The sequence below is a fragment of the Pithys albifrons genome, chromosome 2 (genome assembly GCF_047495875.1).
Source record: "Pithys albifrons albifrons isolate INPA30051 chromosome 2, PitAlb_v1, whole genome shotgun sequence".
Classification (NCBI taxonomy): Eukaryota; Metazoa; Chordata; class Aves; order Passeriformes; family Thamnophilidae; genus Pithys; species Pithys albifrons.
In genome coordinates, this window is record NC_092459.1 from 38,947,392 (window position 1) to 39,008,339 (window position 60,948).

At 39.5% G+C, this 60,948-nt stretch overlaps 1 protein-coding gene across 1 annotated transcript; it reads right to left on the reverse strand.

Moving 5' to 3' along the window:
• Positions 1-32,929: 32,929 nt before the first annotated feature.
• Positions 32,930-59,838, reverse strand: GPR63 (G protein-coupled receptor 63). The gene is made up of 3 exons (XM_071548791.1): positions 59,541-59,838; positions 45,920-46,005; positions 32,930-38,497 (listed from the first exon to the last, which is right to left on the reverse strand). The coding sequence occupies exon 3, from the start codon at positions 38,353-38,355 to the stop codon at positions 37,096-37,098; it is 1,260 nt and encodes a 419-aa protein (XP_071404892.1). The 5' UTR covers positions 38,356-38,497; positions 45,920-46,005; positions 59,541-59,838; the 3' UTR covers positions 32,930-37,095.
• Between the last annotated feature and the right edge of the window lie 1,110 nt (positions 59,839-60,948).

Below are 60,948 nucleotides of genomic sequence, written 5' to 3' on the forward strand. Positions count from 1 at the left end.
CTGTGTGGGTTTCAGCAGTGGTTTCCACTCACTGTTCTGGCAATTCCCTCTAACTTCATAACACTCTGCTGTACTATGCCATAAAAAAAAACCCAGAAAGTCCACCTGCTTTCCAGCAATATGAGATAGGTGTTAGGGTTTTTTTGTTGGCCTTCAGATCTCAGTAGAAGACAGTGGTGTAAGTTCCACATGGGTACTCTGCAATTACTCCTTCTTATGTAAAATAAAGCCTTTTAAGGTTATTAATTCTTTATATAAAGAATGTTTATGGAGGTGGGTTTATTTATCTCAGATGGTCTTTGATGAAATAATTCCCATTTTTTTACCATGCATTTTATCTGAGTTTTGAGAGATAGTTCTTAAGAATTTTTAGACAGCTCAGACTAGGTGTATATTCTAAAGAGATTTTGAAAATTTATCTTTAAAATTAATAATTCTGTAATCTCATATTTGGAGTAATCAGCAATTGCTTCACTGTGTAGATTTTTTTTCACTGTTGTTTAAGGTGATTCCTCTAATAGTAATCCCAACAATGTCCTACCTCACTTAATACTTTTAATATTTGAATAAGTGACTTGTGAAACAGTGTGAAAAACAATAAAGGCTTTAATTTTCATAAATTTTTATTATTTTTAGTAAATACTTGGCAAGGTATGACTAATTTGTTCGATAAATACAACACAATAATTCCTGGTATAAATCTGGGAAAAGGATGTAATGGGTTCAGGAAAAGTTTGAAAAAATCTTAATGGTCATAAGAGCTAATACACATTGCCTAAAACTTCAGAAGTTTTCTCTTTTATAGGCATATGTGCTATATGTGTCAGGTAAAAAAGTAATTTATATAGCACTAACAATAACTGTGCTATTACATAAAAAACTCGAAGTCTGCCTTCATAATCAAGCAGCTGCTGCATCATCTGCATTTTTGAGAGCAGACTTACATTTTAAATCATTGAAAACGCTCACTGTTTGTAAGTAAATACAGTATAATCAGCAAGAGAGAAAATTTATGAGAAAACATGAGAGTAATTGCTGAAGGAATAACAAAAGAAAATGCCACATGAACAGAGAAACAGAAGAGGCCTGAAAACATCAATCTACATTATGTTTCTTACCCCTGTCCTGCTTCTCACTGCAGCTCATCCACTTGCACTGGGAAAAATATATCAGTTACTATGACTCATCTGGAGCTGGGTCCATGTGGACAGGCCAGCCTGTTATGTGCATGCCTTAACAGCCAGGAGGTTGCTATGAAAGAGGAATACTATGACTGAGCTGCGCCTTCCTCAGAGGAGTCATAAATTTCTCCTTTATGCTTGTGTTTGTTTCCATTAGACTAGTAAGAAAACATCTCTGAATATTTTACCCTTTGTCAAAGCTGGTTAAAATTATCCAAGATCAAAAATATTGGAAGAAAGGGACTTGGCAAAGGGATTTTTTTTCCAGGAATTCAGGTCTAAAATGACAGTAAGTTGAAGTATTCATGCTCTGGTTTATTATTATATGATTTTTTGCCCACCGCAAATGCAGAAAAATGAAATGTTCCTTAATTTCTAAAGTAAACAAGTTTTCACAGCTCATAACTTGAGCCCTGAGTCACGGTGAGCACTGAGATTGCTGCAAGTCCCATAGGAATCAATGGGGCTGAAACATGCTCGGGATAGAGTTGTGGAGCTGCCTACCTAAGTTATTTTAATGACAATGTTTACTCAGCCAATATTTCATTTGTAGCTAGCACCTCATAAACTGCAAGTTATTTATTTTCATCTCTGTGAAGTACAGAGGCTCCTAGTTTACACATAAGATACCTCCTAAATTTATGCCCACCAAGGGAGATGACTAAAAAATCATTTAGCACTGTTGCAGTAAATCTTCAGATGCCAGATGCCTAAACAGAATACATGATTCTTCACCAGGTCCTTGATTTCTTGATTCTGCAAAGCTGAGCAATTTAAGTACCCATATTTGAGCAGACAATGTGCATTTAGATGCCTTAGGGTATCCCATCTTGTCTCCAGATGATACTCCAGGAGGACACACATCTCCAAACATACGGAATCACACACTGTTCTGAGTTGGAAGGGACCCACATGGATCATCGAGCCCAACTCTTAAGTCAATGGCCATATAAGGGATTGAACCCATGACCTTGGCATTATTACAACCAGGTTTTAACCAATTGAGCTAATCTTGGTAACTAAGGGTATCTCTGCTGGCACTTGGTACAGATGTTTATGTATCTAAGTCCCACCACAGGTGGGGAATTCACAGCAACCAGGACTCTCTGCATGGATGAGATTGAAACACCTTTTAAAAAAATTAACAAGCCCAGGATAGGCAGGAGCATTAGGGAATAATGCTGAAAGACTCCAAATTTATGACTTTTTTAAGGCTTTGGGTATGAAGTGGGTATATTCCACCCAGCATTCACCAGGAAGATACTGTTCACACTGAGAGCTGTAGATGTGAATAATTTTCTAAGATTTTGCAGTCACTGACAGGCTAAGAAAGATTTGATTTTCAGGACCTAGATTTTGAACTTGGCTGCTTCAAACCAGACCTAAATGATATTTTAGACCTTAACATCATTTGTATGCTTGAGACAAAATTATTTGATCCATCATAAAGAACACCTGGAGGAAAGGAAGAAACTGTAACTCTCTCCCATCACCTAATGCACTGGCTCATCCACCCTTACAGCACATCAGCCTGAAAATTAGTAACATATCAATACCAACCCAGTCCCTCCTTGCTTGATTCTTTATTTTGATTTTACATTTTCTGTCTTAGAAATGGTTCTCAGAGAAGTCTAACATGATATTAAAGAGGGTTAAAGACAAGAAAAAGGATACAGACTTTCTGGGAAGTGAAAAGCAAAGCTTGAATGCAAGATTGGGGGATGTGAAATAGGATTCATTTGCTCAATTGGGAAGTACCATTCAAGAAAGGTCTTCCTTCCCTTAGTTCTAGTGCCAGAAATGATGTGTATTAAATGCACTGGCACTGCAAAATGATTACTACAAGAATTGGAAAGCAAAATAAATGGCAGCCCTTACTTTCCCTAATTAGAACAGTTCAGTTACAGCAATTTACTGTCAGGATTAATGCAGTAGCAGACAGGCAGATGAGGTCTATTAAATAGCTCTGCTTTTGCCTAAAGGAACTCATTCAGTACAACTGGATTTTATAAAATCTGCATTGTGTCTACACACATCTGCATCTAAATCTTTACAACTTCATGGCATTTTTACATTCTCTTTTCTAAATTTTTTATTACCAGAGCATATTATAGGCATTAAGATATTTATGAATATGCATTCCTTTATCTGTGTCCTCTTTTGAGAACACAAATACACTGAAAAGCTTTGCCTAGATCACTGTGGCAATTATTTCAATCTCAACACTAACAGGAAGAATCAAGAAAGCTACAGTTTACGTGGGACTGGACCTCCATCTAGTGAGAAGAATAATAGTGCATGTTTCTGGTATATAAAACTGGCACAGTTCTTGTTTCCACGTTTAAAATTATTGTCATGAGACGAATTTTGCTTAGCTGCCAGAAGAGATGTGTATACATTTACTTAAAATACAAAGGAAAATGTTTTGGGGTTTTTTTATTGTGAAAACCTTTACAAAATTACATGCATAAATTAAGTGATAAATTAAGTGATTGCTCACAAATCTCAGTAAAGGAAACAGGTCTTGAGGAAAATCTGCTATATTGAGACACACATAGCAGCTGGTATTGTATAGCATTATCATGCTCCACTATTTATCCGGTTTAAAGACTGAAAAGGCCAGTCTAAAGCCCCTCTTCTGAGGTGGAGAGGTACTATCACTCCCATTGCACAGGTACAGATGAAACAGATTAAAAAAGGGCTCAATTTTAAAGTTTTAAAGGAGCAGAGATAGGCAACTAGCGAGTTTTTCAGACATGCCTGAATCTCTATTTTTAAGTCAAGGTGTTAAGGGCCTGACTCCTCCTAAGCATCATGGGAGATGACTGTCTGCATCTGTTGCCACATGAAGGTCTGTAAAACTTGTCCTGACGTGGCAGGCTGATACTCTGCTTTTCTTTCCGTTTGGAGGGGAACTGACTGATGCCCCCACAATGATGGCAGTCGAGTGTTACTTGTAGTCCTGTATTCCTCAGGGCTTGTATCAAGAAAATCTTCAGTGTGCTTCAAGAGATCGCTGTAAAAATTTCTGTGACCCTTTTACACAAAGGACAAAGCCACCAAGGCCATCTGAATGCCCAGTTTTCTCTGATGCCATACTTTTAAAATTGTCTATTTGAAGGTTTTTTTCAGCTTCTTTTTCCAAATCCAGGATTATTGCTGTGAGATGTTACAGTATAAAACCAACTTTTTCAAGCTAGAAAGATAATCTTTGCAACAGCATGCCTCATTTGCAGGATGTAGACCACCAATGGATGAGGACTATTTTTTAAGAGACATAGGTAATGACTATAAGTATTATGACAGATAATGTCTTCCGACATCAGTTTGCTTTAGAAGTAATTAATATAACCATATTGTATTTTTTCAAAAGAGATTTGCAAGAGAATATAAAGCACTTATGTGTATATAAATCCACTCCTACTTTTCAAAGCCAACATCTGCACATAACAGATTCTGTTTTGATAACATTCAAAATTTTTTTAAAAAAATAACTCTTGTTTTCCAATTCTGTTAGACTATATAATTTCATCCAAATCATATATTTTGTGGATGCACAAGAAAAGGAAGAAACCTTGATAATATGATCTACATCCCTGAAAATTACCATTGTATATCAAGAAAATTTCTTCTGATATTATGAACTCCAGGTGAAATACAGTGGTGCAATTTCAGGTAAAATAAATTAATCCCTTTTCTTTTATACATTTGTCTGGACTGGAATAACGTTTCTTTAGTTGTGATTACATCAGGGTTAAACTTTCAGATCTCTGGGTATGTTTCAGCCCCATGGTAGTCAAGTCAGTTAAGGTGAGTGCTTCTATATCATTTGCACTTTGAGCAGCAAAAAAAGTTAAATCCAGTACATACTAGACACAGTGGACCTCAATAGCAGACTTTGTCAGAATATTTTGCCATCTATCTATATCTATCTATAAGTTTTGCTATCTTTCATTTAATCCATTTTTAGCACTATATTACAAAGAACTTCAAAAATAATTAGGAAATAAATGTATATACTCAAAACCTCAGAGAAGCAAAAAACACAGTCAGAAAATAGGGTTGAAAACAATATTATACAAAATGGTCCTCAACTTGGAGCAGCAGCAGGTCCAAAATTTTGGACTTTATCGCAAAATCTAAGGCAAGAGATGAGCCCACATTCAAAGGAATGCTCAGTTGTCATTTTAGAAGTGGTGTCACTAGGCAAACAGGAGCTGTGGATAAAGCCAAAGTAAACCCCAGGTAAATTCTACAAAGAGAAAAACAATTCATTCCTCAGGAAGAAAAGGAACTTGACAGTGTTAATCAATTGCAAATTACAGATCACTGAGATGTGCATATATAGACTGAAGTGCTCTAAATAAAAGATAAAGACACCATGCATTCAATGAATTACATCTAGAGAGTTACTGAGACAGCTCAAAATACCATTTGATGGATTGAGCTGTTAAATTGCAGGATCTGTATTTGGCACACAAATATATGCATCCAGTTTAGCCTGCATGGATGATTAGTGCAAAATTCTGTCTAATAACTGATGGGGTTATTTTCTGCATTGGAAAATGACAGTCTGAGAGATTAGACATTGGTTCTGTGTATTAAGATGCTCCAGAATGTTTTCATAAGGACCGGGAAATTTATTATCCTTCTTCTGTGGAATTACCTAAGGATACTGGAGAAGTATTCATGCTCTATTGATCCTGTTTTATAACCCTACTATAGAATTAGTAGATCTGTCCAAAGATAATGTGCATCAGCTCTTTTAATCCATGTAGATTAAGCCATGTAGAGAAGATTGGTGTAAAAACTAAAGAAGGTCATGTCTGTGAGGGATACACATGAATGCTAGAGGAGTTGACAAAAATTCATACAGACTGGAATGACTACTCTGCAACTGTAATTGTAAACACACCATGATTAATTCTAAAAGTTAGTATTGGTAGTCAGAAAAATCTATCAATTATTTGAGATATGTTTCTGAAACAATGCAGCATTAGAAAAGTAGAATATTAGGAATTATTATGGAAATAATTGAAAAGAGAAGAAAAGAAAAAAAGTCTAGCAATTCCTCCTGAATACTGCATATAGTTTTGGTCACTTCATCTTGAAAATAACAGGAAGGGTAGAGGAAAGAATTACAGAGATGAGGGAAGATAGGAAATGGTTTTCTAAGAGTTTTGGAATAGGTTCCTGAAAAGGAAATACTGATGAAAAAAGATACTTTGGTTGAAAGAACAAAACTGAGAAAGGATAAAAATTACTCTACTCAACAGAGTGCCAATAAAAAATGGAAACAGCATTCAGGATCATGAAAGCTTTGCCTTTCATTTGCTCCTTCCTTATCTTGTGCCATTCTCATGCTGGAGGAAAGCCTCCATGTGTCTTTGGGGGTCATATGTGCCTAGGCAAGGAATCCACTGAGCAACTTCTCCTTATAGTGACCTTACAACAACAACCAATGCCTTTGACAACAGGCTGAAAATTTAACAGGAGGGACATTGAGCAAAAACAAGATACCAGTCTGTGCACCAATGAGCAAGGCTTTACAAGGGCTTGGCTAGGCTCACCACATCCCCAAACTGTAGCTGGATTTCCTCCACTATGGTCTCAGCAGAGTGATGGCTGGCTTTAGACTGCGCTCATTGTATTAGTCCTGAAAGTGCTTTTCCAGAGCAATGGTATTTGTTCTTCCTCATCCTTGTCTTCCTGATATAAAGTCTGAGGGCAGTTTCTTAGCCTCTGGTTAGTATCAGTTTCCATTCTGAAGACCAGTATTACAAGAAAAATCTGTAAAATCCCAATTTTTGGGAAAAGCATGATGGCATTTTTTTTCTGACTCCTCAAAGTTTCCTCAATTATCCTGGGAATTAAAGAGCTTTGGCAACCCTGCTGCAGCTCAGGAGCAAAACACAAACACACAGGAAACAAAACAGCTTCAGTCAGCTTTATTCAACTCCTTCAGGTGTTAAAATTTCAAGTATTTATAAAACATGTAAGAAAAGTTTACATAATTGCTTTATGTACAATAAAAGTGTATAAGATATGCATGTATTTGTCATTAAAATCACCTCTTTGACTAAACAGTGACAGTAAGACCAAGAGCTATTTAATGAGTACTGAGCTTTGCTGCATGCAAAGTGGACATAAGAATATATAAACAAATGTCAGATGCATCATTAATGTCATGGCAATTCTTATTTCCTATCTCTTAAGTGTCTGAATACTATAAAGCCCATATAAGCCTTAAGAAACTTCCTTTACTATTGTCAGCCACAAACTTGACACCTCACTCAGAATAAAATCATGAAAGTAGTGTGCTTCTCTTAGTTAAAGAAGTCCCTGTATTAGCAGGAAATTTGCACTACCAGATGCCATTAATACGCTCCCTGCTTCCCTGTCCTAATCTAAAACATTGTTCTTGAAGCCTGCACAGAGATAATAGATTGAGAGGTGCTCATTAACTGGCATAACACAAAAAAATTCCAAGACCAGAAATAAGACAAAAATGTTGCAATAACACGAAAATTGTGTACCTGAAAACACTGATTTCCTTGCACCTTGATGTCATTTCTTTGTAAGTACCTTGTCTTGTCTGCAGTCACCACTACTAACACATAAAAAATATTTTTGTACACTCATCAAAAGAAAAATTTGCTGCATTCTGAGGGCTTTTTGTGAAAAATCCATCCAAACCTCATCTCGAAACACAAAAGGCTGCAAAGAATCACTTCTCCTGGGTACAGTATCTATACAGACTTATGTGCAATTATATTCTGCCTTCCTTTAGGTATGTTTGATATTCAAAGTTACATCATTGCTTTGTTATCTCGTGAGGAAGTAAAGAAAACTGATTGCAAATTCATACATATACCCACACAAAAACTTATAATTGATGTGTATATATATGTATCCTTTTTATTACCTGGTGTTCACTCATTTGTAGTACAGTGGTCATACTTCATTATTTCTTAAATTCAAAATGAAGTAAATTATTATTCCTTTTTTCTGGTCAGCATTATTTCTTTATTTCTTTGCATTTATTCTATATGAAAGTATTACACTGCACTGTAGCTATTATTTGCTTTTTTATTTAAATTCTCCAATTATTTTGCATCTCCAAGTTTACTTAAGAGATAAAAAATGAGGTGAAGGAGGGGTGTTCTGAATACATTATTGCCTTGTTCCCAGCATATGCAGTAATTTCTTGTGGTTTTAAATTCCTCACTAGATTTCCTTTGTCCAGTTCAGAAAAGCCACTTTATGTACAGCAGCTCAGGTGTGGATTCCTCACAACTACTTTAGGATGCATTTGTACTACTTTAGGATGCACTTGTACTAAGATTTATACCATTCTCCAGAGGTGTCTATCTTTCTACACTGATTAAATTGGCAGGCTGTGTGATTAAGCTTCTAATTTAGGCATCTCAACACTGGCTTTGGGCACAGGCTGTTCTCCAGGGTCCTGGATGCATCACCTGCATATCTGGCATCATGAAGAAAAGGCACTTCCCCTCTTCCAAAAAATCTTCACCACACAGTCAGAAAGTGACAATTTGCTAAGTCTTCACCAGGGGAATAGTAAAATTCATCGATGCCTGCACTTCCTGAGAAGATTTTGGCCACTGAGTGGTTATCTCAAATCTGCTGCCTGTGATTTTTTACGTCCCAGATCAGCATCTCCACACACAACTTGAGTTCATCTGGTAAGACTCTACATATGTGAGGAGTGAACATGTACAAAGCCCACAGTGTAACACAAGGCTCACTTTCAGGAATTAAGAGGATGTTGTTGTCAGTACTGCCAGGAGGTAGTCTTTGTTCCTGTTCACTTCTTGTATCCCAGATCTTGATATAAGAACCATCCATCATTTTTTTTCTCACTTTATTCTTTATAACTGAAATTTGTCATGTATTTTGGTCCTGAATTTCTTAGATGACTGCCAAATATCACAGAAGTTCATAATTCAGAGAAGGATAGAGAATTTTAAAACTTGTCCTGTTTCAAACATGAAAATAAAAAAATTGTCTTCTTGATTCTTAACCATTCATTCCTAGAATCATAGGCAGTTAAATGCCACCCTGACACCCGATCCCATCAGATCTCGGAAACCAAGCAGGGTCAGCCCCGGTTAGAACTTGGATGGGAGACCTCCTGGGAATACTGGGGGCTGTAGGTTCTACTCTTGAGGACTTCACTGTCACCATCCAAGCTCACTTGGCCATGGCAGATGAACCTTAGGAGTTCAAGGGTGGGGCCAGTTCTGTGCACGCCGTGCCTCACAAAAAATCCACTGTGCAGCCTCGAAGGAACACACCCATGTGGGGAGAGCCTTTCCCAAATCCTCATTTGCAAAGCCCAGCCATACATACATACATACATAGAATCATAGAATGGATTGGATTGGAAAAGAGCTCTTAGATTATTGAGTCTAACCATTAACCCAGCACTGCCAAGTCCACCACAAAACAATGTCCTTAAGAGCCACATCTACAGTCTTTTAAATATCTCCAGGGCTGGTGACTCAATCATTTCCCTGGGCAGTCTGTTCCAGTGCTTGACAATGCCTTTCTACAAAAAAATTTTTCCTAATACCCAATCCAAAGTGCCCTGGAGCAACTTGAGGCTGTTTCCTCTTGTCCTATTGTTTGTTACCTGAACAGTAAGGTCTCTCCTGTGCCTCCTTTTTTTTCCCTCACCTGCTTCTCATAAGGCTTTTGCTCCAGACCCTTCACCAGCTTTGTTGCCTTTCTCTGGACACACACCAGCACCTCAATGTCTTTCTTGTAGTGAGGGGCCCAGAACTGAAAACAGGATTCAAGGTGCCATCTCCCAGCTCAGGGGGCTGGGTACTCAGAGAACAACTGGGTTTACTTTTAAAGACTGAGGCAAAGAAGATATTAAGTACCTCAGCCTTTTCATCATCTTTGACACCATGTTTCCCCACACACATGAAAAACAGTGGAGCATCTCCTTAACCCTCAATTTATTGTGAATGTACTTTTAGAGACATTTCTTACTATATTTTACAGCAGTAGCCAGATTAAGTTCCAGTTTGGCTTTTCTCCCTACATAACCTGACAACATCCTTGTAGTCCTCCAGAGTTGTAGTCCTCCCGATTGCTTATCCTTCTTCCACAGGTCATAAACTCTCTTTTTTTTTCCCCGAGTTCCAGACAAATCTTCTTGTTGAGCTAGGCTGGCCTTCTTCCCTGACAGCTCCTCTTTCAGCACATGCGAATGGCTTGCTCCTGTGCTTTTAAGATTCCCTTCCCAAAGAGTGTCTGGTTTTCCTGGACTCCTTTGTCTTTCAGGACTGTCTCCTGCCTCTATCTAAAAGACTCCTGAGCAGGCCATGCCTGCCCCTCAGAAGTCCAAGGTGGCAGTTCTGCAGGTGCCCTTCCTTACTTCTCTGAGAATTGAAAACACATCATTCTGTGATTGCTGTGCCCAAGAGGGCCTCCGGCATCACACACCAGTCCTTCTCTGTTCATGAACAGCGGGTCCATTGAAACCTCTTCCCTAGTTGACTCCCTCACCAGCTGTGTCAGGAAGTTATCTTCCACACACTCCAGGAACCTCCTAGACTGCTTCCCCTCTGCTGTGTTGTACTTCCAGCAGATGTTTGGTAAGTTGAGGTTACCCACAGGAACAAGAGGTAGTGATTGTTAGACTTCTCCCAGATGCATATGGAATATTTCATCTACCTGTACATCCTGATGGGGTGGTCTGTAACAGATTCCCACCGTGGTATCTCCCCTGTTAGCCTTCTCTCTGATTCTAACCCATAAACACACAAGCCTATCATCACTGTCACGGTGGACTCCGACGGGATCCCCTCCTGGAGGAAGAAACACCCCTCTCCACAAGACCAGCATGCTCAAAGCCCCATCCAACCAGGCCTTGAACACTTGCAGGAATGGGGCACTCACAACTTCTCTGGGTAGCCTGTTCCAGTACCTTATCCTCCTCACAGTTAAGCATTTCTTCATATATTTAATCTAAACCTACTCTCATTTTAAAGTCATTATACCTTGTTTTATTGCTACATGCCCATGCAAAAAGTCTCTTTTCAGACTACCCTTTTAGGTACTGGAAGGTGCTTTAAGGTCTCCCAAGAGCCATTTTTTTCTCTAGGCTGAACAACTCCAACTCCCTCAGCCTGTCTTCATGGGAGAAGTACCTACAGTCCTCTTGTTATCTCCATGGCCCTCTGGACTCACTGCAGCAGTTCTATGTCCTTCGTATGCTGGAGGCCTCACAGCTGCACACAGCACTCCAGATGGGGTCTGAGAGTCAAGTAGAGGAGCAGAATCACTTCCCTCAACCTGCTGGTAATGCTTCTTTTGATGTAGCCCAGGATACGGTTGGCTTTCTGGGCTGCAAGTGCATGTTGCCAGCTCATGTCAAGCTTCCTAACCACCATCACCCCCAAGTCCTTCTCCTTGGAGCTGCTCTCAATCCATTCTCTGCCCAGCCTGGATTTGTACTTGGAATTGCCCCAACCCAGTTCAGGACCTTGCATTTGGCTTTGTTGAACTTCATAAGGTTCACATAGCCCCACTTCTCAAATCTGTCAAGGTCACTCTGGAGGACATCCTTTCCCTCCAGTGTGTTGACTGCACCACACAGCTTGATATCACTTGCAAACACAGTGAGGGTGCATTCAATCACGCTGTCCATGTCACTGACAAAGACATTAAGCACTGTCAGTCTCAATACTGATGCCCGAGAAACACCACTTGTCACTGTTCTCCACTTGGACATTGAGCCATTGACCACAGCTCTTTGAGTTTGACCATCCAGCAGTTTCTTATCCATCAAGCAGTCCATCTGTCAAAACCATGTCTCTTCAGTTTAGAGACAAGGAAGTCACGCAGGACAGTGCAAATGCTTTGCACAAATCCAAGGAGACGACATCAGTTACTCTGACATCATTCACCAATGCTTTAACCCTGACACAGAAGGCCACCAAATTTTTCAGACACAATTTGCCATTGGTGAAGCCATACTGGCTGCCACGAATGACTGCTTTATTTTCTGGGTGCCTTAGTATATTTTCCAGGAGGGTCTGCTCCATGATTGTGCTAGGAGGTGAGACTGACTAGCCTGTAGTTCCACAGGTTTTCCTTTCTTTCCCTTTTTAAAAGTGGGGGTTATGCTTCCCCTTTGCCAGTTAGTGGGCACTTGACCAGAGTGCCACAACTTTTAAAATATGGTGGATTAGCTACTTCATCTGCTAGTTCCCTCAAGAGCTGTGAGTGTATCTCATCAGGTCCCATGGACTTTTGCAACTGCAGGTTCCTTCAATGATCTCAAACCTGATCTTCTCTTACAATGGGCTGTTCTTCATTCTCCTACTCCCTAACTTTGTCTTCTGTGACACAGGTGGAACAGCTGGAGCACTTGCCAGTGAAGATTGAGTCAAAAATGCTGGTGAATACCTGAGCCTTCTCTATGTCCGAGGCAAATAGTTCTCCTGTTTCTTTACAGAGAGAGCTCACAATGTCCCAAGTCTTCTTTTTATCATTGACATACCTATAGAAGCTCTTCCTTTTTGCCCTTGACACCTCTGGCCAGAATTAATTCTACTATGCTTTCTCAACCCCATCCCTGGCTGCCCAGACAATTTCTCTGTATCCCTCCTATGCTGCCTGTCCTTGTTTCCATCCTCTATAGGATTAGTTTTAGTGTTTGAGTTTGTCCAGGTCCCTAATGCCTTTGCCTGACTTCCTCTTTTTTGGGATGCATCACTCCTGAGCTTGGAGAGGGTGATCCCTGAATACTTGAAGATGCCAGTCTGTACATATTATAAGTGAAAATGTGGACAATGTATGGTTCTGCTCTGATTTTTATTTTTAAGAATATGAATCCAAGAGGCAAGATGTCCTTTGGAGAGGAAGGCAATATTTTTCTTCCAAGTGATTCTCTTTAATATGCCTTTGTTTGGCATGTGGGGTGGGGTTGTGCTGTAACTATTACACAGTAAGAAAGGAGAATAGAAAGTTCACAAAATGAACAGAGAAAATAAACATCAGTCAGATCAGCCTGATCTACTTCAATTCAGTATAGAGGTTCACAGAAATGAGGGCCTCAGAAAAGTAAATACATGAATTTTTCTGACAGAAAGAACAGTTGCAAACTGTGAAAAACATAATAAGAAAAAAGTGCATTCCATGGTGAGTTCGAATGAATCACGCACAACAGTACATGGACAGCATGTTCATAGCCATGAAAGACATTTTTCTTAATGCAGCTCCTTGCTGACTCCTTTAAATACTGTTATTATTTCTGCAACTCAAAGCTACAAAAAACTAGCACAAACTGAAAATGGCTGTATCACTCTCCTCCCCCACCAAAGCTTAAAGTTATCTAAATTTGGATAATCTTTAGATTTATACTGTTAGATTACAGCATATTTTGAAAACTAAAGCCTTAGGAGAAAACAATGACTGTGAAGGCTAAAAAAGATGTGATATAATAAACCCATCTCCTGCTGGAACAACACTGCAACAGTGTGAAAGCAAATCAAGTAATCAGTTTGGATTGCCAAGAGATCAGGACTCTCAAGCAGCTGTCTTTTCAGTTTCTCAATGGAGACCAACAGATGGAAAAGAAGCTGAAGAGAGCATGCTTGCTTTTGCTGCCTACTGAGTTATTTCCTTCTTCTTCCTTTTTGTCTATCTATAGTTTATAGCCCTATTTACCCAAAATGATTTGGGTTTTCTGTGAAACAGAAGCTTGGAGGAACAACAGAAGGTCATGTATATTCTTGCTGATACAGCCACCTGTTGTCTTGCTACATACCCCATTTATTTACTACTGACTTGCTCAATCTTCCTCCCCAAGTCTAAGGATGCCAAATGGGTACCAGATTTCTTCTTTTCAGTTTTACTGTAGCAAGGTAACAAAATTATAAAAGCTGTCTGCCTGACTTTTTAACCTTTATTCAGTGAAATCTGTGTTATTGTAACCAAAAATTGTCATGGTCTTACCTCCTGACACCCACTCAACTGTAAGAGGGAGCTGATGGTGGCATGGGTTTCCAGACATAAGAAATAATTTTGAGTCAAGTGCACAGTCAGAAAGGCATGAGAGGGGGAGCAAAGCAGGCTGTTTATAATTACTGAAGAAGCTCCACAATAGCAAATCACCTACGCCCCTGGGTTCTTTCTGAAGCAACTTGGCTCTGCTAGAGATTAATTTTCTCTGCAGGATTTTTGGCAATGTTGTTATAGCCTGCTGAGACACTCTCAACTGCCAAAATCCACACTAGCAAGGATCTCCAATACACCATCATTTCTAGGTCAAGCTGGTTCTGAGATAAGATTTTTATTGAAAATATCACAAGGCATTTCAAAAAATGAAACACCTACATTCTTTGGGAGGTCCTTTCTCTGCAAAATAGACATTGTTCAATTAAGTTGAAAATTTCACAGAAAAAATGTAGCTCTGGCTACTGTTCCACTCTACCTGCCAATTTTAGATGGAACATACTTTAAAAAAGAAAAAAAAGGGGGTGGAGGGGAGCAGTAATAATTTGTTGATTGGATGGGGATGAAGGAGTCAGTATTAGACTTACAACAGAAAGTAATTCACATTTTATCTTAAGAATTACTGTGAAGCATTTGAAATTTCATCTGCTCTCATTTTGGAGGAAGGCAAGGACCAGAAAAATGTGCTAAAGATTGGTCTGGAGACTAAGTGAGGGAGGCCATGTACACATGTCTCTGACTTTCAGGAGCATCCACAGGAAATGCAAATAACTAGTTTGGTGGCCTTTTGCCACAGTCATTGTCTTCTGCTTCATAGAGAGGGTGGATGAACTGAGGCACATATTTAAGAGATTTTTTCAAATTGTATTCAAACTATATATGTCTAATCTTCTAGACAGGTCATCTCTTTTCCTGACTTATTTCACCAGGAAGCAGTGTTTATTTTTATTTCCAATCATGAGGGTGCTGGTTTAGTGTTTTTAAATGGTTTGGGGAGAATAGAATCTTTAAGTTGCCAATCTTCTTTTGTTACTACAATCTTTTTGTTTCTAATGAAGCCAGTTAATTACCTGGACTGAAAGAACAATTGGGCAAGCACCATTTGTTCGGCATAAACCTCATTAATAATACCTGCACCAGGAATTGTTAGGCTGCTTTATTTTATTTCAGAAATTCTGTTACTTAATCTGTCAGATTATATTCACTGTTTGAGGATTTTAGGAAGTATTCAAATTAGACTTAGAAATATTGCAAAGCATTGAGACACGTTAGGGAGAAACTCAGAAAAAAAAAAAAGACCCCACTGAAAAAAGGTCCAGGAAAGCTCAGGTGTGTTCTATGGGCTGATAGTAGCCACCTGCTCAACCAGCACATGCACAACTGTAAGAAATAAGCTGAGCTATTTGTTGTAGCGAGAGGTTTTTCCTTGTCCCAGCCTACCCAACCCCGACGTGACCCTGGTTTTCAGCGTCTGGATACCTGGATGAAATCTCACAGAGATAAAACTCCAGGCTTCAAAGTGGGTTAAAAGAACGTTCAGCATAACTTTATTGGGGGGGGGGGGTGAACAGCTTATATAATGTTTTCTGGGGTACACGTGAACTGGGAGAGCTTAGGGATAGGTCAAGAGGTCTGTGCATGAGGCAAGGGTCTCTTTTCATTGGCTGAAAGCCAGCTACGACGACTTGGCCATGCGCCGGGCAGCCCAACCTCTGGCGACAGGCTGTTTGGCCCGTTTACGGTTCTGGGGTTGTTTACTTCTCCTTCTGGTTGCCCCAAGGTCAGGCTGACCTTGCTAGCTTGCTAGGTCATAAGGTGAGGTCGTGCATGTGCAGGGGCTGGGGCCAAGCCTCTCCTACACACACCTCTAGCTTACTCAGGGTCTGTTCTGGCTGCCATTTAGATCCAAGGGGGCTCTAAGGGTAGGCTTCAGCACCCATATAGCTTGAGCTGGCTCCAGCAAGCTTGATGGTTTCACACATGCTGGGTCTCAGCTCCACAGTGAGACCCACAGAATAACACTTATTTCTTTTCCAGTACTATACCTGTTGCCAACAAGGAACCCATGAAGAACAATTTTTTTTTCTTCTGCTCAGAGAGTGTCTCGAAAGCAGTATGAGGTTACATCTGGGATAAATCCAAGTAGGGCACACCAGGACAGAGTGACAAAGAAAATTTAGATTGTAAAAAAATCCATACCTCCTATCTCAAGGGCTAGGATTACATTTCACATTCTGAGGTTGCACACTGTATTCTATTCTCCCAGTGAACTCACTTCATAAGTCTCAGGCAGGAAATCTACTTCTGGAAGTTAAAAGACCATAGAATCATAGAGATTGGGAGAGACCTTAATCTAGTTTCAATCCCCACTAGACCCTGGCCTTGAACACTGCCAGGGATGGGGTATCCATAACCTTCCTGGACAACCTGTTCCAGTATCTCACCACCCTCACAGTAAAGAATTTCTTCCTAATATCTAGCATTTCCCCATCTTTCAGTTTGTGCCCATTACTTCTTGTCCTATCATACAGTTCCTGACCAAGAGTCTCTCTCTGGCTTCCCAGTAGGCCCCTTCTGATACTGGAAGGCTGCTATGAGGTCTCCATGCAACCTTCCCTTCTCCGGGCTGAACAGCCCCAATTTTCTCAGCCTGACTTTGCAGAGGAGGTGCTTCAATCCTCTTATCAATTCTGTGGCTCTGCTCTGAACTTGCTCCAACAGTTACATGCCCTTCTTATAGGAGGAACACCAGAACTGTTTGCAGTGCTCTAGGCAGGGTCTTATAAGAGCAGACTAGTGAGGGAGAATCACCTCTTTCAACCTGCTGGCCACACTGTTTTTGATGCAGCCCAGGATTCAGTTAGCTTTCTGGGCTGAGTGCACACTGATGACTCATGTCGATTTTTTTTTAAAGATCCCTTTAAAATCTTACTATAGGACCAAATTCTGGTCACTACAGCTCCTTTGGGCCAGCACCAAAGCCCCCTCTCCTAAGGAGACCTGAAAGTGATAAAAAAGCACCAGCAAGAGATATTCATGTGCCCTCCTGCACAGAATTCTGCTGTGGTCCAAACTATAGGTCCTGAAAGGACATTTCTGTGGGCATATTTGGGAGTCAGAGAGCAAAGAAGTGAAGAGGCTGACTCTGTCTCAGGGTCATACTGGTAAATGATAACCGTCAGTATTGATTCTGAGAGCAAGAACAAGATTCTTGCCTTCACCTTGCCCTTTAGTGATAAAGACATAAAGGACTCCCAGGGGATACTGGCCCCATATATGTTGGTTCTGAGGTGTCCAATGTAATGATCAGAGCATCCAGGACATTAAGAAAAATCCACCAAATCGCAGGTAAGCATTCAAAGGCATGCTCCACACTGAGGAGCAGATATCCAGACAGAGAACATGCGGAGCCCCTATTGTTACAAAAGGAAACCAGTGAAAAAGGGCAGAGCATGTGGCATTTGCCACACCACAAGGCAAAAGCCTGGCTTTATTGGTGTTACTCCACTAGTAGGGAGAGGCCATTAGTCTGGCACTGAATCTGTAAAGATGGGACTCTCATGTTTGGCCAAGGGATGTTCTCATAAGCAAGCTGATTCTGATGTTCCTTCAGCTTCTGGGGTAGCACTGTCAAAGCAGATCTTTCTGCTTGCATAATTGAGGCATCCGTCCACTGAAGGAGACTGGTCTGTGACTCCTGGTCATCTACAGAAACTTTGAACAACTCTTTCTTACCCCGAGGGGATAGATACTGACCTCCAGACAATGAGGACAGGCTCCTCAAAGTTTGAACAGATGTCCTGAGTTTGGCCATAGCTTTTTTGCATCGCAGCTGGGTACCAGTCCCTTTAACAGTGTGTCAAAGATGAGAGAATTCTGCAACCCCTGAACCTTTGCCAGTGAGAGTAGGAAGAGTTGAAAAAAAGTGATGTTGAAGAGGTGATGCAGACAAGTGAGGGGAGAAGTGTGGGTAGAGAAACCAACAGTGGTGTGACAATAAAAATCCACGAAATAGTGGGATGGAATTTTCTTCTGTGAAGCTTTGCACTCAGCTGAAGCAAGGCTGGAGATGAATGGCTGTGACTAAAGCAAGTGGAGACCAGAGAGAAAGCCACACAACCTGTAGTGCTCCCTTGAAGGAGAGAAAGCTTTTTAAGGTTTAGTCTAATTCCACTGGATAGAATAGCAAAGCGCTCAGCCTTCCCAGATGCAAAAGAAAGGAAACTGAAGAATTCAAGCTGTAGTGTAATGAAATGCACTTTCCACCCACTTGGATTTAAGACTGTGATTCAGTATGGCATTTATGCAGTTTCTGGAATGGAAGGGCATTGCATTGCATCTAAATCACATTTCTGAGCCAGCGGTAACAGATGGACCTCAAGAAAAAAACCCACACAGTGAGATAACTAAAATAAGGAGCATTTTTCACTACCTCTATTTCAGTGATGGTGTCACCCTTTGTCATTGCCAATTCTAACAAAACTACTAAGCTCTTTAAAAAATGCAGAGCATAGGATATAAAAATAAAAAGAGCAGAGGTTAGCTAATTTTGTAACTTTGACCTTTTTTTGCAAAATTTGTATCATCTATGTAATCTATCTCACAGTCTGACACATGGTGTATACAGAGACTTTACTGGCAATCCAGGAAACCAACCATTAAAGACTATTTCATTAATATTATTGTAAAAGATTACCTTAATAAACATTGCTAGGAACTTATGGCAGCCATACTGGATAAAGAATTCAGTTTTAAGGAAAGCTATAACAGACTGTGAATTTGCATAATTTTATTTTATCACTAATTGGCTTTATTAAAATTTATTAAAGGCATTTGAAAAATCTTCTATGCATAACAATCTTAATAGAGAAAAGTTTCTTCCACTTTAAAAGATGCACAGCCATCCTACAAATTTTGCTTAATATTTTCCTATCAAAACAGCATTTGCTTTTCTCATTCCTTCATTAAGGATTTCTGTATTCTCACTTGCTATTTAAAAAACCCACAACAAACAAATATGAAAAATCAACCAACAAACCAAACAAAAAAAAAAAAACACAAACCCCACCAACTTTCAGGACAGCATAACTTATTTGATTTGGACGATCCAGTGCTCATGGAGATAAATCATTCTACCATAATGCCAAACACTGTCTGTGGTTTCAGGCAGAGGACTTATTTCCAAGACTAGCCGAGGTGGAGATATTAATAACGAGTAAATTTAGACCAGCATGTAAAGCAGAAAAGTTCAGTCATCAAGAGGCAAACCAGAATAGCTTATAAATTCAGAAGATATGCACTGATTTAACATTTTTTTGTTTCTGAGACTTCCAGTTACAGAAACTGTCGTAGTCAAATACGTCATTACTATTTCATTCAATGCTTAAGATAAAATGTGGCTAAAAGCATCCATCTGTTCTTCTTTAGCACCCACCCAGACAGAATCTATAGTGCCAATTTCTGCTCAGAAGTACATTGAGGTAAACCAATAATAACTACTTTGACAGTAATGTATTCACTTCAGGTTTAATATAGAATAAAATTTGTTTCCTGTTTGGCAGCTCTCAGAAAGACTAGAAAAATCTCCCTGGAGCCCTCCCTAATATTTCTTCTGAAAAAAATCTCTGTAGAGACCTACCAGATACTCCTGGAAAAAATAATGCTCCTTATCCACAGCAGTGTTTAGGTCATTGTTTCACAGACCAATGTAAATACTGTGTCCACTGTTTAGCTGGGCAATCTGCTTTAAGGCATCATAAGTTAGAAAAGCATCATACAATGCCACAGTCTATTGAATATGTAGAAAAAAACCCCAAACAACAGACTTTAATGTCAGGTTCTCATTAGAAATTATCTGTGGGATATTATAGGAAGTTTTGAATGTTTTCTTTCAAACACCACTTCACCCTGCATAAAGCAAAGCTACAGAGTGTTACAGTTACATCAACCTTCAAATCAATCTACCTTGTGTCTCAACCAAGGACATGAAACCAACCTCACATCAGACTTGCACTATATACCAGATTTCATCAAGAAGAAATGCTGAAGAAAACTTGTTTTCATCCATCTTTGAGAATATCTGCTGCATTCCTCCATATTGTCAGTCAGTGCTTTACAAAATTTGCCTGGACAATTTGAAGGAATGGGGTATTTTCCTACACAGGAAAAAATTGCTAAGGACAAAATTTTACCTGCCCACCTCCACAATTTTTTTTTAAATTCCATAAAGTCTCTTTAGTCTTATCTCAAAGATGGCCCAGACTGTTCTCAGTAATGTAACATGCAGTTCTGCTGTTAATTTGAACAGAAAAGCAAGGAATGATATTAAAATACAGTGAAAAATTTAGAATTAATGCAAACTCTTCCCCCCTCTGATTTATATTTTTTGACAAGAACTCAAAAACAAAATGGCAAAAGATGATGTCCTGTCTATGTATCAGGGTGTGTAAAGCTCTGCATCTCTTATGCTCAATGGAGACCACAAGTGAAATTATGTCAAGTGATGACTAAAGAACCTATGATCATTTGCATTCTCCAGGAATGTTTCTTAGTAGAAACATATTAAGGAATGGTAACAGGATGAATTGATTCTGTTGCCCAAATCAAAGTCTGAGAAAAACCCTATGAAAACTACACTTGAGGACTTTTCTGATGAGTAGTTGAATCATACTATCAATCTCTGAAAACAGAAGTGATTGCTGGAAGCTTTCCTAATCTTGGGGTTTGATGCCTTTAATCTAAATTATCATCATGAGTTTAAATCTATTATCCTAATTGGAGCTTTGTTTCAGTTCTGCAACTTTCAAGCTTTCTGAAAGGCAATGACATTTTTAAAGGTTTAAAAGTAGAGCCATTGTGTTTGTAGTAAATTAGTGCATCTCAAGTTCACTGTTGTACTTCCTACTTTGCTACAGAAGATACATATTAAATTAATATAAAAAATTGATGTTAAGTTTGGAAGGACCACCTGTTACTTGGTAGCTTCCACCCTGATTCATACAAAATTTATTAAACGCTCTTCAGCTTGAGTATTAGAAGCACAGTCACCATTCCCTGATGAAACCATAACCAATGGAAATGTATACCAAGACCCAGTGTAATAAGTGATGTAAAAATAGCAGTGGGATTGGCTAACAAGGTATTTTGATTACTTGCACCTAGAAACAAAATGAAAGGCACCTTCTTGATCCTTGTTTCCAACATTGGTTATTTAGGCTAGCTAGGATAATGAAATAGCTGTTGAAGAAATTTGAAAATACCCATTGACACTACCCTGTGAAAAACAGAAAGGTGGCCTTATAGAGAAGTGGAATAGATGGAAAGGGAGCTGGGAGCACTCTCCTTTGCTTCCCGTTTTGCTCTTCCTGGGGAAAGCTACATACCTGCGCAGAGCCAGGCTGAGCTGGCTTCAGCAGCCAGTGGGTTTCCGGGGCCTGCCATGGGCAATGACAATTTCGCACACTCAGTCTGTTGCCTTACTTCAGATGCCCTTCTTTATTTCTTTCCCTGTATATACAGCAGGCCTGGGATGTGGTGTTGGTGAGGATTTTATTCAGATGTAACATCTTGCTTAGGAATTTAGCAAAACTTTTCTCACTGCATTCCTACAGTGGGGTTATGAATTTGGTTGTGTGACTTTGTTGGCTTTAGTGGGAGTCATGCAGCAATATCTGGCACAAATGAGTTTGTCTGCACATTCCCATGGTTGATGTTCACTAATGGGATTGTGTCCAGAGAAACATGCATTATTCTATTCTATTATGATTCTCCCATATAGCAGGGTAACATAATATTTGCCTATGTCTCTGTCCATTTTTACCTCTACCTTTGCTCAGACAGTAACACTACACTGACAGATCAGAAACTGCCTCCTCATGCACAAGTAGGTTTGAAAAAAATTGACTTTTTGCAGCTGTATCTGTTCTCAAATAAATTTACCAGTTTTTGCAAGGACTAAAATCTGTTCACCCTTAAGCACTCAGCAAAGAATAAATTTCAGCCTGGTTAAAAACTCACATTTCAACTTGTAATCAACATTTCGGTGCCATGAACATACCTTGTAGCAAGTCCTTCTGATGAGTCTGCAAACATGTACACTGGTGAGCACCAGTGTTGATGTCAGCTTATTAAAACTCAGAAAGAGTTCTTAGAAACTCAACTTGCTTACCCCACAGACTTGCTGGGAATACACCATATGCTATGACGTTTGACAGTATTTCTTCTGCCTATTTAACACAGCACTAGGTTAAAGCAACCTGGACTGTGTACTGCAGTCCCATAGTACATTATGGTAACTATTACAGTACTTATGTTCCGTAGTACATTACAAGCTGTATTGTAGCTATATTTAGGTGCCAGATTGTGAGGACAATTCTCTGTAGGTAGAATCGAAAGACTGATTTGATGAAGGTACTAAAAATATCATCAGAGGGTAGATGAAAGAGAGAAATGCTCTTGGACACAGCTTGGAGCTAAGAGAAAACCATCAGATAAGTCTTTCTTTACGCTGTATTTTATGTTAATAATTTTTTTAAAAAATTAGCTAAGACAATATCATATACATATACCATAACAGGGACTGGTATAAAACAGTCTAATAGTAACTAAATATCACTAACAATACAAGTATTAGGTCCAGAATGTGATGGTAGTAACACCATTAGCATCATCATCACCATCATCATTATTAATAATAGCAATAACAATGACAATACTAGAATATCAGCTGTAACAAAAGCTTTGACTAGTTTTTTTAACTGAAAGTCAAAATCTTAAGGCAATTATGAAAACATACAGTGAGTTAGCTAGAGGCAAAATTAATGGATCAAGTTACTGGAAGAAAGTAAAATCTGATGAGGGTGAGTGCCTGCAAAGCCTGTCACAAGAATCAATCCTGGAGAGTCTGACGACTCAGAACTGTCACCTAAAAACTCAAGGGGTCATTTGCAAGCTTTAAGTAACGTCATAAAGGAGAAAAACAAGCTGCTAATTACTTCTGCTGCTCACATAGAAGCAAAAATAAAAGCAAAATTAGATAATCTTGGCTAGTCAACATTTGAACTAAAGCAATCTACTGCCTCTTTATACCACTGAGTAGAAGGAACAGTTGTACGTATTCAAAACACAGTGGGAATGCCATATGAAGTACCTCATTTCCCTGCCCACAGAGGATTTGATCCAGTAAAACTATTGAATAAGTACCATGGGATAATTATGGCGTAATTCTGTGTTTTTTCTCTTCTTGAAACAAACATGACCATGATAATAAACAAGTCACAGCTGAAAAGAGTAGGAAAAAATGAACTTTATTTTACCACACTTCAGAGTTGCAAAAGTTTAGCCCCCTAGTTTAAACTTACCCTTCTTGAGAGTCACTGGAAGCAGGTGAGCATTTCTGGAGAATGACTCATCCTCCTAAAATAATTTTCTTGGATAGAAGAGATGATTCACCACCTGAAGATACCTAAGAGAGCATATGGGAGTAGTTTAGATTAGATGCCTAATTTATTAGTGCTGAAAGTTAGGTAAAACGAATCTCTAATGCAGTAACTACCTGATATTTCCTGGAATCCAGAAATAAAATAAAAAAGACAAAAGAAGATGCATGAATTTGCCTCACTCTGCTAGAATTACATTGCTTTTCAAAAGCTTACAAATAGTCACGGCTTATTCTTGACAGAATTCAAAGCATATCATTAAAAGGCATGTACAAAGTAGCTTAATGCAGTAACAAAGTAACATGTTACTGTTTCTTTTATTTCTCACATTGCTGTTACAAAAAGGAGACACAAAGTGATGTTCAGGAAAACATAATGATCCAGTTGTTACATTTCAAACACAAACCTGTTAGAGCAATGTGCATTTCACTGTAAGACATTAAAAAACCGCACAAAATCATGCTGATCCAAGACACTGACACCAAGAATATTAAGAAACATCCAGCCTGTTTCCTTTAAAGCCCCCGAGCCTATACTGACTGAATTAAAAAAAAATCTAAGTTCAATTCACTGTCTTGTCAAATGAATGTTTCAGAGTGGTGTAACTGGATACACCTCCTGCAGGTTGCACAATGGTGGATGTTTCCCAGCTCCTAATCCCTACTGGAGATAGAGTGCCTCTTTTTATAAAATATTTAAGGGTATAATAAACTGGAAGCAAATGGCCATTATTGTCAAAATGAAGCATCCTCTGTATTAGTGTCACATAAGGATAGCAATAGGTCTCCAACTATTTTCTTCAGTAGGAAGAGATTTCAGTCCACACAGCCGTGCAACTTTTTGTGGGACAGGTGTGAATGAACTGCCAGCAAGAGACTTCCACAGTCCTGATGCCATACTAGTCCTGGTGGCAAGGAAAGATTAGAGAAGTAAAAAAGCCATGCTATTGTTATTTTCAATATTCCCTTGAAAGAGAATAATCCCGATTTCTGGCAAACACATTGAAACTAATTCCTCAGATGCAGAGGAATATTAGGAAATGGCAGGAAACTCTGGGCAACATCATGTTCTGGCAGGTATATTTAGAAAAAGGCTTCTTTTTCCAGAGGTGTAAGCACATTACTGCCTAAGCCATAATTGCACTTCCTCTGCATTTGCTATGAACGATTGCATTACTAGTCTTGAATGAAAGGGTCAGAAAAGCAACAAAACCCCAGATTTTGCTATGCACATGAACACACTTGTTTTGAGTCCAGTAAACCAAAGTTTTCTAGTGTGCTCTGAGCTCAGCAGGGTATCTCATTGTTTGAGGCACAGTTCATATGGAAGACTATGATTAAATATCCCTGACTGGAAATAAGTTAAATTAAAATACCACCAGCTTAGATAAGTTCATTGGAAAAATATGTCAAAATTTGATTTCTCAAGACTTGATTGCTAAGAAATTTTTTCAGGTCTGGATAAGAAAAGTGACATATGCATCAATATGCTACAAATAAAAGGATTTGTTGTTCTACAGGAGGCATTATACTTCCATGTCTGAAATATTTACCCAGGTATATATTTTCAGAATCCTTTTTTTTTTCCCTCTGTCTAGGACAACCCTTAATCAGAAAATTGGCTCTAAAGACTCAAAGAGCAGTGCCTGTATCATGATATTATGTGATAGTGATTGATATTATATAATGATTAAGACTCTTCACTCCCCACCCCAAAGTAACTTGGGTTTTGCAAATAAGGTCATTTGAAAGTGCTACTACCTTCCTTGGGCAAGATGTATATTTTCCACCACCACAAATGACAGCTTTGTCATTTTCCACTCCAACAGGAAAGAAGGCCAGTACAAAGTACTATAGTAAGCTCCTTATTTTTACGTGTTCAAAAGGCTGTAAGAAATGTGCAGCAGCAGACCCCTCCCTTTTCTGCTGTGGCTGTATATACCTTTGAAGACCAATTCCAAACTATATGATTCATTATATGGAGCTTTGTGTGGAAACATCTGCAAGCATAAATGACAATGGCAACAACATACACACATGATAAATCCCTCCCAAAGTGCACTCATCCAAAAAAATATTTAGTTCTGGAGAGTGTCATATCTTTGATATTGGTGTCTGCATAAGGCCAGAAAAGTAGGATCTATTGTAGAAGCATAACCTGAATTTTTCCATGTCAAATTATTCTTGAGAATAACTTCAATTATTCCACCAGTAGCAGAACTAAGGAATCCTTGTTTCCCAGTTTATAGATTATATATTTGTGCAGCTTCTCCCACAAAAACCACAGATTTCTCTTTGTTCTACTTATCTTTGTTCCTTATAGTTTAGAAAGTAACAAAAAGCCAGTATAAACAATAACTGCTCTATGTCAATCTAACACCAAATTTTATAGTGCTAGTATAAAATTTTAAAAGCCAGTAATTTTCTGAAGATTTATGACTCAAATCCCTAAAATAAGAGCATCACTCCAGACATGCAATTGACCTATGTCAACACTGTAAAATCTTAACTGCTTCAAGACTGAAAGCTGTACTTACTGTAATCAATTAAGCAGACTTCCTGCAATTTATTTATTCCACACCCTTACTTAAATGATTTACAGCCTACAATATAAAATGAAGATATAATTAAAGGAGAGAACCTATTTCTAATAGCCCATTTTTTAAAAGCCATCCAATCACTTGATACATGTAACAGAAGCAGACCCAACAGAGACAGTGCTGATCTTCAAATTGAGCTGCAAAGTTTCTACATATCTCTGGGTGAGAGAGATATAAGGTGTTCAGATTCCCAGGCATTTTTTCTCTACTTTTAGGATTATTTTTAGTTCATTTATTCTCAAAGACAAGTCATGGGGAATTTTCAACAAAAAAAACCCCAACAAATGGGTTTTGCCCTCTGAAAGCTAAATCCCTTTAAACTAGGTAAGGTTTAAAATTCAGAATCGGTCATCTGGAAAAGTTTCCTTTACAGTGCCAGAAGATATATACTGGGGGGAGGTTGGGTAGGCAGAGAGGGGAAATTAAAACAAAACCAACCATGTGAAAAAGAAATTGTGAATGTAATGAGCAGAGCAGCAAAAAAAATTTGGATTTTATGCTTAAATTATTTTGGACATTCTATTCTTAACATTGGGAATTTCACATTCACGATAAAAAAATATTTTTTATTCGAATATTTAGAATTTTTTTACTCATTTCCAGATTGCACATATCCTACACATACCATGTACACATTATATGAGTTAAGTTGTATGAAATTGATATTGATATGATTTTGATATTTTATTACTGTAAAGTTTATGAATTCTATTTAACAAATATTGAAATTCACCTCATGCAAATTCTATGCAAAAAAATCGCAGCACTTAAAGATCTACCTAAACAGAACACAAAAAAAAAAAAAAAAAGGACAAGACAAAGGAGCTTATTGCAATATTTAAAAGCTTATTGGAAGTAATTGTGGGGTTTGGTTTTTTATCCTTTTGTCTCTATCATTTATACCTTGTATTTAGCAAAGCCAGTGGATAAAGGCAAAGTAGGAGGACAGAATGAAATATCTATCCTCAAAAAGCTGAATATGCAGGTGTGGGTTTTTACTTATCAAAGTGTAAATATATATTTGTATTCTGACACAAAGCTACACCGAACATGACATCATCTTTTGTGACTCAATAAAGCTCTTCTGTATTTCATTTCACTCTCTCCTCACAACTAGAAAAACTATTCTTTTAATATGGCTAAGATATATTACAGGTGATTGTTTTTCTCAGAAGAATTATGTATGCTGACATATATTTGGGACTTTTTCTTTCCCTTGCTTATGCTCTGCTGTATTTCTACATTTGAGTAGGGACTCAATCTTGCTTTACATTCACTGTAGATGATGGATTCATGTAGATGGATTGGACTGATCTTTTCCTCCCGTGGAGTTTTCCCATTGATCGAACAACAGCTTTCAAGGAAGAAGACTCCAAAACAGGCCCTGGGCATGGTACTATTTGTGGCCTCTGTGTCTGGGGATAATATTTTATCATTTTTTGCACTGTGTTTTGCTTTACATTTTGTACATATTGCAGTTTCAGCCCCTCAGGAGACACTCTGCAGAATCTGTTGCTTAGTAATAATAACCTTCATGGAAATTAGCTTGAACTTCAAAAGAACAAAACATCTTTCATTAGTCACAGGTTTTCAGATAATGAATTCCTCCGAGAAAGTTGATTAGAAAAGCAAGCCTTCCAGAATCAAGTGGCACCAATATTGACCTAAGATGAATTACCCTCTTGAAAGGCCCATTTCTTTGTGACCCTTAAACTATGTTTGAGATTGTTTCTATCAATAGTAAGGCTCACCTTGACAATGGCACTAAAAAAGTTTTACGTAAATGGAATCAGCCTCTCATATAGAATAATGCCAGAAAAAAGTACTGCTGTCAGGTAGTCTGGTCTCCTGTGTAATAACATAAATCACGTGAATTAATTATTGCGCTATTCTTAAAAAAAAATTCAAATATAAAATCCTTTTAGATTTTTTTCCTTAAAGGTCTGCTTTAGTTAAAAGAACTCCTGTTTTGTGATAAAGAAGAGGCATGAAGGACCAGAAGGGCAAAAGAATTGCTGCAGATTTCTATTGAGAGGGTCAGAGGCAAGGACCTGCACCTGCTGCCCTGTGAGTGGAGAAAGTCAGCCACCTCTGTGGGCTGTCTGATGTCATCAGGTGACAGAAAAGCATCTGCTCAGTAGAAATGCTCAACAGGACTGAGTCCTGGCTTCCATCCCCTACTGCACCTACCCAAAATCCTACATTTCCAAGTCATGTGGAAGAAGTCAGGAATCTTAACTATAAAGAATGCATCTCCTTTAAAACATAGCTGTGTGGAAAAGGACTAATCTCTCAGCATGATGAGAGATTTACATCCATTTACATAAGTGTGCTGCTGAAGAGGCAAAGCGAGGTCTGATTCCCTCTTCCACCACCAACCTGGGAGGCACCACACACTGCAAGAAGCCACAAAAGCTTTGTGGCAACAGAGCACAGACCACAACAATGAATGAGTTGCTGCTCTCTGAAGACCAGAAAGCATAAAGCCTTAGCTCCCACTGACATTTACATGATTGCTACTGCATTTCTCATGAGGTAATCCCTGAACAAAAACTGAAATCAGCTGGGCAGTTAGGGGTGTCTTCAAAAGGATCCTGACTAGCCCAAATCAGTAGTCTGCAAAGTCAGGTCCTCATAAGTGAGTTCCTAGGCTTCCTTCTTACTTTAAATTTAGTCTTATAAATCTTGCATTGCTCCCTGTATCTAGTCTAACAAAATATACAGGAGAGCAACTCAGTCCACGCAATGATCTCTTCTGGATTTCTAAATTTGACATAACAGAAACAGAATAATTACCAGAATTTAAACATTATGCTAGATGACTGGGCAATTTTGGAAGTGATTTTATAAAGCCCTGTCTACACTGGAACATGAGAAATCACAGATCAAATAATTAAAGGTACAAGGGCAATGCATTCTAGTATAACAATGCAAAATCTCAGTGTCGCTGTTCACATAGAAGCAAAGTGCTTTAATTCCTTAGGACAATTTGGACCAAACTGAGCCCAATATAGCTTTGCAGAGAAAATTGTGATAGAATGATTAAAACACGGTGTGTGCTTCATCATTGCCTTGAGCATGGAGCTAGAAAGTGTTGATGCAACAGCTAGGTTGCTGCAGGAGCTGAGCTGCTTGCAAAAGCTCCAAGAGGTACCTAGCAAGCCATCTGAGGCAGGTAGATGAGCTGTTCTTAGCAAAAAACCACAGGTGGTTACAATCAAGAAGAGGGCAAGGACTTACTTTCCCAAATAAGGTGTGCCAGGCAGATCTTCCTGTGGGTACTGGGGAACCAGTCAATGGACAGTCAGGGCTCATCTTGATACTAGGCAAACTTTGCTTGGATGCCAGTGAACTGGCCAATGGGCATCCAGGGTTTTCCATGGCAGAGTATTCAAGGAGGTGTGGTATGGGGTAACTGCTAGGTCACTGCTGTGGGGGCTGCTGCCACTCTGTTGCTCTGCCTGCTGGTTCACTCCTCTGAAGCTACAAGACGACCAGGGCAGAAGCTGGAAATCTCCTAGCTTGCAAACCAGCAGCACTTCATGGTGCTGATAACTCCTGTCCTGTGCTTTTAACATTTACCCTTAGCATTTCCTACTTTTCTATCTTCCTTCTTCCTCTCTGCTCTGTTGTATTACAAAATAAAGTTGAATTACTGTGTTGGAATCCAGCATCAGGATTGTGCCTTAATCTCACTTATGGGAATGTTTCAGAACCTGGTTCCCCTCCGCATCTAAGTGGATCGCAACAAAAATCTACATCGTGGCTAAAAGTGCAGGAACTTCGTGCACAAAAAAGAAGCACTAGAGGAAGTGAACCAAGTTCTAAGAAGTACAATCTTCTGTCCAGTTATCACCAGAAATTTAAAAAGTGTCTAGGGCTTTTTTGGGCCATTTCTCTCACTCCTTTCAGAAGGTAATCTTCCAGAAGAGCTCCTTAAAACATCCACTCATCTCCACTAATGAGTGTAAAGGAGCCTCAAATGATTGGTAGAGCTGTCTATGCTATAGATAGTTACAATATCACAAGTATATCTCATAATATACATCCGCTCCTTCCTATGTCCAGAAGAGTTGCAGCATTGATGGCAGTGAATAGACCACCTCAAACTAGAATTTACAAAACAGGCTTTTACATTATCTACACCATGTCAGAAGACCCAACCACAAGCATTTTCAGAGCTCAGCCAACAGCTCAATGAAAAGGCTGCAAAATCATCCTATAAATGAAACCAAATTTTTGTTAGGCCACTTCCTTAAACTAATAATTCAGTAGCGAAAATATTTAGGAAGCATATATGATTTCAATTGTTCCCCGGATCCCAGAGGATTTTAAACATTCTCTCCTCAATGCTTTAATCAGTGGATTATTACCTAATCTGAGGTAAGAAAAGAAAAGGGACCCTCCCTCCCACCTATAAAAGCTGTTTCACTTTCAACAGAATAACTAAATCTTCAGCCAGAAGCAAGACACACCTGGACTGGGGTAGTTACTGCAGGTGATGGGGAGAACACAGCTTAGACTGCTGCTCTTCTGAGAGCGTAACTGTGAAAATCTACACCACCTTGTATCAAATGGTGGCTGGAGCACAGCCTCCCACTTTCTTCCCACACACCCTTTCTCTCTGGCCCAAGTAAGTGTGAAAGAGTTTACAGGAGGGACCAATGATATTGCCCATCTCCAGTAGAACAGACCACAGCACACAGGCTGATAAATGACGCCTTCAAATCTCCTCTGGTGAGGAAGGAAAGGAAATCTAAGTCCAGGGAAAGAAATTCAGAATTACTATTCTCACAGTTAAAGCATCAATAAAGAAACAAAAGATGATGGAAGAGATGTCATTTCATCTCTCCTTCTTTGAAAGAAATTACTTTTACAGAAAAAGGTAGCACTGACAACTCAAAGAACAGCAGGGCTTTAAACTATAGCACTGAGATTTTCATAGAAGCTTCAGCGGCTCCCTCTTGCCATCCTGGTGTTCAGGCAATACCCTCAGCCACCAAACTCTCCCCTTTGTCTTTGAAACAGAGCCTAGACCTAGAAAATTAAAAGAAGCTGTTATTAAATTTATTACATCCCCTTTGGAGATGAGATAAACTGACTTTTGGAGGAATTCTCCTTTATTTCACTAGACCTCTCCTTCAACAGTGAGGGCTGTGTTAGTGGAATTCCTACTCATGTTGGTGAACATGCCTAATTTTATTTCATGCTAACCAGAGGTTTGGATTGGAGTAATCTATTTAAGTCAGAGCACCAATTAAACAAGGAGTATGTCTCATTATTGCTATGTTCTGCACCCACACACCAGCAAAGCTGGTTATCTAGACAGGATAATAATATAAACCAAGAACAAGCTCTGCTTTGGTATTTATGAATACTATGTTACTTATCAACAGTACTGTTACTGATTTGGCATCAAGCAGCGTTCACTGTCACACAACACGGTAGAACAACCCAACCCAACAGTTTGTGCATAAATACCCATAAATAAATGTTAAAAACTCTCTCTGTAAGGGTAACTTAAGAAGTCCCATTACAAGTCACATTTTCCTCCACCATACAGTGCAGTCACTCACTTAAGAGTGTTTTCCCCCTCATATCTGATCAGAGGTGTGGTTGACTCCATGAATGCCATTTTTAAAAGCAAGCTGTAGGAACTTCTGTTGTGGTGGAAGCTCATTGGCACATCCTGTGCCTAGAGCACTCAGAGAGACACAAATCAGCTAAGGGATTCTTATTCAGTTATGAATTGACTATAGCAAGATGTAGCTCAGGCGCCAAAAGATGAGGGTAGAATAAAACCTGTAGCACTACTGGGGATAAAACACTAGCACTAGAGGCAAATATATATGTTCATGTAACAGCTCTCTGCTGACGTCACTGAAGTCATAGCCAAAGGTGGTAAAACTCATGCTCGGCCCACCACTGATGGCCCAACCTGAAGTCAAGACAAGAAGAGACTGGAGAGGTGAGAGGTTTGCTAGCACCACAGCTTATCCAGGCACCTCCTTCTCCTTCTCCTGCCACCAGGAGAAGGTTGCAAAACAGCAGTGCAGGTGCTGCCTCCGGGAGGTCAGGAGGACCAACGGAGGACAAGGGAAAAATAAGTGGTTGTTGCAGAGGTACAGAGTCTCACCATGAGGCATGTGGGCAGCTAGCTGAGAAAGGCCATTTCCAAGCAACCACAAATATCCATCCCCTCTCAGGCATTTCTTTAGGGAAATGCCTTTGACTTTATCATTTGGAGAAATTACTCCATCAGAACTTCTGCTAAATCATCAGCAAGCTGAAAGATTTCCCAAAACCAGACAAGATGCTGAATATGTTTTGCTCTAGTAATATGGGGAATAATCCATCACATACAAAGATGCAGCACTTGAATCATAAAGGTCACTGTCTTTTGTTGATATGAATCATGCCATGCAGTACCACTGCCAGGTTCATTGCAAAATAAGATGATCTTAATTACTCAGTTCAAGCTAAAAGGTAGTACATCCAGTACAGGTAGTATTTTAGGAAAGTTATTTTCTTTTTAGCCTTTCTCTCTACTTGCTGGGTATTATTTCAATTGTTTTTAGATATATTAACATGTCTCTACCCTGTGCCTCAGAAAGGAGCTTTACACCAGAAACCTTTTGGCTTAAACAAAACCACTTACAGCAGGCAATCTTTGTTATTTAATATACAGATAAAATAAATGAAGTGTATGAAACTATGAGGTTGGGCATTAAATCCAAGAAACCTGTGAATGTACAAACATAGAGTCAATTCTAAAGACTATTGCTACCTTTTAGGAGAATGCTTATGTTTATTTTCTGTCTTTTTTTTTATTTTCTCAAGTGTTTTCACAGATGTGATATGTACAGAAAAGACAATGTCATTCTATGTAACAGCTTGTTTTAAAACAGTAAGTCAATGTTTCTCCACATCAGAAAAAGACTACTCCTAAAAATTAAAAAAAAATCAAAGCAGTTCATACCGGCAAAGTAGTGACTCTGGAAAACTGGACTTCAGACATTCCTCATCATTCTAACCACAACAAATTTGTGCTCTGAATTTTTAGTTTTCACATAAAAATAAATTACAATCCCTTTAAAGGAGGGCATTGTTAAATGATTTGAAAATTAAAAATCTCAAATGGTTGCAGAAAAATCACTGAAATCTTACAGTTTTCTATGCATATGCCCAAAATAAAATATGACAGCATTAAGCACACAAGTAAAAAAAATAGTAACAGAAAGCAATAAGAGGCAAAACAATTTTCTTCTCTATATACAGAAGTATTTTTACATGAATAACAATAAATGTCAAAAATACACAATTTTGAGTACAAAAGAATCATTTCATCAATAGATTTGTACAATTGAGAACTGTGTAAGCAGCATGCTTTGACAGAATGAATTAAACTGCAACATAATTCAAAATACATTCATTTAAATCCTCCATACTAAAAACATCTGAAAATGTAACATGAGGAAACACAGATTAGTAATGATGAACATTTCTGGAGAAGAAAGTTATAATTCCCAACTAAAGTCAAGAAGGACCAATTGAGTTTTTTAAATCCTTGGTCTTGGTCAAGCCCACTAAAATGCCTCAGTAGCCCAATTTCTGCCAACATATATATGTTTTAATATTATGAATGTTAGCATGGTTATGAAGGATCCTTGGCAGGATCACAGGCAGCAAGACTGAGGAGTGTAGAGGTCTTCAGCTAGGTTCTAGGAATTCAGCTGCAATTATCAAGGCACTGCTCTAGAGACAGTATATTAGACACAATAGCTCAAATAGTTCTGTAAACACTTTATTACCCTGGGGACACTTTTACACCACCTTGTTTTCTGAACACCCTTTTGTTCACTGTATGGTCTGATCACCTCAAAAAACCTGGTAAGAGTGAATACTGGATCACTACATAAATCACCTCTGAATTTGGGCAAGCAAATTGGGTTTCTTTTCTCCAAAGATCAGCAGATGCAGCTCTGAGGAGAAACCTTGTTATAGTCACTGTAAACAAACAATTATCAAGACAAATTAACTGTCTTTGATGTTTCTACTTCACAGCCAGTGCTTATCAGAGATCACAAAATCCCCACAAAATGTTTTCCCTTCAAAAAAGTAATTTCACTAACTTTCCTGTATTACTCATCTTCCTTCCTTCTTCAATGACTATGTTTTACAACACTTATTCAAATCTCTTACACTGTAGCACTGGAAGACAGTGAAAATACCTGTTCCTGCCATTTAAACAGTGTACGCTCTCACTCTGTCACATTAACTCTAAGCACATCTTTGCTGCTTTCAGAGATAAACAGGCATGACAGCTCTGAAATGGAAAATCCATACTAACCAGTTCATAAAATTCTGCTATCAATGTAAATGTAATTGAAAAATAAAAGCTTTACTGGAAAGACACACTAAAACACACTGGTTTACAGTGGAACTCTTTTACTGTCTGTCATTTCAATTAGAAAAATCCATACCATCATCAGTGAAGTAGATAAGGAAAGGAAAGGAAAGGACATTGATAACATTGCCACTACTGGGTAACATATAACTTTACATGTAACCCACAATCTCAGCGAGCAGCTTTTTTTTAAAAAATGAAATTAATAAATTCAAAATTATTCCTTTTATGCTCCTAAAATTTAAATATTGCCAACATTTTTACCAATAGCTGTCAATAAGAAGAGAGAAAACTTAAATTAGTTCTTCATTAAAGACCTAAGTGTGTGAATGTTTTGTTCTCCTCAGGAATCAAGCAGTCCCTGGACATCCACACAGAACAAGGCATTTCCTTCATGCAAACATGTTCTGTGTGGATAGACAGAAGCAGAAAAAATTGCTATTATTTACTCCTTGAGTACAAGAACAACGAAGAGGTCCCATGCTTTCGGGCACTGAAAGACAGATGGAAGAAAGAGAAGCTCAAACTCTAGCTCTGATTGATAAGTTTGTTGTACATCAATGCCCCTGTTTGCAGTCATGGGCCCAAAAAGCTCTCTGCAAGGACACACAAAATCTACAAGCACTCTACCACAGCCTCAGAGCTAATGGGGATCTGGTTTCAAAGCCCAAACCTAAGTCTTAGTTTACTTATCTCATAATAAATATTTATTTAGCTGATTTTAAAAAATAAAAAACCCACTAGTCTGGTTTGCCCTCATCAAGGAAAATTTTTGCCTTTCTGCTTTCAAGGCAGGTACCAAAACAGCCTGACATTAATCAGAAAGGTAGTTTGGCATTTCAGGAAGAGAAACTGATACCTAATAGATGAGAACAGCAGAGTAAACCCTTGAGGCAGCAGCCACTATAGAGACAAAGGGGCAATGAAAAAAACAATGTAAAGTAGTACTAGAGGGAAAAAGGGAATTTAACTTATAACCCCAGCAAAATCTGCTGGCTGACTGTTCTACAGAGTAATGGATGAAAGAGGATAAATTTAGATAAGGTATAGGAAGAAATTCTTCCCTGTGAGGGTGGTGGGGCACTAGAACAGGTTGCCCAAAGAAGCCACGGATGCACCATCCCTAGAAGTGTTCATGGCCAGGGAGGATGGTGCTTTGAGCCACCTGATCTAGTGGAAGGTATCCGTACTTGTGGCAGTGGTGTTAGAGCTAGATGATCTTCATGATTCCTTCCAAACCAAGCCATTCTATAATTCTGTGATTCTATGATTGTCTGTTTATGGTTTTGGTCTGATACTACAACTGTAAAACAAGCAAGCTGAGGATTTCTCCCCTCCCCCCCCCAATTACTGTATAGACTAAATCCTAACCTCCTCAGCTATGGGTTATTTGCTATCTCTTTGCTGGTTTACCCTATTATTTCTAATTCTATCCCAACAAATGCCTGACAGCATGATTTCAGCACTGTAGAGCACACCTAGCCTTATATGAGCTCCAAGCAGAAATGTCATTATACCAACACAGTATAAATTGCAGGCCCAAAGATCACTATTTCAGATAAGTTTCCAGGGTTCTGAGTAGCTTGTAACAGCCACAAGTAATAACTACAATCACCCTTTGCCCCATAATAAGTTTCACATGAACACCATTTTATTAAATCTTGTGTTAGCCTAAATTTCAGGTCATGATATTTTTGTAGCGCTCTTTCCCTTCCATTCCTCCATTTTCTCCTTCTAACCATCTGATAACTGAGCAGTAAATTTTCACCAATTTTTAGAAAAACAGCAAATTTGTAACTGCTATAACAATATTAATTGCCCTCCTAGAGCTTACAAGGGTGTTTCATTGAAATTCAACAACATAACTAATAATAATAATAGCAATAATAATACACCTTCAATACAGAACAAAATATTCCAATGAACAAATTATATAGTAAATTTTGTAAAGTGCACAAAAATATTAATGGAAATATTTAAAAAGTTTTCTAATGCTATCATGAAAACTTCTGAAATATTGTTAAATTAAATAGAAATAATCTAATGAGGCTTTTTGGCTCTAATATATTGGCAGACAGCAGCAACATTTTTCAGAAAAATTACACCAACTAAATACACCGTATCTTAGCAGCATAAAAAAAGTCCCTACAATTAGATGTAATTGCAGGCCTGGTAAGCATTAACCTGACAAAATGTTCCAAGTGTAGTTTTCCTTTAAAAGAATGGATTTCCATGGAATCCCAGAGGTAACATTTGTTATTTTGTTTACACTGTATTCTGGTAGTAAACCTAACTATAACCAATCACTTTCCCTCCCTCCATCATTCTTAAAATTGCACAGAGTACTGGAAAATTTAATCAAGTTATAAGGTATGGCCACACTGAAAAAGCCATATGAAACAAACCAAAATTCCATCTAAAGCCTAAAAACAAATAATCTCAGAAAACAACATTCATTGTCAAACAACGGCAGTTTCAAACCACCGACCGGTGCTCTCCACACACATAGATGGCACTGGGTCGAATGCGGCGCCTCGTATGGCCAGGGAGCTGTGGCAGAAACTTGAAGAATTTAGGCATCAAGTCTAAGCATGCATCATGAAACTTCTTAATCCTCCAGTAGTAAATCAGTGGGTTCAGTGCAGACTTGAGGTAGCAGAGCCAAAGGAGCCAAGTGCTTATCTCAAAAAAGTTGTGCTTGTAGTAGAAGTGGCTGTTGAATGTGGCAATAAGGCTGTAAGTGGTGAATGGTGCCCAACAGACTATGAAGACAAGGAACAAAATCAAGATGGTTGTGAAGGCACGAGTTTTAAAGCTCATATCAATATTCATCTGAAAAGGTCTCTGTAAGCTCATGAGACCAAGTTTGCTGGCCTGGCTGAGACATATGCTATCAGGGTGGCTATGGATACGAACTGCATTGTGGCGGACGGTGTTGAGTATGCCCATAAAAGAGTACAGCATTACCAGGAATGGAATAAAAAATGAAATTAGCAAGATAACTATCACGTAGGCTCGGTAACCTGGGCTTGTAGAGTAGCCAAAAACACACTGTGGTGCTCTCGAGGGTATCTGTAAATTAGGATTCCCTACTGATAAAGGAAAAGCGACAACAAAGGATGTTGCCCAGGAAATCACAATGAGAATCTTTGCACGGTAAGGGTTCAGTTTGTCTTGCCTCTGAACTATAATAAGAAATCGGTCAATGCTAATAATGAGAAGAATGGCTACCCCCTCTATGACAAAAAGCCAGAAGAACATGGCCGAAACTCTGCAAAATATATCCCCAAAAATCCACTGAGTGGTAATGATTGTTATCAGAGCAAATGGCATATTCAGCACTGCCAGCAGCAGGTCTGCAAAAGCCAGGCTTGCTAAGAGGATGTTAATTGCAGATCGCATAGCTGCCTTCTGGTAGACCATGAGGCAGACAACAAAGTTTCCAAGGAAAGAAACCAATAGGATAAATATCATAGCAGCAGAAAGAATGATCTGGAGTGGCAAACTCAAGCTCCTGAAAACTTCTTGCGATGGCAGGATAGCTGTAGTGTTTACCAAAAAAGTACTTCTCTCAGTGGTGAGCACAACACCTGAACTATATCTCAACGGCTGTGTTGTGCCACTACGAAGCAGGAACTGGGGAGTGGTAAAATTCGTATAGGCATTTTCATAAACAATGAAAGTAGCATTTGAGGTCCCAGAGTGGGCCAGCGTCAACATTGCTGAGAAAACCATTGCTTCAGGAATAATGAAAGCAGAACCAAAGGTCTTCAAGGCATTTCATCTTGTTCAGGCAGTATTTTTAACTAATCATTTCTCAATCAAAATTCAGTTTCTGAAAGCATCAAAGTTCTTAAGTTCATGTCAGTATTTCCATCTGAAAAAAAAAAGAAGAAAGAAATGTAAAGAAAAACAGTAAAACTCTGAAAACAATGGGAATCAAATGAGTGCTCAAATGAAGCATCCTTAATATATGTTTACACTTCAGGTTGGCACAATTTATTTCAGCACCAGACACAGAAGTCTAATAATGTTTGGCCTTTCTCTCCTACTCCTGTAGTCCTGCTGATACACACAATACTCTCAACTCACCAAGCGTTTGTTTCCTACCATAACCAAGACTGGAAAACTTTTGTGTTTGAAAACAAACTTTACTGATTAAGAGTGAATAAATCAAGTAAGTATATTTAATGAAATCTCATAATTTTTAAACTAACTTCATTATTTTGTTTTGAAATTGCTTACAGCTGGAAACTTTAACATTTTAAAGTAGCTTAGTAATGCCTATCTGCTTAGTTTGGTAAGCACTAAAAAGCCTACCTATCCAAGTTATTGTACATAATACAGAATTCTTAGTTCCGTGTCAGTCATCCACATCAGATGTCTCAGGAAAAACATACAAAACATTCTAACGTGTTACTAGTTACCAAGTAACTTGTCCACAGGATAAAAGTATTTCTCAATTTGTTGCATTTAAGGACTGTCTCATATCAAGATGCAGGAAGCTATCTATTCTTTGCTCACTACTACTCTTTCCCTGGCAGCAAGTTTTCCTGCTTTCACTGGTCTAGGCATGTCTTGGTTAATTTATCTAGGTATTTTCCTTGTAGATCTAATCCTTAGACTGCTGAACTCCCTCCCTCTCATTGTACAGTCATAGAATGGTTTGGGCTGGAAGGGACTGTAAAGATCATCTAGTTCCATCCCCTCTGCCACAGGCAGGGACACCTTTCACTAGATCACGTTGCTCAAAGCCTGTTCAACATGACCTTAAATACTGCCAAAGATGAAGTATCCACAACTTCTCTGCGCAATCTGTTCCAGTGCCTCACAACCCTCACAGTAGAGAATTTTTTCATAGTATCTAGTCTAATTCTCCCTTTCTTCAGCTTAAGGCCATTGCCCCTAGTCCTATCACTATATGTCCTTGTGAAAAGTCCCTCTCCAGTCTTGTTGCAGGCCTCCTTTAGGTGCTGACACAATGCAATGTTTCCTTTAATAGTTTACATGTACTGACTCATATCTACCATCTTTACGTGTACTAGTATTGTATTATTACATATACTTATATATACACATTCTTACAAATAAATGTTGAGAGTTGTCTCCCAGTTTCAGTGCTAGCTCCTCCCCTCTATTTTGGATTATTAAAGGCTCTAAGAGCACACTGGAATCTGATCAAGCTGGAAACCAGAAGGATTCTATGCCCTTTCAAACATCAGATCACTGCAGCCACAAACAAAACATGGGATTCACCTCATTCATTCTGGATGACTGCAACAGTCCCTTCTGGCTGTTTTCATGTTATAGTCAGAAGAGGGATAGAGGCATTTTCAGAGGGCAATCCATCTCCTCCATCTCTGCACATGGTGACAAGCTTTTGCTGCTAACACAAGCAGCTAACATTTGGTAGCACACATCCTGCCCACAGCATCTATGCAGGTTCTGCTTGCTATCAATGTCAGGCAAAAGGGAAGGGAAGAAGGAATATTTTTTATGAATTTACACAAGGACCACATGCTTTATGTAGGATCAAAAGTTTACCCTTCACTGGGTAATACCTCACCAACAAAAATGAATTGTAATACAACAGTCTGACTGATGTCCCCAGTCTGGTCTTCCAGCAATCCGAATGTAAGCCTGCTCAGGCTGCTGCCAAGAATTCATCAAGCAACATCAGCACTATGACTTGCTCCTTTCATTCTAGCTTGTAGCAAAGCCATTCCCTGACCATCTGCAAGTTCTATTGCGAGATAATTTTCAAGGGACAGACCACCATTTTTATTTAAGACAAATGAATAACCTGTGCCCTTTAATTTCCAATGATACCATGAAAAGATATTAGTGTAAACATTCTAATTAAATTGACTCTTGTGGTGGGCTGACCCAAGCTGTACATCAGGTGCCCACCAGAGATGCTCTTTGAATACCCTCCCCCAACAGACAGGGAAGAAGAAATATTACAAAAGACTAGTGGGTTGAGATAAGAACAGGGAGAGATCACTCACCTGCTACCTTCATGGGAAAAACCTCAACTTGGGGAAATTAGCTTAATTTATTAAGGATCAAATCAGAGTAGAGTAATAAGAAAATAAAACTGTATCTTAAACATACCTTCACCCCACTCCTCCCTTCTTTCTGGGCCTAATGTTGTGCCTTATTTTCTCTATCTACTCCCCACCAGCAATGCAGAGGAATGGATAGGGTTTGCAGTTCACACATTGTCTCTGCTGCTCTTTCATCCACTCCTCACACTCTTCCCCTGCCCTAGCATAGGTACCCTCCCATGGGAGACAATCCTCCATGAACTTTTCCAGCATGAGTCCTTCCCACAGGCTGCAGTTTTTCCTCAAACCATTCCAGTATAGGTCCTTTTCACAGGGTGCAGTCTTTCAGGAACAGGCTGCTCCAGCGTGGGTTCCCCACAGGGTCACAAGTCCTGCCAACAAACCTCCTCCCTCCACAGGGTTATAGGTGCTTCCAGAAGCCTGGTCTAGTGTAGGTTTCCCATGGGGTTACAGCCTCCACCTCAGCCGGCTGAAGGTGGAAATCCGCTGCACTGTGGTCCTCCGTGGGCTGCAAGGGCATAGCCTGCCTTGCCATGGTCTTCAGCACAGGGTGGAGGGGAATCTCTGCTCTGGTGCCTGGACCACCTCCTCCCTTCTGCAGAGCTTCCTCACATATTCCCACTCCTCTCTCCAGCCTGTAATTTGCTCCCACACAGTAACTTTTTCCTCCTTAAATCTGTTACCTCAGAGGCGCTTTTGTGCTGATGGACTCAGTCTTGGCCAGTGGTGGGTCCATCTTGGTGCTGACTGACATTGGTTCTACTGGTCATAGAGGAAGCTTCTCACAGAAGCCACTCTTGTAGGCCCCATGCTACCAAAACCTTGTCACACAAATGCAATAGAGTCATACAAACTCCACTTCTTAGAGGGGAGAAGAGGGAAATGCAAAACTATGACAGATGCTGATGATGAACATGAACTGTTTTTCAGGGCAATTTAATAAAAATTAAGGTCAACTATAAAAAGGCATAGAGGGATCTCTTGAGAGGGAGTACCAAGCTACCAGCCTGCCCAATAAAATTCAGTGCTAGAGATAAAGCTATGCCTGTACTGAAAAAAAATTATCCACACTTTAACAGGTGTTAACCAATAATCACCATTCAGAAGAAAAACAGATCTTCAAATTTTCAGTCTGGTTTATGAAAACATTAGTCAAGTGTTCAGAATTGTTAGCAAAGAAACTGAGAAGAAAACCAGGAGCTAGCTACATACACTGTCTATTCAGATACACTACCTGCTACAATACATAGCCCATGGCACCTCTTATCTTCAGTACTACGTTCAGTTCTGCATCGCTTATCTCTATCCAAAAGTGTTGGGGAAAAGGTCAGAGGTCTGCAGAATTATTCACGGCATAGGGAAAGTGGACGATTTCTGTCTTTCATAATAGGAAAAGTCAAAGGAACAGATTGGTTGAGGTTGGAAGGTACCTCCAGAGGTCATCCTGTCCAGCCTCTCTGCTCAAGCAGCACCACCTAGAGTCAGTTGCCCTGGACCGTGGCTAGGGGGCTTCTGAGTATCTCCAAGGATGGCAACTCCACAACCTCTCTGGGTGACCTCTTCCAGTGCTCAGTCACCCTCATAGTGGAAAAAAAATTGTTTCCTGATGCTCAGATGGAACCTCCTGTTTCAGTTTCTGGCCACTGCCTCTGGCCCCATCACCTGGCATCACTGAAAAGAGCCTGGCACTGTCCTCTTTGCACCCTCCCTTCAGGTATATATATATATACATTGATAAGATACCCTTGAGCCTTCTCTGTTCTAGGCTGAACAGTCCCATCTTTCTCAGCCTTTCCTCACAGAAGGTATGCTCCAGCATCTTCATCATTTTTGTGGCCCTTCACTCTACTCTCTCCAGTATGTCCATGTGTCTCTCAAACTGAGAAGCCCAGATCTAGAAATTATTATTTCACAATTAATTGTGAAAGCACTTGACACAGGATCTTGCGGATGCCATACAGCTTCTGCAGGTTTGGAAGGCCATTTAGGACATATTTCACATGATCTTTATACAGATGTGCATGGCAGGAAGAGGTGAATCACCCATCTCCCTCTGCTGACTGCAGAGGATACATGACCTTCTGATTTGAATACAGACTTTTGAGCACATACATGCAGTTACTTGACTAATTTTAAATACACGTGACAGAATTGGCTCGCCTAGGTTACGTTTACATCCTTTATGCCACACAACTCTACACTCTGAAGCATGAAGTTCAGTAGAGGCTTGGATGATGACATACATCATAAAAGCTTTAAAGGGGGAGGGTGTATGTGTGGGTGGGAGTGTGTGTGTGTGTGAATCAAAAAAAACCAAACAACTGCTAATGCTCCACAGCAAAGTTTTAGAAAATACTACTTCATCATAAATTTTCCTTCTAAACAGAAGGAACCAGACAAAGGGAGCAGGAGCAAAAGTGTTCCACAACCCTAACTCAGTCAAAAAGATTGTACTGTGTTACATTTCTCAAGACAGCAGCATCCAGATTATAGCAAAGGACAAAGGATTCCCAGACATCTATAACCTATTCCTAACAAACCCAGGAAAAGTGATGAAGAAAAATAATATTGTATATTCTTCCTCACTATCCCAACTGACTATGCACATAGCTACCTCCTGTTTGGTGCTTCTTCCTCCCCATTGGTGAGATGCTTATATATTTTTGTGCGGTGTTAACAGGAGAATGACCTCATGGAAGCTGCTGCCTGGACCCACCCAACTGCATAAAGTGGGAAGCAAGTGCTGGCTATTTGGCTGTTGAGTAAGTCATCAGCCATATCTTTTCAAGAACGAAAGAGTGAGTGGTGGTCAGCTCTGGCAAAGACGACACCTAATCTAGTAAAAAGGACTGCAGGCTTTGGATCTCACTTAAAAAGTAGCTGTTGGGTGTTGCTCCTGTGCTCATTGCTTCCTGGTGATTTCCAGGCAGCACCCTTCTCTGTACTCTGTTTATCACACTGAGGTATGAAATCTCTCTGTGCAGTGCAAACTGAATCTGCATGCTCAGGTGCAATTTGGATTTACACTTATCTAACCTGCAGGCAATGCTCTTGCTTGGCTATCATCCTTCATAAAAGTGACTGCCAATTCAGCCAATGAATTCGAGAGGATCCCTTCTGTTGGACTCAAACATAAATTTTTCTCTTTCTCTTTTTCTCGCTATTTAAAGGGCTTCTACTATGAATATCTACATAATTATTAAACATGTCTCCACCCTTCTTCCTATCCTTCCAACTTCCCCAAAATTATGTAAAGATAGAAATATAAGATGAAAGGAACCAGTAAGATAACTTCACAGCAATTTCATTTCAGTTCTCACTCGCTCTTTAAGAAAAACAGATCCTGTAATTTCAAAGCCACAGTCATCTCTAAATGGTAATCACATAGCTTGTAAAAGACAATCATGCTTTGATAGTTTAAATGGGTAAAGCTACTGATGGTCAAGTACTCAAGCAAGAGACAGATAGATACCTTTTGGTGACAACCTTCTCACTTTTGGAACAAGTACTCTCACAGATTCTTTTCAGATGCAAAAGAGTTTCATACAATCACTTTTTTCAATTTCAGTGCTGAAGTTTACTGTGTATGCAGTTTTTCTCTCAAGCAAGGTTCTCACTCATGCAACTTTCTTTTTATGGAACATAATAGACACAATTATTTCAATGAAGTACATAGTTAAAGCTAAATAACATACAAATTCCATTCATCAAATATAATTATTACTAGAACTATGGCATCTGTTTTTAACAGCTTAAGAAGCTAAAAGGTTTCTGTTCAAAATTCGGAGAGCATGCTAAACTGTAAATAAAAGATTATATCTTATACACAAAGCCGACATCAGTCAAAACTAGTAATTCCAACAAAGACAAAACAGGGAACATAACAGTGCCATAATAACAGTTATGTTCAGCACAGATCAGAACACACTAGGAACAGCTGCCAAAATGGTCAATTATTTAATATATTTGTCTGCTAAAAGTAAGCATATTTTCAATACTGACCAGCATCAAAATTTGGTCCAGTACAGGAAAAAAAAATCAATCTTATTCAGAAACCTGAAGCTAGCAATGCCGGGAAAGGTTATCTTATTTCTTGGGAATGTTTTAAGTGGTCACAAATGGGAAGCTTCTACATGCTTTATAGCTACCATCAATGGTTTGATTTTAAAGGCAAACTTTGGTAAAAAGAATTTTTGCAACATAAAAACCATTTAAAAGGCAAAATATCCTTAGGGGAAAAACAATAACATGAAGCATGAAGGCTGTGGGCTTATTTTGTTTTCAAAACCATTTACGTGCCAATAGAAAATACTCAAGTATGTGCTCTCTGACACCCCATTATTGTACAAAGCAGCCCAGGACATACAACTCTCTCAATATGAATCAAGCATTGTTTCCTATGCAATTAAGCAGAGGCAGGAACATGTTGCAATGGAATCCTTTCTGCTAAAGCCAGTGCAAAGAATGAGTCAGAGCACAAATCAGCAGGGACAATGTTCTTACTCACCTAAAAGGAACCAGCAGTTTTCAGTTTTAATACATATTTACATATCCTAAATTGAAACTAATCAACTACATTGCATGAGTAAATGACCCATAAAACTATCCACAAGAGGCACCACTTTAATTTAGGAAATTGTCCTTTTTTTCCACTCTATAAACACTACTGTGGCAATTTTCATGGGAAAGCATTGTGGGAAACAGTCACCTCTGCTTTGGGTCATTTAGTACAACTAATTGCCCTCTTGCGGATATTTCCTTCTGTCCTGAATTCAGAGAGCCATTAACTGTCAAGAAATGTCAGCCATGGGAATCATTAATACTATTGCAAGCCACAAATATGCAAAATGTAAAGAATAATTATATTTTCTTAACTCCCAGGAAAACTCATGTTCTCAATTTGTAGCTCATGTGAAAGGACTTACACAGGGCTTGTTTAATTTCTAGTACTGTCATATCTCCCCTGACTTCTTTCACACTAACTTTCTCAATGGTCACATTAACCATACTAGTGATGAAGAGCTAAATGAATACTGTAGTACGTAAAACAACAGTAAACATTCAAAACATTATTGCAAATATACTACTTTAATTTATAGTCTCCAAGTTATTAACATTCAACTAACAATTTGGAAGCTTGTGGAGCATTGGATTAAACACAAAATCACTATATGTCAGTGTGGCAAAAAAACACAACCAAACAAAAACCAACAAGAAAACACAAAGCATACCAATCCAGACAGGCTCCCCTGAAGACCAGGAATCATAAGTCATCTTGTGCTGTTGTGTTCAGCAAAGTATTCCCTTCCAAAATAACCTGCCAAAAAAATTTAAAAAAGTAAAATGCAACACATTTGCACTGAAGGCAGGAGAAGATCAGAATAGCCAAATTTTCCCTGTAACAAAACTTTATTCTTATTGGGGGAAGTAGAATATGCTGTGTCTCCTGGCAAAAGGCATATCACAAGAATCTCACCTGTTTATTCTAAGAATCTCACTATTTAAAACTAACATTTGCCAGGACTGTAGTAACATGTTATTTTAGGTGTCACTCAGATGCATTTATTTCATGTACAGACAAACACACAGCAGACAGCTGCTGTAAGTCTTATTGGATCTAAGAAAATACATGCTTGTCCTTAACCATCAGGATCTTAATCTTGGTATCTGCAAATTCTCTCAAAACAATGACATTTAAATCTATGGGGTACTACTGAGTATCATAAAGATGATGAATAAAAAATGAAAAAAAATAAAAGTACTTTTTCAAAGTAAATCTGGAAAATTTTCCTGAATTTCAGTGCATTGCAGAGCTTGCTCTTAACTGGGAAAGACTGCTTTGGGTAGCTTTCTGTTGGCAATTAGGGGTTAACACTGTTTCATAACAACATTCCTTTTTCCCCTCCATAATAAATGATTAGTCAGGCTTTTTTGTAAGAACAGAGGGGTAAAGCTCTGTAACCCTTCATGAAATTGGAATGCATGGATTCCTGTTTCCGTCTAGAGCTTTACTTGTGGAATTACAACCTTGATGATATCAGCATTTAGACCTGGCAGAGCTACTGAAAGGGTACTCCTGAACTTTTCCTCGTTCATTCATTCATTCCCGAAACCAGCTCCTCCCTCCCAAAGCAGAAGAATTGATCTGGACTAAAATAGATCCTGGCAAGCAAATTTAAAAGCTTTACATTTCTGGCCTGATGCTGTGAGATGTTTGGGTACACAGATCATGGCAAAAGTTGTAGATTTAGCTTCTACATACTAAGGGGTATTTTAATTCAAGACAGTGTTGTTCCATAAGCAAGCACGGTGCAGAACTTGCACTTATGGATGACCATAGAGAAATTTACATCTTACCAGGTCTATTTCAATTCCCTAAACCAAAAGCTGTCATTTCCAAAGAAATGAAACAGTGAAAGTCACAGAGATCTTAAGCACTAATAATCTTAAAAATGTTTCTCACAAGCATTCAGGTTACATTAAAGACTTAGGAAGAGGCTATAAAAGGTCTTAAAAATATTATGAAATTGCTTTTCCAATGAGTCATAACTTTTGTTAGGTACTTTACTGAGAGCTCTCTACATTTATTTGCACCTAGTCTATGGGCATATTTTATCAAATTTTCAGAACAGTTTCTTGGGATATTAAATCAAACCATGGGCAAAAATGAAGCAAAATACAGAAAGTTTTCTTTCTTCACAGGCAAGCAAAAAAGCCTGCTTCAAGTCAGAAAGCTTTACCAGAGTTGTCCTAAGGCTATTTTGGCTTTTCAACTACAGAAACTTCTCCCATATACTCTCTCAATGAAAGACTGAACTCTGTGAAACTGTTTCACCTTCCTATAACATAAGGTAAAGATTTAAGGGGACTTTGTATGACATCATTCTTACTTTCTTATTGCCCCAGTATACCCAACACACAGTATTGCACTGCTTTCTGCTAAAAATAGGGGAAGAAGAATTTTCTTGTTTGTCAGTAATTTCAACAACAGCTGTTAACACACTGTTTTCTTTGGTAAGATAGGACTTACAAAATTCATCTTATAAAATTGGTAACACCATCATCAACAGCATTCTACACCGACGAATTTAAGCTGCCTCTCTGTTACACACCAGATCAGTGAGTCAGTGCATCTGTGTGTGTCAGGAGAGGGGACCAAGCCTTTAGCAGTGTCCACATGGTCAGTCAAGGAGGCTGCTGAGGCCTGTGGCCACATGGTACACAGCAAGCATGGGGAACCTGTCAATAAATAAAGTCCTGGTAACCTGCCCACATCACACCCACTGGAGCCTGTGACTGGCTGCAGCACCCCTCACTTTGGCTAAGGGGATAGGGAGTGGTCAGAGACGCAAAGGTCCCGCTGGCAGTCTATAAACAGGCATGCACGATGTCACCATTGGGCCCTGGCTGGCTCTCTTCAAAGCCATGCACATGTGACCTTCTCAGTGGTAACTATTTTTCTCTCCTCTCTTTCTTTAGTCTTTCTTCTCAATCTCTCTTCCCTTATTCTTTTCTTCCTCCTGTTGGTAATCCAAACACTTGTTTTCTGTAAGTTGTAGGTACTTAAGCAGCAGGGAGTTTGTGTTTGCTAAGTGTAACGAAAGTTCTCTATTCTACAGCAACAATTGCTAGTTCTGTTAATGTGTTGTAAAGCTTTAGTGAAGCTGGCATGTTGTATTTGTAAAACCCTTTTTGCCGAAACACCTATTTACTCACCAAATTAAAAGAAATCTCTTAGAGAAATGTGTAGTTTTTCTCCAGGTGTGAATTCAAAGTACCAAAGAACCAAAAGCTTGACAAGAGTTTGTGTGAATAAAAGTCTCTTGAAGCCTGAAATGAAAGTGTAACACCCAGTAAAGTTGGACTGTGTTGTAACACTCTCCCACAAAAATGTACCTGTTCTTTGAAACAAAATTTATTTTAACAAAAAAAATCTTTTTATAAATAGATGCAGGGATGCAAATGGAAAAGTTATTAGAATGACCACATTTGTACTCGCTTCATACAGTGTGCTGCCCACAAGTTGCTAGGATTTGGTTTAGTTTCCAGAGCAAAGTGATCAGCCTTGCTTCTGCTTTTCCTACAGGGATTCATTTCATGCTACAGCAAAATTACACGCCTGCCCAAGAGTAGTCTTGCTGCTGCAATACAGATTTACCTCTTGTCACTTGGCTCACAGAGAAGAGGTGCTGGTAGAAAGTTAAATGAGGTGACAGTATTTCAGCAACAGAAATGCTCCTGTTTGCAGCAGCCTGCTCTCAGAGTTCTTAAAGGCTGCAACTGCAAGATTTAGCTGAGAACTAAACAAAGATTTTGTTTATATGCATATTTATGTATTTATATTATACACTTCTTATACATATAACACATGTGCATGTGTGCATATATTTTCAATACTTACTAGCATTTCTATGTAGCCAAACACAAACATAAAATGCTTTGTCTAAATTATTTCATTAAAAACCAGGTACATGTTACAGTAGTAACTTATTTTTCATACCCTAGAAACAGAGACTAAATAAACTATCTAGTTCTTAATAGTTATCTATGTCATCTAATTGTTTTAATAGCTTCTGAATTATTTTGGCTCATGCCAGCCAACTGGAATAACACTTTCAAGATAGAAACTATTTTGGAGAAACCATCCTAGTTGGAAATCTATCCGTACTAGAGATTAAAAAACAGATTAAGACTTTGTATCTGGACAACTCTCAGTGCGAGATGACACACTACAGATGTTCAGACTTTGTGCAATATAGGCACTAAAAATTTCTGTACAGACCCAACCAGCAGGGATTGGAACAGGCATCACAAACAGATAAGAAGTTCATTTAATTTGAAAGCCAAAAATATTTAAATTAGTCCATCTGGTGATTTTGAAAACACATGTGTTTTAATGTAAGAGATAAGTACTTCAACTTTTTCTGGTTTGGGGATTTTTTTATTATATAAACACAAAGCAAACAAATAAGAAGAATTCAACTGAAGAATTCAAATCCCATCTTGTTTTGAGTAATTATGCCCCATAAATAATATATCTGAGAAAAGTTATAACCGTTTACCTGTATGTTCAAATTTATACCTTTGTACACATGGGATACAACTTCAAAAACCCAAAGCAGACTCCTGTGTTAGGTTTTCGTGTTGCCCTTCACCATCTATCTATCTGGTCTCACCAGGGCTTTTTTGGAAGTGGGTAAAATTCTAAATATATTGTATCTGGATATACACTCTAGTCATTCCTTTTGTCTTAAACCACAACTCACACAATGCTGAGAACATGGATTCCATTACCTTCTCTAGCTTTTCAGTTTCCAAGCCCACCAACCTGCAAAGGGATTTTAACTGCATGAACACAAGGCACTCAAAGTAGAGCAGCAATGCCAAATAAGTGCATTACTTTACCTCTTACATTGCAGACACTGGTAAGTGGGATGGGGACGATTCACACCTTATTTATATGCTTTTTAAGGTCAGAGATCTGCAGGTATTTCAGGCTATGCAGAACTTTTCCTGCCTTCTCCTTGTCCAGTCAGTCCATCTTACCAACTGGAGCGATTGGTGTCTGTCCTGTAGGCTCAGCTTACTTAAGTCAAGTCCCTATTAGTCACATTCTTAGCTAGAATGGCTCAGGTATGGCCTTTTCAGTGTTAAGAAAAAACCCCCTCTGCTGTATCAATCAACAACCCTGGTTTGAAAACCTGATACATTTTCAGCAAAAACACTAGTAAAAAAGAGCCAAAGTCTCTTTTTGGGCAGAGCAAGTATCGAAAGCACAATTCAATTACCTTGCTCTGAGCAACTTCATATATGTATAACAAATAGGTATAATATAGATGTTAAACACTTTATACATGAAGTTAAAAATCTGTAACTTCACCAGATCCATAGAGGCTCTACTTTGTCCAAAGCACTTTGAAGAATCTCAGTCACCTCCTCGTCCCAGTTTTTCAGTAGAACCATATTGCTGCCAGGTCTGTGGTTACACTGTCATCCATCCACTGGTCAGTAGTCTTCATGATTATTTTAGGATCTGTTTTACTGTACAGCTTTTGTCCATTTTCTAATTTCAATAGGAAATTTTTGTTCAGTGACCCACACAGGTGGTCTGAGTGGGAAGTTAAGGTACCTTTTGTAAATACTAACAAAGCAATGAAAACTAATGAACTGTAACATACAGGAAATTGACTTCTCATCACATCATCTATCTACCCACCTAAATGAGTTTAAAATACCAGCTTCAAGCAGTCTGATGTTCTAGGGACATTCAGTTGCCACTTCATTTATAGTCTGTTTCCTTAGCAACACTATAATCCATCTGGCTGCAGAAAAGTAAATTCCCAAACCATATCCTTCCATACACCGGAAACAGGCTTAAAAACATTTATATTTTAAACAGCATACAGTCATCATGATTAGTGAGTATAGAAATGAATCTGGAAAGGCAATAATGTTCTTAAAACACACACACACAAACCTCCCTCCTCTAGTTCGAATAAGTGGTTCCTGTACTGAGAATACCTTTCACCAAGAGTTTCAGAAATGGAAATATTTCATCTTTGTGTCACTATGCCCAGCTGATGAAGCCTTCAGAACTGCCCATGGTCAATAAATTCTCCTAAGACTTTTCTAAGAGAACCAATTTGAAAGACCTGGGATGCAATGCTACTAATGGCAGCCAAAAATAAATCTGATGAAAACTAACCACATAACAAAGAAGAGCCACTTGTATTAAAAATAATTCCTCTTCAACTTTTTTCATCTAAAACTATAAATCACATTATACAAATTAAACTAAAAATCCAGTACCAAACAGCAACATTTAAACATTAGGACTGTAAAAATCCCAAATTCAAAATATTCAGGAAAGCCATCTTAAGGACTAGAAGATAACTAGCAATTCCCAATGAAACTTGATAGCATCAGATCTTCTATCACCAGGATGAATGGACACAACTTAAAATCACAGAACATATTTTAAGCATACACCATTTTGCATGAATTTGGCCACTTCATTCTTGCAAAAGGGAATTTCATTCTCATCTAGTTATGCAGAGTAGAACCACTTCCTCGTTGCCTGTATTTCAAAGGCCTGTTAATAGCAAGCCATTCTTTAACCACCGAAGGATTCTGATATGCAATGAACCATTTCAGTGATAAACCTGCATAGCTCTGCCTGACTCTACCGCACACAAGTCCATATTGCCTGACCTGCTGACAGAAACTGAAGACAGATTTGAGCTGGCTGAATTGGGTAGGCCCTTTGGCAATGTCTGGCAACTTTAGTAATTAAGTGCTCATAAATATGAAGCCCCAACCTCAGACCTTAGGTAAGGCTGTTTCCTTAACACCATCTGTTTCTACATACACCACCCTCCTGCCCATTTTCATCCTACTAAGGCTGAGACTGATCCCACCTAATTTCAACACAGCTTTGAGGTAATCACCCAAGCTTACTGAGCAGTCACATAGAACATGCATTTCTGGAAAGCAAATTTATGTAAAATGTATCATATATCTATTTATCTTCTTTCTTAACAGTAGTGTATATTAGCACCTTTATGTGCCTACATCTGTCTGTGTACATCTCCCTGAAAATCTGATTCAGGCATATGCATCTATGTAAGAGCTACATAATGCTCAAAAGGTACTTTCCACCATTCTTTAGTTTCAGAAAACTAAGGAAATTGCCCTGTCAACAGCTGACACCAGGCTACCCCAGGAGTCATTCACCAGGGCCCCCCTCCCTGGAGTTAAGGTGATGGGATCCTCAGTGTGCTCTGGAGCTTGCTAGGAGCCCACAAAACACCACATCAGAGTCAAGATCACACACCTTTCTCATAATTTTAGAAGTGTGAGATCCTGGAAGACCACCAAAGTGACTGGTCAGTCTCTGACTCAATGCGTAACTCACACTCATTTATACTGGCATCAAGAAACTAAGAACCTGGTTATTTATTCAAATAGCTGCATATATAAGAACAGAGACAGACTTTCAAACCAGTGAGAATATTCCAGGGCTATTAGATTTTCAGCCTTGCTGACAATAGATCAAAGTATATCACCTTACTGGTACTGGCAGTGTACCGTGGAGATCCTTTTTTAAGTCTATTATTTGTGGTGGCCTTGAAAATACACATTTAATCCAGTTTACTTGGATCTAGCAGTTTAACAGCTGAAGTGCTATTACCTGAGATTTCATGCTTTGATTTGGTGTCTCCAGAAAAGATGAATGCCGTTGGAAATTGCCTTCTTAGCAAAATGAAGGGAATGGGGATGGAAAACACTCTTAACTTCAGTCAGCAAATGCACTCAACCCCATCCCTATCCTTGTAATAAAATGCAATGGAAATTTCTTATGGCAGCTGCAGATGTCCCAATATCAGTAATGCATAGTACAACTTCTCCCTGTTATAAATACTCTCAACATGCCTTTATGAGTCATTATTAAATATTGCCAAATTTCTTTTAAATGTCACCTCCTTATCATAAATGACACAGTTGGAGCTTGAGCAGACATGCTGAATGAATTCAGTCGTGTGAAGGATGGAAATAGCTCTTCTCAGCTCTACCAACTCATGAACCTTTCAAATCAGAAATAAGGAAAGTGGTGGGAGACCTCACTGGGACTCCACTAATTTTGCTTCAAAAACAAACAGGTAGTTCCTCTCCAGGCCACATAATTCTTCCAGAGTACTCAATATAAGCATATGGAGGTCTGGGGTTCTAGTGTGCATGTGTGCATTGTTGAGAGAATGGAAGTGCAAATACAGCAAACATAGTCCTTTAATGTTTCATAATATGTCTTTGGCTAGATGTAGGAAGTTTGGATTTTTATTTGATTTATTTTGGTTCTTAAAATTATTTTGGTAATGAGATGAAGCACAGGCAATTTGTACACAAATGCAATCTGAAATCATTACCTGTACTTTGGAGTTTATATATGCAAAAGTATACACACATAGAGTGATATCAAAATATCATGTATATTATATTCAATACTCCTAAACACATCCACAAATCTCATGTAAGTCTCAAGAAAAAGGTCTAGGAAAATTCAGAAGTGACAACGGACATAAGAGTGGAAATCAAAATGATCAAGTAATAAAAGGCTTGTTGGAGTATTACCTACTGAAGGTAAGAACTTAATCAACATATAATGTGTTTTCAAATTACTTTTCAATTCTTTGACAAAAAAATCATCTCCATTTTTCTCAAGACATCAGTCTCTGTTCTATCATTATACACAATGAACCTTGTACAATTCTTTGAAACGGATAATGTTGTGAATTACGCTACTGATCTAGAAGACTTGTAGCAATAACCACTTCTAAGCAGTATCAGGTTTTGAAGTTCTAAGACAGCTTTAGAAAGACAGGATTATTATTTTGTAATTTGCATTAAAAATGAATGTTTTTTCTTCTTTGTTGCAAAGTTTTCCCCTTGTGCTCAAAGCAACCCAAATTAAACACCTTTTGTTTGTGAACTTTTTTCTATCGCTTTTCCCCTTTTCCTGTTTTTAAAACAAGAATATAACTTGCACAAGACAATGAGATAATGAAGATAATTTAAATGTTCCTTAAGAACTGAGATATTATAGAGATGAATACCACCATAGAAGAAAACACACACTTAGATTTATTTATTAAGCATTCACAATAGGTTGTAAATAAGGCATGTGATCATATATTGAACAATGGCAAGAAAATAAAGGACTGCAAATCACTAAAGATTAACCTTGCCTAAAGGCTGTTGTTCTAAAAGATGGATAAGCAAGACTAAAAGAGCCATTGAGACTCTTATGATACAAAGAAGAAAGACACTGAGTAAGTAATAAAGCCACATATATGACAAACCACTTCATGGACAGGCTTGTTTTTCTCCCCTGACTGTGCCTGAGAGGCTAGTTGAGACTATCTCAGTACCATCATAGTACTCTGCAGATCATTTCTAACAGAGCCCTGAAAGACAGCCTATAGTCAGCGGGTTTAAATTTTCTGTGCAGGGGTCCATACACGTAACAAGGCTGAAAAAAATCACACAACAAGATAGTTGGCTTTTAGAAGCTCGGCTTGAAGACTTAGCTTTACCTCCTAAGCCACCAGCATCCATTTGCTGCACACAGTGAGGCAGTCACCTGATGGAAAATACAATGCATGATCATGTGGGAGAAAGGAAGAAGAAATTTCAAACATCATATCTGTTTCAAAAAACAAGGCTAGCAAAAGGTTTTTATTTTTCCCACATAAACAAAAAGATAACCCAGCTGATTTGATCAGCCTCCTATTGAATAAGATGTGCAAACCTGGCTGGGAGATGATTGGTTTTTACATGCTTGGCAAAAGTTACCTATATTCCTGACAGAAAGTGTGTTATTAAAGCATCTGAAAAATATCTGTTCCTTTTCAGGAGCACAAGAATCTGACTCTTCTTCACAGCAAAGGACAAAGGACAACACACACAAGCTACAGTATAGGTAACTTCAATTAGGCCTTAGGAAAAAAAAAGGTTGATAGTGACAGTGGTCAAACACTGTAACAGGTTACTCAGAGAGGCTGTGAAATGTCCATCTTTCATGATATTCAAAACTCAGGTGGACAGGATGCTGAGCAACCTCATTTAACTTTCAGTCAGTTTCAGCAGTGAGCCAAGTGTTGGCCTGCATGACCTCTCAAGGTCCTCAAGTATCAATCATGTTCCAGCCTCAGTCCACTTAGGCTATAACAGTGATTATTTCCTCACAAAAGCCTGTAAAATCTAAGCACTTGATCTGAAAGACTGTTTCCCCTCTGCTTTCTTGATATGCTTAGTCAGCTCACCTCACCCATGCAACCGTAAGGCTGCTTATTAGATTACAATAAAGTATTTTAACTGGCCAACTAAAGTGACCAGCAACTACAAAGTCATATTAAATCAACAAAGTAAAGGATCTGGCAGAAAAATGTAGGCAGCAGCTGGGCAACATGATGGCCCAGAAGAAACATGTCAGCAAAATATTGCAGGGAAAACAACAGTAAAGTCTCCAGACAGCATTGTGGATAATAGAATGGAAAGTAAGTATCAAAGTTTCACCATCCTCTAATTCAGTGACATTATACTATATAAAAATTAAGAGGTCACATGGATTTCACAATCCGTATATAAAGCATGCTACTTCCTCTCATTGTCAATCCACCTATGGATCACAACCTACTGCTACAACTTTGACAGTTACAGCCTGAGTTGGCATTTAAAGGTTCTAACTCTGCTAAGGACATAAGAAGTGATCAAAGCTACCCCCCCAAAAATACACCTTTTGCTTCTATTTGTTTTAGGGGTAAAAAAACCCAAAAAGCACTGGGAAAATTATACACCCAAAAATAATGTTAAAAAATTAATGCTATCATGGCTTGAAAGTTGAGCTCTGAAGACTTGAGAAGTAGCAGTTCCAGAACTTCAGTTAAACACTAAGGCATAGGCTTTAACTGTGTGACTAAATACTAGTTATCCACCCAGAATCCAGCTTCCTTTAGAAAGTGCATTGCACACAAAGATAAACAAGTGTTCAAAACTTAACTTTCTCCACAATTATTACCATGCCATATTTAATCAACACAATTCAAGTCTTGCATTAGTAACTCCAAGGAGGATAAAAATCAAGCAAAAGATGCAAAAATCATAACCATTCACTAATTTTGGTTGCCTGACTTGAGATGCAAAGTGCTTTGAAAATATCATGTTCTAGATAATATAAAGCACAGCTCCCAAAGGCCACATCATCACCACCTCAAAGCTTTAAATTTCCATACACTTCTGTTCTTATGTGGGCTTAACAATATACTTTTAAACACAGCTTGTGTATAATAAACATCGAGATTGAGGAAAATTAGGTTACAGTTATGCAAGAGATTTCTTGAAGTGCCATTCAAACCAGTGGGACACTTCTGACACTTCCAACATGTGTTTAAGTGTAAATACACCTTACTGAATCATTGCTTTTATAGAGGGGAAAAAATAAGGATAGCTCAACTTTCTCCTAAAGTACACACTGAAATGTCTAGTTATTAAGAATTGCATTTTATAAGGTTCACTCCAAAGAAATCACCTGGAATTTCACTGAGCCAAGCTGCCTGTTCAGGACAGTAAAACATTTACCCAGTCCCATCACATATGTAAGGTTCACATGTCTAAATGTTATCCTCAACTGGCAATTAGATGGTTAAACAATTTCCTATTTAAGTTCAAATTGTGCTACTAGCTAGGTTAGCAAAATAAAGGCTGCCAGCAAATCACAGAGGAAAAAAAATACACCATTCTATTAAAGTGTTTTATAGGTCTAAGAGAAGCACTGCAACCTGACAAAGTTTTCTGAGACTCTACTTTTGGATCCTACCAGGTTCCCTTAGGTAATAGTTACACTTTCTCTTGCCTCACTTTCCTCATTTGTAACAATTATGTCTGACAGCCTTTAGCGCCTTAAAAACAAACTGTGCTCTAACTTGTTACTGTAACAAAATAATTAGGAAAGCAGCAAACCAGCACGTGACTGCACTCACATCTAGCCATCAGGATTACTTATGGACATGCACTTCCCTGGGAGCACATTTCCGGACAAGAAGCACAAATCACATAAACCTTCCCCCAACCCTGTTTACCTGTCCCTTATGGAGAAGTGGGAAAGCCACCAAGCCTTCACCTCCCCCTCTTTACCCATGTGCACAAGATATGAAGAAACCTCTGACAGTTCTAAGCAGCTGACAATGAAAAGCAGCATTTTATAGTGCCAGAGATGCTCAATGCAAAGAAATTAAATCACCATGATTGAGTACAGTTAAGGAAGGCTACTTGCAGAAGGACAGTGTTACAGATAGACTATGTCTACACTAGTAAATCAAGCAGTGCCAGGAACCATTCCAGAGAAATGGAATTCCCTCAGTAACAGTGCTAGACTGGCACAGCATCCTTCTAACACAGGTCAGCTACAGGTCTCCCATGCACTTTTGGGGGCATGGTTTTGGATTCAACACAGGCCAGGTGCCAATCTCCATCACTAGCTTATATTCATCTATCCCGTTCTGAAAGGCAGGAGAGTTTAGCAGCATTGACAAGAGCTAACCCACACCAGCTGGCTTCGGAACAGCAAACAGTCGAGGGTGCATTTCATTAACTGCAGAGAAGTGGTCATAGCCTCTCCAGGTTTCAACTGCTATTATTCCTACAGGAATATTTTAAAGTGGCAAATGCAACAATGAAGCATACAAGCATTGCCTTATCAGCACCACCTGAAAAAAGTCACCTAGGCACTGTAGCACACAAAAAGAAAATTAGAAATTAGTAAAGCTCATCTTTGCTTCTTCCTGTTTCCTTGCATACGATCTACTAATTCCCACTGTGTCATTTATTTTCTCAGTTTAAAAAAAGTTTTATATATTTAGAATACATTCTTACAGTAAGGCTACTCTCCTATAAATGAGTAATGTAGAATAGCATGAAAGGCTGTGCTTCTCAGGGCTGATCATTTGGCAGCAAATATTTCAACTGAAAGTTATTTAGAAATTATTATTCTTCTAATTACTACTAGTCATTACCAAATTTAACTTCTGCAGACTAAAAATGTAATTACTGGTAAATCTATTATGTTATCTCAGAGCTACAGCAATGTTGGCAAATACATTTTTACAATAGATAACTATGCAAAAAACAACAATAAAACCACATTTGACAACTGACAGCACAGAGCTATCCTGTGTTATTAATCTTGAAACAAATTTCTTTGAAATTTCTTTAGATTTTCAGCTACTTAGAAATGGTCTATTTAAAACTGCCCTTTTTATAATCTGACATCTCTGACGCCTATGCTCTAATGTTAGAATGTGTAACATATCCCACAGTAAATGCATTATTCAAAACACATATTTGCAAGTGATTAAGCATCCATGTTTTCAGTAAGGATAAACAACCTCATTTAACAACCCTCTTGCGTATGGATCTAACTTGCTCTGACCATTTTAAAATATGTATGTCACCTATATCTTTATGTAAACTAACCCTTTCCATGGAAAAGTGTTTTTAGTGATTTACAAGGAAAACTTTATAATATGCTTTGTTTTATAAATACATATACATATTAGGTTGCACTGTATTATTTGACTTTTACAAAGCAAGTAGGAGGAAAACCACTCTCAAATAAAAATGACATACTCGTCTAAGTAGATAAAAAACAATCAAAACCAAGGGAGACACTTCCATAATTTTCCAGCAGCCACACGTACACCGCACTGTGACCGACAGGTTCAAGAGTTGTGCACAAGCAGGTGACAGGCAAGGACCAGACCCCCGGCCCCTACTCTGCGTCCCGGAGAGCCGGGCCAGGATTGCCGAGAGGAGCCGGGACCGCCGAGAGGAGCCGGGCCAGCTCCCGGGGATGGAGCCCCGGCCGGAAACGCGGCCCCCGCACGCCGCCCCCGCTCCGGCCCCGCCGCCGCCGGAGGAGGGAACCCCCCCCGGCGGCCGCCGGGCCCCGGGATGCGGCCGAGAGCGCCCACCGGGGCTGGCAGCGCTGCCGCCCCCGCCGCCCAACAGCGGTCCCGGTGGCGCCTCTGGGAGAGGGGGCGCCCGGCTCCGCGGTGCCCACGCAGACCCCTCGGGGCGCCGAACCCCGAGCCGTCCTGGCCCACGGACACGGATCCCCGGGGCTGGAGCGGCTTCCCGGACACGGGACCCCGGCTGGGGGGAACGGGCAGAGCCGTGCGGCAGCCCCCAGCGCTACTCTGTCCCCGCTCCTGCCGCCCGTCCCGCCGCCCCCTCGGGTCGGGGCGAGAGGCAGCGCGGCTCCGCGGCAGTCCCGCCGCGGCTCGGCTCGGCTCGGCTCACCTCACGGCGTGGCCGGTGCCCTGCGGAGCCCGGCGCAGCACAAGCCCGGCCTGACTCCAACCCTCCGGAAAGTTTCCTGCCATCGCAGCAGCCGGGGAAAACAAAAGCTTCAGAGCCGAGAGCGGGAGGAGGAATGGCAGCGCAAGCGGAGAAGTGAGCGGCATTGCTCGCCCGCCGCGCCGCTGCCGACTCCCCCGGAGGGCAGCCCGCTCAGCGCCGCCTCCCCATTTGCTTCGGGGGCGGCTCTGCCGCCCGAACAGCGCCGCGACACCTCCGGTCCGAGGAACAGGGATCCGACCGACCGCCTCTCCGTCCCCCCTCCGCCGCCCCTGCCCGCCCGTCCCGCCGCAGAGCCCCGCCCGCGCCGCGGCTCCGCCCCCCGGGGGCGCGCGCACGCTCGGGCCGCGCCGCTCCCACCGCCCCCGGGGGCCGTGGGCGCTGCCCCGGGAGCGGCACCGCCGAGCGCGAAGCTACGCTGCGCTGTATTGGGCTGCGCTGGGCTATGCCATGCCGGGCTGGGCTGCGCTACCCTGGGCTATGCTGGGCTGGGCTGGGCTGCTCCGCTCTACAAGGCATCCCCGTCATTGCTCAGCGCCCAGCAGGCTGCTCCTGCAAAGCTGGAGGCATCTCTTTAATAAAAACTCCAGGTTAAAAGATGCTGAAAAGCAGGATTAACAAATGCGGAGAAGCTCCAAGCTTCCTGCCAGGCAGGAACATAAATACGGTTTGTGTTTCGTGATACTGCAGTCCTTTTGTGTACATACAGGGAAAATTAATACATCTCTAACAGTCCCCTTATTATAGAGAGTTGTGCCAGCTTATTTCCAAGGACTAAGACAAGCTTTTATGTCTCCTCTTTGCCCACACAGCTAACTTGCTAAGGTATATGGCATTGGCAGCCATATCACTTCTGAACTGGGATAGGGTGACTGCTGATGATGAGAAATGCTAGGCCATAGATCATAATTTCAGGCCAAAGTCTATATAGTTCAGAGTAGTTTATTGTGGTTTTAATTAGTTGTTTTAATAATTAAGTACATATTATTGAAAAGAATTTCTATATCATATTAAGTGGCTGTACAAGGATGTAAACTGATATGAAAACTATTTTATTATAAAACTTGATGTCTAAAACAAGGTAGGGTCTTTCACAATCCCTTTTCCTATTCAAAGTGCGCTTACCTGATTGCCAGCTAACGAGTCTCTATATCAGATTGCAGCTGCTCACAGTGAACTCAGACCGTGAAAAAAGAGAATAAGGAAGATTCTCGTTCTCCCAAATGGATCTCTTAAGCATGCAGCTGATGGGTTGCCAGCAGAATGCTAGCTGCTACATCCAATCAAAGCACTCATACTGCTTTGATTTTTGACAAGTTCAGCTCTTGATTGAGTTCAGCGGCCCTGCACC

Bases quoted from the DNA above. Each gene is read 5' to 3' on its own strand.
- GPR63 (XM_071548791.1), bottom strand. From the start codon at position 38,355: ATGGTTTTCTCAGCAATGTTGACGCTGGCCCACTCTGGGACCTCAAAT.